General features: G+C 37.6%; 2 protein-coding genes and 1 pseudogene across 3 annotated transcripts; 1 reads left to right on the top strand and 2 right to left on the bottom strand.

Annotated features, from left to right (window-relative positions):
- The first annotated feature begins 1,115 nt into the window (after positions 1-1,115).
- LOC306879937 (protein arginine methyltransferase NDUFAF7, mitochondrial-like) lies at positions 1,116-12,907 on the top strand (annotated as a pseudogene). The gene is made up of 8 exons: positions 1,116-1,124; positions 1,355-1,435; positions 1,529-1,639; positions 5,859-6,069; positions 6,169-6,227; positions 6,382-6,495; positions 8,499-8,643; positions 12,704-12,907. The product of its transcript is annotated as a protein arginine methyltransferase NDUFAF7, mitochondrial-like (transcript).
- Positions 12,908-15,773: 2,866 nt separating this feature from the next.
- Positions 15,774-36,696, bottom strand: LOC306880696 (CCAAT/enhancer-binding protein zeta-like). The gene is made up of 15 exons (XM_079434415.1): positions 36,198-36,696; positions 28,634-30,120; positions 25,433-25,664; positions 24,908-25,067; positions 23,073-23,161; positions 22,940-22,993; positions 22,644-22,746; positions 22,499-22,567; positions 21,184-21,250; positions 20,988-21,094; positions 20,845-20,905; positions 20,095-20,300; positions 17,521-17,588; positions 16,744-16,825; positions 15,774-16,577 (listed from the first exon to the last, which is right to left on the bottom strand). Exons 1-15 carry the CDS (start codon positions 36,345-36,347, stop codon positions 16,432-16,434), a joined length of 3,081 nt encoding a protein of 1,026 aa, XP_079290541.1. The 5' UTR covers positions 36,348-36,696; the 3' UTR covers positions 15,774-16,431.
- Positions 36,697-44,082: 7,386 nt separating this feature from the next.
- marcksa (myristoylated alanine-rich protein kinase C substrate a) lies at positions 44,083-48,062 on the bottom strand. Its single transcript, XM_079432960.1, has 2 exons — positions 47,723-48,062; positions 44,083-45,839 (listed from the first exon to the last, which is right to left on the bottom strand). The coding sequence occupies exons 1-2, from the start codon at positions 47,795-47,797 to the stop codon at positions 45,249-45,251; spliced, it is 666 nt and encodes a 221-aa protein (XP_079289086.1). The 5' UTR covers positions 47,798-48,062; the 3' UTR covers positions 44,083-45,248.
- Positions 48,063-52,158: the final 4,096 nt, after the last annotated feature.

Raw genomic sequence — 52,158 nt, 5'->3', positions numbered from 1 at the left:
TCAAAATAAAAAAATAATAAAAATTAAAATAAATAAATAGTTAATTAAACACGAAAGATCATAGAATTATCTCATAAACCCAGATTTTCCTTACAACAACACAATTGCATGAACACTGTCACGCAGGGCAAGACACCAATCCAGTGGCGGTATGTATCATGTCACATTTACTTTTTGTACTGTATTTTACACAACTGTTCAACTTTTTGTGTCCTTACAATTAGCACTGGGTAAAAATAGCTTTTCACATGAATCACAATCCTTATTTAAATGACTAAATATTGGTTATTAAAATCCCAAGATCATTTTTGAATGTCTGTGGGTGAATGTCATTTTTTTTGGTTGGGCTACTCGAATATGGCAAAAATCATAATAATTCTGGTCAATATTGAAATCACAATTGCATCACACAATTGATGGGCAATATGATAAGCTTTCACGAATGAGTAATTTTAGATATGAGTGAAATTTCACAATTACCAATTTTGATAATTCAGCAAAAACTTATACTAGGTTAACTAATGTAAATAAAGGTTCCTCAAAACAATTATAGAAGGCAAATAAACTTAGTAATACAATACGAGCAAAGACACTAAGCACAAACAAAAAGGATGAATAAATAAAACAGAACAAAGATACAAATGAAATAAGCAGTGCTCTAAGTTTTCCAGTAAGGTCTACGAACAGTAGTTTTTAGGTAAGTTATAGCTTACAACAGAAATTGAATAAAGTCACATGGGGAACAGTGGTTCTCATTCACTAATAATGGAATAGATTATGGATATGCATGGGAGAACTTCTCACAAAAAAAGTTTGAAAGTTTGGATTATTTTAAATGAGCAGCCTCGTACCCGATGTTAGTCATTTGCATAAGCGCCCAAACCATCTCCATATATAAGGGCTTTTCACACAACCTTTCCTTTGCAGCATTTTCCCACTCTCTGCATATATGACATATTTTGTTGACCAAATGACTGAATTTTGTTGTCTTTAAGAATATCAGTATTACATCATTTTGTAGCTTATTAACATGTTATCAAATAGAACAATATTTTATCTGTAGCTCAGAGAATGTTAAAATAGCCCTGTAGTAAACAATATGTGGTAATAACAATATGAGCATGGTGAGATGGAAAGATCAAAAATCTCCTAATGCATGCCATTTTTAGAAGCTGGTCATTCTGTATGCAAAGTTTTTTGCACCCTTTTGCCTTTTAATTCATATGGATTATATGGATGTCTTTGCATTCATTCGAACACATACCCACCCACCCACTTGTAGACATTATAAGAGGTAGTTAGATAGCAAGCGCTCTTTCACCAAAGACCAAAAGTCTGTTGTTTGCCTTTTTAGGGATATTACGTGAAAAATGACATGCTTGGAGCAGATGGTGATTTTATTACATCACCAGAGATCAGTCAAATTTTCGGAGAGGTAAGCATGGTTTTGAATAAAACGATGACTGATACCTACAACCATATAAAAATATTTTCTTATTTTATAAGCGTTATATATGGTCTTCCACAGCTGCTGGGTGTCTGGTGTGTCAGTGAGTGGATGGCGGCTGGGAAATCCAGCATGTTCCAGTTAGTGGAGCTCGGACCAGGTAGAGGCTCATTGGCCAGTGACATCCTGAGGGTAAATACTTCAATGAATAATTTTGGTTTAAACACCCCATCGCCTGTTAGACTGTGATTGTCTGGTAGAGGAAGGCGCTATAAAATGTATTAATCTTGGCACCTTTGATAAATATGACCAAAACAGGTTGTGGAAAAATCTATTATCTTGGTCTTTCATTTAATTCTCACTCACTTTTGTTTAAAATTGTGTGCCACAATTATGCTTAATTATGTTGAAGAGCACTTGGCAAAGGATTTGAAAACATTCCTTCATACAGAATCTCCAGGTTCTTCAGGTTAAGACGTTCATGCTTGTGGGATGAGCTGAAGAGGAGAGCCCATGGGTTTCTTAAGGGGCAAACTCCAGGAGAAAGTTTGTACACCCCTTGTGTAAATGATTTTGTGTTTCCCTGGTCCTGGAGGCACCCAAACACTGCACATTTTTCATGTCTCATTTCTCTGACACACCAATTTCAGGTCTTGGAATCTCTACTAATGAGCTGATGACCTGAATCAGGTGTGTTTGATTAAGGAGACATGCAAAACTTGCAGTGTTGGGGTGCCTCCAGGACCAGGGTTGGGAACCAGTGTTCTTTCCAGCACCCAGTGTTAGGACAGGGCCCCTCTCTGACATTTTGGAAACAAAGAGTAACAAATTAATTTCATATTTATTTAGAGAAATAAGTATTTAAATAAATTACAAATTAATATAATATTATAATATAATAATATTTAATATAAATAAATTATAAATATGGTAGAACCATCACTTCTACCACAAAAGACTGCTTTGTAAGTAATCTTCCTGATTTATCTCAATTCCTCAGCATATCCAACAGTACAGAAAAACTTGATGATGTAACAGAAACTAGGGACTCTCTCTTTTCTAGCACTTTAGATACGGTTGCTCCTTTACGCTTAAGGAAGATTAAGGAAAAGAGTCCAACACTGTGGTATAATGAGCACACTCGCACCCTAAAGAGAGCAGCCCAGAAAATGGAGCACAGCTGGAGGAAAACTAAACTAGAGGTATTTCGTATTGCTTGGCGGGAAAGTACCCTATCCTTCAGAAAAGCATTAAAAACTTCTAGATCTGATTTATTTTACTCTCTTTTAGAAGAAAACAAACATAACCCCAGGTATTTATTCAATACAGTGGCAAAATTAATAAAAAATAAAGCATCAACAGGTGTTGACATTTCCCAACAGCACAGCAGTAATGACTTTATGAACTATTTTACTTCCAAAATCGATACTATTGGAGATCAAATTGTAACCATGCAGCCGTCAGCTACAGTATCGCATCAGATAGTGCACTATAGATCCCCTGAGGAACAATTCCACTCATTCTTTACTATAGGAGAGGAAGAATTGTATAAACTTGTTAAATCAGCTAAACCAACAACATGTATGTTTGACCCTATTCCATCTAAACTCCTAAAAGAGGTGCTTCCAGAAGTCATAGATCCTCTTTTGGCTATTATTAATTTGTCATTGTCATTAGGATATGTCCCCAAAACCTTTAAATTGACTGTTATTAAGCCTCTCATTAAAAAAACACAACTTAACCCCAAAGATCTAGTTAATTACAGACCGATCTCAAATCTCCCTTTTCTGTCAAAGATACTAGAAAAGGTAGTATCCTCGCAATTATATTCCTTCTTAGAGAAAAATGATATCTGTGAGGATTTCCAGTCAGGATTTAGACCGTATCATAGTACTAAGACTGCACTCATTAGAGTTACAAATGACCTGCTCTAATCATCTGATCGTGGTTGTATCTCTTTATTAGTTCTACTGGATCTTAGCGCTGCGTTCGATACTACCGCCATCAATTCGTAGCAGTGAATGAAGAGGTATCATATCGATCACAAGTGCAGTATGGAGTAGTACTAGGGCTGTTACTTTTCACGCTTTACATGTTACCCTTGGGAAATATCATCAGGAAACACATAGCTTTCACTGTTATGCTGATGATACTCAGCTCTAAGTTTCTTCGCGGCCCAGTGAAACACACCAAATTGAGAAAATTATGGAATGCATAGTCAATGTAAAAAACTGGATGATGAGTAATTTCTTAATGCTAAATTCTGAAAAAACAGAGGTGTTAATTATCGGACCTAAAACCCCCACAAGTAATAACCTAGAACACTGTCTAACACTTGATGGATGCTCTGTCGATTCTTCATCATCAGTCAGGAACCTAGGTGTGCTATTTGATGGCAATCTCTCCTTTGACAGCCACGTTTCTAGCATTTGTAAAACTGCTTTTTCTCATCTTAAAAATATATCTAAACTGAGACCCATGCTCTTAATGTCAAATGCAGAAATGTTAATTCATGCGTTTATGACCTCAAGGTTAGATTATTGTAATGCTTTATTGGGCGGTTGTTTTGCACGCTTAATAAACAAACTACAAATGGTTCAAAATGTCACCTCTGGCTTCCTTAGTTAGGGACACTTCATTTCCAGCGATGTCGTCGACCTGATTGCACAGATACTATTTAAACTGAACTGAGCTGGACGATGCCATCACTGAATGCCTTTAACTGAAAATTGAGTGTTTAATCTTGTCATTTTACATTATTGACACACTATTTTCCTATTTTGATATTATGCAGTTGCTTTGACACAATTTGTATTGTTAAAAGTGCTATATAAATAAAAGTGACTTGACTTGACTTAACTATCAGTGACCAGCAGGGCTGGTTGGTGGCAGCAGGTTGTGTAGTCCGATGTCTTTGGCGGCCCCCTGTAGAGCTAGAAGTCTGTACAGCAGCCGATGGTCGAATCCCGGACAGTCCCATCCAAGTAGTGCGGGAATGAGGAGATCCTCCACAATCCCCACCTCCACTTGCCAAGATTCTGGACCCGCAGAGATTTTGTGTGCATGGGTATCCCCATGCACACAGGTATTGGGGATGTTTACTTTTCTGTCCTGACGACGCTGGGCTGCACCAAAGTCACCGAGCTACCGGAATCCAAGACGGCTTTTATGAGCTTTCTTTCTATATGCACTGACCGCTCAGGTGCCTTTCTCGGTACAGCACGATGGACGATACTTGCTGTCCATGCCCGAGCTCTTGGGGATGGGGTTTCAGTTGTCATGGGCTCATCCTGTGGTACTGTGGTGCTGGTTGAGAGGTACTCATCCTGTGGTGCTCATCCAGTGGTCCTGCTTACTTCTTGAGAGGTGCCCTCCAGCAGTCACCGGTTTGTTGCCACGCTCCATGGAATCGTTGCCGCTCTTTCTCCAGTATCACAAGCACATGTCACTCGCTTAGGAGCCATTCTTGTCTACAACCGTTCTGGCATCAAAACAATGGCGGACTGATGACAGCTCACTCAGGGCAGAGCTGTGATAAATCCAAAGACTGATGCCACCATCAATCAACAATCATGGGAGGGGCCTGTGTAGAACTACGTCATTCTGCTAAGAATCTGAGATTGGCTTGATATGAGAAGGGGGTTTGGATTTATCGAGATTTAAAAAAAAAAAAAAAGCACTGGGTTGGATTATCATTACAGGGTTTTTGTGTACACACACTGCCAAGACATATTTCAGTTCAAACAACATGTAAAAGTGAATTTTGCATCTGATGACCCTTTAATGAAACTCATTAACTCATCGATCAGCGTGTGCTCAGAGCAGCTGATTAGTTGCATAGCTGTGTTTCCAGGGTGATGCTGACACGCAGTCAGGACCCTTGTCACACTTGTTGTATATGTTTTTGCAACACACTGATAAAAGAAGTGCATGAAATGTTTTAAGCTGAAGAGTGACCTTTACATTTAATTTAGGGAGATTGTACATATACTGAAGCTAAGAAATGATCCATCCCTTATATCACAGATTACTTTGTTTTCATGCTAATAAAATGTCATTTAAACCAGGATAAAATACATGATAAACACAAATCTGCTTTTGGTCTGAAGAGATAAATTAATTGTTGAAATCATCACATTGTGCCTTGTGAGGATAAACTGCAAATACTTTTTTTTTTCTCCCAGCAAGATTTTGCTCATATGTACTAAAGGTGACTATTAGCGAAGGGTGCTGTATAATATATTGCATATCCCCCAAAATGTGGTTGTTGTGCCGCTGTTCTCAGAAATACTACATGCAAACAACACTGAATACAATATAGACTTAGAGTATCAAAAGGAATGCATTGTGTACTTACAAGTGTGGGGATACTTTGAATTTTTACATAAACAAGTGTGATCATATGTGACAGGTCTTCAGTCAGTTGAAAACTGTCCTGGGTGAAACGGATATCTCTGTTCATCTTGTGGAGGTCAGCCCAAAGTTGAGCCAATTTCAGGCTGAATGTCTAACTGGAGATTATACACAGCCCAATGATGGTGATCAGCCTGTTTACCGCAGTGGCACCACATGTACAGGCCTGCCTGTATACTGGTACCGCAGGACAGAGGACATCCCAAGAGGTACGGATGCATACCTCTGTCATGTAATCACACAAACTCTAGTTGATGGGAAATGAGCCTCTTAGTTTCTTGTAGCTAAAGTCTGCTTTGCTTTGCCAGGTTTTAGTGTCTTCCTTGCCCATGAGTTTTTTGACGCTTTACCCATTCACAAGTTTCAGGTACATCGGACTATTAACTTCAGTATTCACAAAAAATGAAAATTTTTAAATCTTAGAATAAATTAATTTTAAATAACAATTTTTCAAACATGCAATTTAAATTAACGTTAGCATTAATTACAGGCCAAAATAAAATAAAATAAAATTATTTTAGAGAACAGAGAAAGGCTGGCGGGAGGTGATGGTTGATATTGATCCTGAAAGTCCAGAAAAACTGAGATTTGTGGTTTCTCACAGTCCTACACTTGCCTCCAGCATTCTTATACAGGTGAGTTCTCCCTCTTTTGTTAACATTTGTCATGTGGCTGATCACAGGCAGTTGATGGGAAAAAATGCAATGTTAATTTTACAGTTTTTATTCTATTGTACATTTAAAAATAACAGCAGTGCTTTCCAAAATAGTAAGGTTAAACTGAAATATCTAATAAAAATATATAAAATAATATAATAAATATAAAATATGTACGTATTAACGTATCGTTGCTGGCTAAAGAGGTGACACCAGCCAGTCAATTTATGACTCCTTGGAGTGGTGTAACTACACTGAACAAAATTATAAACGCAACACTTTTGTTTTTGCCCCCATTTTTCGTGAGCTGAACTCAAAGATCTAAGGCTTTTTCTATGTACACAAAAGGCCTATTTCTCTCAAAAATTGTTCACAAATCTGTCTAAATCTGTGTTAGTGAGCACTTCTCCTTTGCCGAGATAATCCATCCACCTCACAGGTGTGGCATATCAAGATGCTGATTAGACAGCATGATTATTGCACAGGTGTGCCTTAGGCTGGACACAATAAAAGGCCACTCTAAAATGTGCAGTTTTATCACACAGCACAATGTCACAGATGTCGCAAGTTTTGAGGGAGTGTGTAATTGGCATGCTGACTGCAGGAATGTCCACCAGAGCTGTTGCTCGTGAATTGAATGTTCATTTCTCTACCATAAGCCATCTCCAAAGGCGTTTCAGAGAATTTGGCAGTACATCCAACCGGCCTCACAACTGCAGACCACGTGTAACCACACCAGCCCAGGACCTTCACATCCAGCATCTTCACCTCCAAGATCGTATGAGACCAGCCACCCGGACAGCTGCTGCAACAATCGGTTTGCATAACCAAAGAATTTCTGCACAAACTGTCAGAAACCGTCTCAGGGAAGCTCATCTGCATGCTCGTCGTCCTCATCGGGGTCTCGACCTGACTGCAGTTCGTCGTCGTAACCGACTTGAGTGGCCAAATGCTCACATTCGATGGCATCTGGCACTTTGGAGCGGTGTTCTCTCCACGGATGAATCCCGGTTTTCACTGTACAGGGCAGATGGCAGACACAGATGGCGTTGTGTGGGTGAGCGGTTTGCTGATGTCAACGTTATGGATCGAGTGGCCCATGGTGGCTGTGGGGTTATGGTATGGGCAGGCGTATGTTATGGACAACGAACACAGGTGCATTTTATTGATGGCATTTTGAATGCACAGAGGTACCGTGACGAGATCCTGAGGCCCATTGTTGTGCCATTCATCCACGACCATCACCTCATGTTGCAGCATGATAATGCACGGCCCCATGTTGCAAGGATCTGTACGCAATTCCTGAAAGCTGAAAACATCCCAGTTCTTGCATGGCCAGCATACTCATCGGACATGTCACCCATTGAGCATGTTTGGGATGCTCTGGATCGGTGTCACAATCAATAACTTGATCAACTCTATGCGAAGGAGATGTGTTGCACTGCGTGAGGCAAATGGTGGTCACACCAGACTGGTTTTCGGACCCCCCTGGACCTCCCCAATACAGTAAAACTGCACATTTTAGAGTGGCCTTTTATTGTGGCTAGCCTAAGGCACACCTGTGCAATAATCATGCTGTCTAATCAGCATCTTGATATGCCACACCTGTGAGGTGGATGGATTATCTCGGCAAAGAAGTGCTCGCTAACACAGATTTAGACAGATTTGTGAACAATATTTGAGAGAAATAGGCCTTTTGTGTACTTAGAAAAAAGTCTTAGAGCTTTGAGTTCAGCTCATGAAAAATGGGGGCAAAAACAAGTGTTGCGTTTATAATTTTGTTCAGTGTATGTCAAAAAACCCATCAAACATTAAATATCATCAGAGGGATGACCCCTATAGATGCTCATGACTAAAAAAAAATCTAAAAAAGATCAGATAATTTTATTGTGTTTTGAGCTGTTTTAAAAAGATTTCTCTGTTTCATCATCTTGGGCATCCTTGTTTTTCACTGACTGAACACTATAAATTATTCTTTTTAGAAAGATGAAAACAGACAGCATATGGAAGTATGTCCAGAAGGTGGAGTCATTGTTCAGAAACTGGCCAATCGGATTGCAGAGGACGGAGGCGCAGTCTTGATTGTAGACTATGGACATGATTGGAACAAAAACTGATACTTTCAGAGTAAGCGCCATAATAGTCATTTCTCTCAGGCTTTCTAATGCTCCTCATAATAAAATATCTGTTTTATTTCCTATGACTATTCTATTTTTTCCCCACTTCCTGCTGTTAACAGTATACCATCATGCTATTTGGTGAAAAATGAAGAAAAGAACAGCCGAGTCTCATTCACACTAGTGAAGGAAAGATTGGATTATTTTACCAGCTCTCATTTCGATCTCATTCAGCAATATCAGCAAATACTTATTAATATTTATATATAAAAAGTAATTTCAAATGTTAAATTCTCAGTAAATGCTCACACACCAAATCTTTGATCATATTCCAAATGAGGAGATCATTATAATGCAGCGAGTGATAAATGATTAGAAACCCAAATGATTAGTTCACTTCCCAAATTTTGTTCATTACGCAACAGATTATGAACAAATTTTTAAATGCCAAGTAAATGCTTAGCTAATTGGGACATTGTGTGATGATGTTCTGTTATTATTGTTAATAAATGATAAACAAAACCAGTATTTTGATCATTTGCATTTTAAGTTAAAGCTGCAGTCCGTAAATGTTGCCTCTTTGTCGCCATCTCTGTTTGAAAACCTGAAATTGCAGTTAGTTGCAGAATTATCTTCCTTGCGTGGGGTTGTGAGTCGGCATGGCTCCAGCACGGATGAATCTAATGTTTTGAGGTGAATGTGTGGCAGTCAGTCACCGCACCGGTGTGGATATTTACTGTACTTTGCAATCACAGATCTAGCCTACATCTTGGAATATATGACCCAAATAAAACTTTTCACCGTATATTGTCATCTGAACAAGTAAGTAACAAGTCTGCCACGTTTGTTCTGACCAACTGAGGAAAAAAGCATAACAATAAATTGCGCTACCAATGGTGATTAAATCTAACGATTGGTTAGCTCATATCACATAAAACCGTGCAAATTATTACTATTGTTATACTTTATTCTCAGATTATTGATGTTAAAAATATCAGCATTGCGTGACTATGGAAAAAAAGAAAATAACTAAAAACATAATAAAATACCTAACTACATAATACTATTATTGTTAGAAACTGCAACAATATAAAATAGAAATAAATACATTTATACATTTAAAATTTTAATTAAAACAATAAGTAAACAATAAATAAACATCTCCTGGCCAGAGGAGAACTGGCTCCCCAACTAAGCCTGGTTTCTCCCAAGGTTTTTTTTTTCTCCATTCTGTCACAGAAGGAGTTTTGGTTCCTTGCCGCTGTCGCCTCTGGCTTGCTCAGTTGGGGACACTTCATTTCTAGTGATTATCGTCAATTTGATTTCGCAGATACCATTTAAACTAAACTGATCTAGACAATGACATCTCTGAATTCAATAATGAAATGCCGTAACTGAAAATTGAGTGTTTAATCTTATTTTTATACATTACTGACACTCTATGACACAATCTGTATTGTTAAAAGCGCTATATAAATAAAGGTGACTTGACTTGACTATGGGTATAGTGTGTATTAACGTGTAGATCTCAATTTCTGTACAGTCTAATTTAATTGTCATGCCATTCAAATTTTCATCCAAGAAATTCTTTTGACCCAAAAAGCAAATTATGCTCCCTTCGAACTGGTTTTCTTTAAAATACAAATCGTGTGTAATCCCAGGCTATCTGTAATCAGAAGCTAATTTAAAACTGGAATATAATTTATTTTCAATCACATATGTGTTTCATAAACACAATCCTTTCTGGATAACAATCCGCCAGCAAAATTATACATTTAAACATTATAAATCTATAAACGATGCGCCTGCAGGATCCTCACATGCGATAGCCTAGTGGCCGGGACAACTTATTTGTTTACAGACGTGATGTAATGACGCAGTGCCATGCTCGAATTTCCCTCGAAAACCTACCCCATTAGAAAACAATATTATAAGATAACCTTTGTGAATCGGGATAGTTTTGAACACTGGCTGGTTATGTACTTGCTCAAATATTGATTTCAGATATTTTAAACCAAAAAAAGTTACAGACTGCAGCTTTAAATTCAGTTACCTTAATTTTAATTATGAGTTTCAATTTCAGATATAATGTGGCTATAAATACTCATTTTATCCTTGGAATGAAAAAATATTGAGACTGGATTTTGTCAGTACTTTAATATTTAAAACACTTCCCTTATGTTGATTCTGTGTTAATTTGAGAATTCATTATGTAAGGATATTTATAATAACACATTTTAAGGTGCAGTTAATCATAATTCACTACTTTTAAAACTTTAATTGCTTCACAAACCTGCTAATTACTGTTTTGCTTTGTATCTATTCTGCTGGAAATTCTAACCATGACCCTAATTTAAGCTTTTGTGCAGTTCGTGTGTTGTTTATCATCATCTTATACTTGAGTCTGAGATGCCATGTATCCTAACAAGTTGTTCAGGGCCTTTGAAAGAAAAACAGCCACACAACATCGAAGATCTACCACCACACTAGGGATGATATGCTTTTCTGCATGGTTGTTTTTCTGTCTACATCATACCCACAAACACATTTTGATCTCATCTGACCATAGAACCTGGTCCAGTTGAATGTTCCAGTAATATTTGACAAACTGTTCAACTGAAGGCTTTTTTAATGGCAACCCTTTCAAGCAAGTTAAAGAGCTGGTAGTGCATAGTTTTGTGTGCTTCCTGTCCACAAGACCCAAATAACATCTGCAGTTACGGTATTCTTGGAGTTTCCTTGGCCACTTGAACCATCCTGCTCGCTGTGTGTGTTGGCCCTTTTTAACTATTGAGCGGTTTTCTTATTGCCATCTCCTAATTTAACTGTAAATTTAACTTTTCACCTTAATTATATGTTCCAGTGAAACAGGAAGTCATGTTTTACTACTTAAGTGTTCGTAATCACTCACGTGAACTTAAAAATGTGCAATATAAAAAGGAATATACTCCCCAGAAAGTTCAGTTCCATTGATTGAGTGTAGATTTACATTCATTTTACAAATGTTGGCCCAAAATCCATCCACTGATTCCACATGAGACTGATCTGTTTTCTGTTTTCCAAAAAGCATTCTGAGCAAAGTTTTGAGTTAAAGGCCAGTGGAAAACATTTGAAATGATTATTGGGTACTGTTTAAAACTTCAGTTTGTCAGTTTTTTTAATGCTGTTCTTTTGAACTTTGTATTCATCAAAGAATCCTTTAAAAAATGAATATGAAAAAAAAAGTATGAAAAAATTTAAAACAAGTTGATTGCCCCACCATGGCAAAACTGTCCAAGATATAAATAAATGTTCATAATTTAGCATCTTCAGTGTCTTGGCCTGATGTTGACCAGCATTGATGAAGATCTTATCAAGCCTTGCGATTTGAGTGTGTTTTTGCAGCGTTGAGCATTGTAGCCAAACATAAAGATATACCTGCTCATGAAAGCAATGGCCCGAGGTGTTTAAGAATCCAATCAGTACCTCTCAAAACTGAGTTTTTATTCAGTGCTCATTGAGTTATCTGTGTATCGCATATCCTCTTATAACCAACAGTGTAAACAATCATTATACTGTTACAATGTAAGTGGTTTCGTAGAACGGGATTTACAAGCCAAGCTGTATTAAGTGTTTATCTGTAGTACTTTTTTTTTTAGTTTGACATCTATCAAATTATTCTAGAGTGAGATTTCTTAGAGTTTTTGTCTTTGTTAGTTCAGAAAACACATGCAGCCTCTGTATCATTACATTCCTGACCTGGGCCCCAATTAGTAAATTCTAACACTATTAAGACTATATGCTTGGTTTTTAAACCAGGTTTACACGCACCTAATCATGTTAAGGATAAATACTTTATATATTTGAAATAAAACTGTTGTTTGTATGTATATGTGTACCTACTTAACAATATTTTGGGTACAAATCTTTACCCAGAAGTGAGCTAAAAAAGCTTCCCAAAACCTAAATAAATAAAAAACCCCAGTGTATTAGCTGACCCTATACGTAATTGAAATACTTGGTTTAACCCTTTGTTTTGGCAAAGTTGTTGTTTTACCTCTTGACATTTGCTTTGTCGCATTCTGTTTTAGGTCCTCTTGAGGAACTGTCATGACCCCTCCACCAGAGCGCAGCTCATCCACAGCTATGACATGCTAATTAATCCTGAGAAAATGGGACACAGGTTTCAGTTCTTCTCTGTGCTTAATCGAGGTCGGCTGGCTCAGTATAAAGGAACGCAGAAGAACACGGCACCATTGCCAGTGGCTGGCTTTGCTGAGCTGGACATTCAATGAAAAGACAGTAAATGGATGATGTAGCAGCATCCACGTTTAACTAGACAACCAGATGTAATCTTGTGCTACAGATGTGCATTGGACTGTGCTGATTGTCCGGCTTAGGTGAAATATATATTTTATTGTTTGATGGTCTCCACTCTCTTTTTTTAAATAATAAATACAAAAAAGCATGATTTATTTCTGCACAAATTGCATAAAGGTAGTTGACATGACGTAGTTTTACTTTGCTTATTGAAACCCACTGTTTTTCCCCTTGTATTTTAGTTGCGTTAGGAGAGCTAGTCCTGGGAACCCACCACTTTGCATTTTTGCATTTCTCTTATCTGACACACAATACTCTGTTCATGGAGCTGATGATCTGTTAAATAAGGAAGTCAGTCACATAATTAATATTATATATATATACACAGTATATATATATATAACTGTTCTTTGTCTTCTGGCATTTTTCCCGCATGTTTTAAACATGCCACTATTTATCCATTATTAAAGAAGGCTTCTCTAGACACTTCCAATTTAAGTAATTTTAGACCTATTTCTAAGCTTCCATTTCTATCGAAGATCTTCCAAAAAGTTGTAAATGCAACTGATTTCGTATATGAATAATAATTTAATCTTTGAAAAATTTCATTCTGGTTTCCGCTCTCAACATAGCACTGAGACTACCCTGGTTAAGGTTGCTAATGACCTACTGCTTGCAGCTGATGCTGGCTTGTACTCGTTTTAATCCTTGATCTTAGCTCAGCCTTTGATACAGTGGACCATAATGACTTGATCAACTATTTAAACATTTATGCTGATATCAGAGATGTAGCTCTGGATTGGTTTATTTGTTATTTGTCGAATAGTTCTTTTAACGTAGGACTTGGGAGATGCCTCCTCTTCTCGTGCTCCTTTATTTTGTGGGGTCCCTCAGGGATCTATTTTGGGTCCCCTTCTGTTTACTATCTACAAATTATGCGCAGTTATGACATTGAGTTCCACTGCTATGCAGATGATATGCAATTGTATGTTCCGGTAAAGCCTGGTATTATTGATACATCCCATATTATGTCATGCTTCTTCGAAATCAAAAATTGGAAGTCAAAACGTTTTTTGCAGTTGAATGACTCCCAAGTCAGAAGTGCTTATAATATTACCCCATGCTTTCTCAGTTGTGGTATTATTAATAATCTCTCCTTTAGTCTGGGTGCCTTTTATCTAATAATGTTTGAAAAGAGGCTCGCAATTTAGGGGTAGTTTTTGACTCAGAACAGTCCTTTGATGTTCAGGTGACTAAAGTGGTGCAGTCTTGTTTTGCTCAACTGAGGCAACTAACGAATATGAAGTCATTCCTTTCTTTTTTAAGGCCTTTTATATTTGTGATTTTATTAATTCCGTATGAGCCTGATCGCTGCTTGAGATCCTCCGGTAGGGCTCTATTAATGGTTCCAAAATCTCGACTTGTTACCAAAGGTGACTGTGCTTTTGCTATCCGTGCGCCTAAGCTATGGAACTCACTGCCTGGGGATATTAGGTAGGCTACTGCTATATCCTCTTTTAAGTATCTTCTTAAGACTCATTTTTATCGTATGGCCTTTTCTTAATTTTGATGGTATTCTCTGTGTTGTTAGTGTACTGATCTTTTTATGGGAATAATCCTATTTGCCAGGCTCTTGAAATTAAATGTTTACCAAGACACAAGAAAGTGTTTAATAGTGTTTCCCAACCTTGATTATGAAGGTGCACACCAACATCACACATTCTGGATGTCTTCCTTAGGTGACCCATCATCAGTGTCAGGTCTTGGAGTTGTTGGGTTATATCAGGTCTGTTTGATTACGAAGAGTTTAAAATGACCCCCTAAAATGCCATAACTGCTTTACAGCAGAATTTTTCTCTCATTTTCGTTTGCATAATTGATTCTATTATTTTCCCCTGTAAACACTCTAAAGCTGATTTGTATAAAGCGCTGTAGATGACTCCACTAGATCTTAAGTATGCACAACACAAGTTTTAAACCATAGCAATGATCCATAATTTGTGATTACAATTTTTAAATCAAGAAGTGTACTGTTGAGTCTCCACAATAAAGTTGGGGGGGGGGGTAATAATCATTCTCGATTATGATAATCATAATCATGCTCAGTTCTTGGACCACTTCTCTTTTCTGTCTACATGGCATCACTAGGTTCTGTCATTCAGAAACATGGCTTTTCATATCACTGCTATGTTGATGACACTCAACTCTTACCTTTCATTCCATCCTGATGATCCGATGATAGCTGCTCTGTACTGTACTGCGTTATCTGTACTGCGTTAGGCTAACCAAGACTTGTCATAGCACTTGCACGTTGTTGCTCTTTTGTTGGTTTTGATTGCTTCTTATGTCCTCATTTGTAAGTTGCTTTGGATAAAGGCGTCTGCTAAATGACTAAATAAATAAAATAAAATAAAACAGGTAATTGGACACACATTGTGAAACAAGCCAATAATCAAACCAAAATTGCCTAAACCCAATATTTTTGGCTTTGTTAGTATTGTTAAGGGGTTTATTCCTCTCCAAATAACCATCAAGTCAAATTTATCTGTGATATATTCCTAATGAGACAATGTCTCTTGTAGGCTATCTACTTTCGCTGGCTTCTCTGAGGCCCTCTTTCTTCTTGCCGTGTAAACTATAAATAATCGTAATACTTTTCATAATGATCGCTTAATCTTTCACAGAAAAATTAATTGCACTGACACCCTCATGAGAAGTGAATCAAATTCACATTGCCCATTTTTCATGTAACTGGCTGTTCACTCCAGATGTCACACTATCAGGTGCATGTTGTTTCACGTTATTTCTCTTGTACTGTTGAAAAGATGATTGTAAACCGTGGAAACTGTTTTAGTTTTATTTCATTCATCTCCTCCAGTTTTGTTAGAGAGGGAGTTTGGGTTTGTTTCCAGGGCCCTGTTTACAGCTGGTATTAAGATGCGCAAGACAAGTAGATGAGGAAGAGTGTTTACACTGGGGTTTTAATCCATATCAGCAAACAGAGCTGCTGCACAAAGTTTTGTACATTTATCAGCTTTTTAAAATATTTTGATGCAATGGAAAAAAAATTAAATGTTGACATTTCTTATGCTCTGTTCACACTAGAACTGGTAGAAGAATATTGTGCTCAATATGTTTACTGATGCCCAATGACTTGAACATTTTTGTATGTGACGACCAAAAAAACCCCAAAAAACACTGGGAAACAGATATTACTCAAGATATTAACATTTTAAAACATTAAAGCATAACAGATAAAATAAAATATTTTCTAAACTATGGATGAACCCTGGATTTAAATGCAAACAGCTGAAACTAAACCACTTTAGAGCTAATATATTTTAGAAACATTCCATAGCATTCTCCCCACTTATGCATATTAGAGGAATGTCCAGGATCTAAGGCACAGGTGAAGCAGATCAGGAGGTCTGGTCCACCAAGTGGGAGAAAGATATTATGAAATTATTATTCTAGTTTCTGGAAATAATTATTATTTCTATCACTTCTTCCTTTTGACACTCTTAAGATTTTTGGCCTTTCCGAACTTTCTCTTGTTGAACATGGCCTTTTTCCGTCGCAGAGTTTTGACATCTCTACCATGGATCCAGTCATTCCGTTTAACTTCCCACTTCAGCTGCTTAACATCTGATTGAAGAGACACAGGAAAATGAGGTAAGATTTCACTCCACAAAAGCAGCAAGTCCACAGTTTCTTCCAACAGATTTCACTCACAGAAACTGTTCGAGGCAACTGATAAAACATATTTCTCTTTATTATTGTGTATGAACAAAAATCTATTTTCAGCACTTACTAGCTTTGTCCGTATTGGCCATTGCATTCATATCACTGTTGTCAAACTTCAAGCTCGTGTTTTCTTCCAGCAAACAGCCAAACTGTTTAAAAAGGCAATAGCAAGACATTTTATTTTCATTCAGCGGCATTTTGTTAAAGTTGCTTAAAATCTCCTCTCTTATGAGGTGCTGTAATGTGTCTAATTCACTAAGAATTATTTACAAATGTACATTTTGTCTGTAAATTTGCTCATTACATATATAATAGGGCACATTTTTGGTGTAGGAATAACTAGCTAAGCCAGTGCTTCCCAAACCTGTCCTGGAGGCCCTCCTGCCCTACACATTTTGTATGTCTCCCTTATCAGATACACCCAATTCATGTCTTGCAGTCTCTACTAACGAGCTGATGAGTTGAATCAGGTGTGTTAGATAAGGGAGGCATACAAAATGCGCAGGGCTAGGGTTCCTCCAGGACAGGTTTGGGAAGCACTGAGCTAAGCACTTCCATCATAACTGTGGGTGGAGTCACCCTGCTTTATCTGGAGACTGTAAACTGACTGCAAAAATGGCCTTGGTGTTATTCACTACTAGACAAAGTGGTACCAATTAGCCACTGTCCCTTTCACTGACATGAAAAGAGGGTGAAATCAGTGTGATGCAAAACATTAAAGTAACACTGTTGCCACAGAAAACTGAGAAATACACAGTTTAATATTTATAAAATACTATAGTCTTTATAAAAATGTAAAATATGTTGTGAAGTGTAACTTTCATTCAACCCATAAATCATCTACCTCTTCAGCTGATGCAAACACTGACTGGTCCATTTTTTCTTTCTTTTTCTTCTTTGCAGGTTGAGCACCTTTTGGATGGTATACACACACACACACACACACACACACACACAAAAAGGAAACAGAGTTGATTTTTGTAAGATTCACCCCAAACATTGTCCCCAATCTGAATAAAAAAAAAAATGAATGAGTAAAAAAACAAAAAAAATGAACTTTTTTGTTAAGTCAATTTTTTAGAGGTAGCCAAACTGGAGTGCTACCATCGTGTGTAGAGTTTAGCTCCAACACTAATCAGACACACCTGAACCAGCTAATTAATCAGAATTGGCAAAGTGCTATAATTCAATACTTTGTTCCAGAGCCATTTATTCTGCTTATACCCAGGGGTGCAAAAGGTGACAAACTAACCCCCCCCCCCCCCCCCCCCATTGTTACACACTGCAAAAAAAAAATGCTTTTCTTAAATTTTTTGTCTTGTTTCCAGTCTAAATATCTATCTTAAGGTCGAGACGGAGGAGCATTTTTGCAAAGGGTAGCGAACCAATGTAAACTTACAATCTTCATAGCTATCGCAACAGCATCCTCACGCAAAACAAAACAAAAAACAGCAGTCTCACGCAAAACAAAACAAAAAACAACAGTCTCACGCAAAACAAAAAAAACAACAGTCTCACGCAAAACAAAACAAAAAACAGCAGTCTCACGCAAAACAAAACAAAAAACAACAGTCTCACGCAAAACAAAACAAAAAACAACAGTCTCACGCAAAACAAAACAAAAAACAACAGTCTCACGCAAAACAAAACAAAAAACAGCAGTCTCACGCAAAACAAAACAAAAAACAACAGTCTCACGCAAAACAAAACAAAAAACAGCAGTCTCACGCAAAACAAAACAAAAAACAGCAGTCTCACGCAAAACAAAACAAAAAACAGCAGTCTCACGCAAAACAAAACAAAAAACAAGTCTCACGCAAAACAAAACAAAAAACAGCAGTCTCACGCAAAACAAAACAAAAAACAACAGTCTCACGCAAAACAAAACAAAAAACAGCAGTCTCACGCAAAACAAAACAAAAAACAACAGTCTCACGCAAAATAAAACAAAAAACAGCAGCCTCACGCGGTAATCACCATTTAAACTGGTTCACCAAAATTTACAGCAGATACGAATGCATTTTGTCCGAAATATGGACAGTTGCCAGCAGCGTCTAAAAGTTAGGCTTCAGGAGTGAGATTGGTTGGATGAGGGAAAGAACATTAAGCCAATCAGAGGCAGAGTAGGGCGGGTCCATTCCTTTGCCAACAGGGGAAAAAACGCTACAGGTGATGTGACACAGATACGACAACGACTACGATATATTTGAATGAATGTCATAATGTATCAAAAGTGAAACAACTTTATACCTAAAATTTTAAGCTGCAATAGTTAACTAATTCTGACTTTTATTTACTCATGCAATATATTATTTTTATAAAACCTTTGTGAATGTGGTCTTGAAAGGTTTTGTAATATCCACCTAATAAAGCCATTCTTTAATCAGCAGTAAGTGATCCAGCTGCTTCAATGGCTTTTTTCTTTCTTAAAGCCAGGACACACCAAGTCCACGGCCGACCGTCGGTGAGCATCTGTCTGGCTAGTTTAGACCCTCTAACTCTAGCACTCTCTATTATAATTCTTTTTCTTTTTTTTTAAGATTTACTAACTGCTTGTTTAAAAAACAAAAAAACAACTAACACTAGCTTTTCTAATCTTTTTGTATTCTATTTGTTTTCTTTTTATTTATACAATTAACAAAAGCAAAAAAGGCCTCAAACACTAGCTTGCTCTATTCTTTTTCTATTCTATCGGTTTTCTTTTTATTTATTATAATAAAAAACAACAACCTTGCTACATGTGCTGTGTTAGGCTAACTGAGACTTGTTATAGCACTTGCATATCATTGCTTTTTTGTTGATTTTGATTGCTTCCATTTGTAAGTCCTCATTTGAAAGTCGCTTTGGATAAAAGCGTCTGCTAAATAACTAAATGTAGTTTGTTTGGCGTGTTCTACACGTCGGCGGGACCGAGAACTCTAATTTGACATTCAGTTTTCCCAAGTATTCCAATATGCGAATATTTTCATAACATGAGCCAATTTAAAATGAACAAAATTATCAACTTAACTGATATTCAAAATGGTAAGCAAGCGCTGCTTTGTTTACGTTTCGTATATCTGCGTTTATCTCTTATCTTTGTTTCGGTTTCTCCTTTTGAATGACGAATATTTACTATTGATAGCTGCTGATATAGACAGCTAATTCCTCTCACGTAGGCACAGAGCGTGTTAGTTTGCAGTCGGTTGTAGTCTGTGCGGTGTGTTCAAGTGCAGCTTTTAGATCCAGACGCTGCTGATGCGAGGCGATAACACTGTTGGCTTTTGTGTCGCTGCTAGTTCTTTGAAGTTGGCTTGGTGCGTCCAAGCCTTTAGATCTTTTTCTTCTACATGGAAATCTTTTCCTTTTCTCATTTTGCATTATCTTTGAAATTACGAAGACATTCTTATATTCTTTGATAATGAAAGATTGGACACACCTGCATCATCATCATCATCATCATCTTTTTCTTCTATGTCCATAAACTCTCCACCTTCCTCCTCAAGTTCATCTTCAAAGTCTTCCTCCATGCTGCCCAAAGAGACCTCCTCATCATCAAGATCATCGTCATCATCATCATCATCGTCGTCGTCAGAATCTTCTCCATCTTTAGCTCGACCTTTCTTAGACTTAGGCTTCACATTGCTGCAACAAAGATAGTTTGGCCACCATTTATATGTGGTGGTAAATACAACCCAGTCACATGTGAAACTCGTCACTCGCCAATATGTGACCACATTAATGTCATAAAACATTTATTAATTTGTAAAATGCATTTCAACAGATTACATGCATGTTTATTCGTTATGTCCTTTTTTTGGCAGATCCATTCCCTTATAAAGAGCCCTGCATGACATGTCGAAAAATATGACTTAACTGTGAATTAACTGATCACTTTTTATTCAATTGTTCCTTCAAAAAGTGAGAACACTATTTATTTGTTCCTATGATTTAGCAAAACAAAAAAAACCAACAAGAAACTAATAAAAAAATGTTATTCAATTTAACAAAAACGTCTAATCTAAGTTGATCTAAATCTAGATCTTTGCTGAAATTTGATGTTTTTCATCCATTTTTCATTGCTATGGTTATCACTGTCATTTTAAGTGACTAATGAAACAATTCAGCGGATTCTGTCCTGCATGTTTATGTGGTTGCATGAAAAACAGTGTAACAGTACTGGACATACCCTGCGAAGTCCAATTCATCATCCTTGAAGTCAATGAAAAAGCGTTCTCCTTCATAAGCATCTGAGGAGACAAAATTGTGGTCAGGTTTCTCACATGAAACTTTAAAGAATAAAGGAAAAACAGTGTCAATTTCAGGGCTTACCAAGCACCCTCTCAAATTCATCATCATCAATGTCTTCCACACTCTCATTGTCCTCGTTTCTGTTTGGTCTTTTCCACCGTTTCTCTGCATCTCGCTTCTTAAAGTACCTGAGTGACACATAACAGCATATTTACATTATTTTAGCCCTCTCTTGAATGACAACAGTCATTTGTATTTGATGGATGATTCTACTAACCTGTAGAAGAACACCTCATCCACAGGTATCTGACTCTCCTCGTTGGCCAGATATTCCTCACAGTTAACTGCACATAAAAAAAGAAAGAATCTGACTGTTGTTCTTCCTCATAGCCTGTTAATAGTTCTGGCTCTAAAATGTTACAAAAACAAGGTGTTATTTCATAAATCTACCAATAATGTCCAACCCACTCTCTTACCCCCATTGTAGGATGCCTTTATAAGGACATAAATCTCTCATATTTCATTAAAAATATCTGTTTGGAACAATGTGAGGATGAATAAATGGCAATTTAAATTTTTGGATGAACTAACCCTTTAAATCCCAAGATCTATCTTTTAGTCTAAGCGGTTTTCCTTTGATGCCTGAGCAAAATTTCACTAAACATTATTTGTAGCGCTCCTCCCATCCAAAATAATCTTACTTTTGATGAGAATAAAAGTCTCAACTTTCAGATTCTGTTAATTTTTTCACAAAATTCGTTTTGGCATCGTATAGCCGCACCAGTTTAAGTGGCAGCGCAGGGAACACATGAACCAATCATCTCCTCCTCTTTACTAGTTACAGCACAAAATATAATATACACGACGGTACAACTAAATGAAATGCATCATGTGTCTGTGTTTTAACCACAAAAAGATTGAAATAAAACAGCATGTGTGCCAACTAATGCCACATTTATCTTGGGAAAGATATCCAGTGTTCATAGTTCTGTTAGTTAGCTGGAAAAACATCTCTTAGAAAGGAGCTTATTTACCTTTTCTTTTGATTATTGATGAATATTTAAGTATGAACCAGTTAAGTTATGAAATGTGCAACGTGCAATTTAAATATTTTTATTAAATCTTTGAAAAATAAAACACTTGATAAGGTTTGCAGCTTGGATAATTTCCATTGAAACATTAAAGCTGTCTTTAACCAAGATTTTAAACTAATTTTTTTTTTTAATTTTGGTCAGTAGCAAAAAAAAAAACTGCCCTTGAGCTATTTCCATCCACACATTTTGCTTTATTGCAAATTCTAGATCTTTCACATTCCAGATATCCCTAAATCGTTGTAAAATTTGTTGGAGTAATAAAACAATTGAAACTGGCCAGTTTACTAATTTCACAAATTTGAATAGTGTTAAATTAGAACATAAGAAAAAAACATAAGAATGCCTAAAATGGAGCAGTTGCTCATCTGATTGAACTGCATGTAAACTCTGTGCATATATAGTACAGTAGTCAATAACTGCTCACATCTGAATTCAATAATAATTCAACAGGTATGCTAAATAACATTTTTTGTCACAACACTACGATACAGGACTCACCAGGTAATGACTGAATATTGTTCAGTGTCCTCCTGGATTTGGGCTGCATCACTGTAGCATCTGTGTTTTCTAGAATGTAAAGGATACATTTAGCAAAATGAATGAAGTCACCAGTTCAAGAGTCCAAAGTGCAGAGTTGGCTTACGTTTTCCCTTAGTTTGCTTTGGATTCCTAAATACAAAACGATCTAAGAATCGGATAAGTGTGAAGTCCTGAAGCGGATCCCCCATGTACAGGATGAACTCTCCCTGTGGGTCAAATGAATAGTAACAATAACAAAAAAGTTTGTCAAGACACACTTTGATGGCCAAAAGTTTGAAGTTGCTTAAAAAGCTGAAGTTAGAAGATTGCAAAATCTAAACCTCACTTCCATTCATCGTATATACAAGACATAGTAACATTTTGACCTCAGGCTGAATTTAAACAAGAGAAAGTTATTACCTGCAATAAAGTCTTAGCAAAAAGAACCACGGAGGGATGGAAATGAAGGGACAGCTGAAAGAAAGAACACGACATCAGAGCACAGATCACAGTGATAATGAGAAGAATGGAAAGACAGTATTAGCCTCGGTACCTTCTGCAGTTCCCAGAGGGCCGTGTGATCTGCCCCGCAGTATAAAGGGTTTCTGTTCATAGGGTCATATGCCACCTTATTTAAACTACCTGAAGACAAGAAAGGTTTGCAATAAAGAAAAAGTGGCATGTGGAGGCAGCTTTATAAAATCAGTAGGCCTGTCACAATAACACAGACAATAAATTGAACCAGAAGTAATTGCGATAAATTACATTATTATTTTAAGAGCATTTTATATCACTGATATAATGACAACGTAACAGCATAAGTAGCTGAATTTGTCCGCACACTGCAAAAAAAAAAAGACCAAAAAAGGTCTAGCAAAAATCCAATTATTTATTTTTCATAACAAAAGTAAAAAAAGTGACAAGTGCAAAATGTATTAAAAACAGACCAGAGAGCAGACGTTTCAGCCCATGCTTTCGTCGGTGCTCATGAGGCAAAAAAGCAACATCACACTTATATAGACACAATTGCAAATAGTTTACAGCTGATCTTAAATCAATGAGGGATAATTGTCATGCCAACAATTTCCCTTCACAAAAAACATAACAGCATAAGAAATCAGTACACTCTTTCAAAGAGCAATGAATTTTTAATCCTTAAGAAAATACAGACACTGGAATAGGAATGTCAAAAAAAATAAATATTTAAATCTAGTAATGGCCAGGGGTACTCAAGTACTTGGAAATGACAGCAACGATTGATCAGGAAAATGGTGATTCTGTGACATACATATATGTATATACATATATATATATATATATATATATATTAGTGTTGTGAAAATTAGCGCGTTAACATAGGCGATTAATTTTTTCCAGTTTAACAACGTTACGCAGTTATCGCAGGGGCGGGGCTAAGGTTGGCCACCACTCACAACTGCTGCTTTTCTTTTTTTTTCTTGACCAGAACTGCCTTTATTTAGACACAGAATGAGAATATATATATATATATATATATATAAGACAAAAAACTGTTGTCAATGGATTAAAGTCCCCCTGTAGTCAAAATTTGATCCCTTAAAACTCATCTTTGATCGTCAAAATGACATATTGAAATGTTTTTTTCTTGTGAAAATAATTTTCTCATGCTTTAAAATAGTTGAATGCAACTCAACACCCTTGCCTCATTTACTATACGCGGATCTATGAATATGCAAATTAGCCCCGCCTCCACTCAGTCACACCAGCCAGGGCCTCCTGAGCCACGGGTAGCCTAATGACTGACAAAACTATGTTTTTACTAACGGACCGCTAGAGTGTATACTGCAACATTCGTTTAAGTTACTTACTTTATGATGTTTTGTCCTCAAAATACCTTGAGGACTCAAATCCAGCCGAGCATACGCGAGTGAAGTGCAGACGCCGATGCAGGAGAGGTGGGTCTGACTCTGGGCAACTTTTACACTGTTGCCACGGGTTAGCGGTTCTAAACTCACGTTAAACCACTGTTTCATGGGTTATTTGCTCTATTTTTGTGCTGGTAATCCTATTGGTATATTTTGCATGCGATCTCTATCATTTTTACTGGATTAACCTAGCTGCCTTCTCACTAGAATCTATCCCTTGACGTGATTGGTTATTGAATTTTTTAAACAGCCTATGGGAAACTATAGTTTATGGAGAAAATACTCCGCAATGGTGTTGATTAATGGATTGGCACTTAGTTTGTCTAAAAGAAAATTAAAAACACCACATAGACAAATAAACAGCGTGACTGGCTAAAATGTTGGTGACATTCCTTTTGTCAACAAACATGCATTTAAACACAAATATTGTTAAAAAAATATTAAGTAATTATTATGATAATTATGGCATAGAAATGAGGCTCACCTTCCAAGTTTTGATGATGTACCCATGATGCAGTGGGCTTCATCTGGCATTGTTTCACATTCTGTATTTTTTCATCTTTGTCAGCATCCACAAATCTTTCCTCAGCAATGCTGTCATCATCGACATCCTCTTCAAGATCCTGATACATCTCTTCCTCATCCTGCAAAGATACTTTTTTTTTTTTAGAAGCAGCAATAAACAAAACCAGAGCTCATCCCTGTCTAAAGTTAACAAAATAAGCATCAACACAGCGTTGCACAGGTTCAATCTTCAATGTTCAAAGAGTTTACAACAAAAAAAATGCTGTTTTATTAGAGAAGTCAAAGGCAATTGTGAGGGGAAGTATTCTGCTTACAGCAATACTCGTTCATTTTTATTACATCCACAAACAGTGAGTGACTGTAGTACAATTCCAAAAGCAATTCAATGACTGTCACACTTTCTCCAATGGCATCTCCTCATATAAAAAAGAAAATCTCTGACTAAGCACAACATAATATGCAGATTGTGAGGGTGTAGACTTACCCCCTCTTCCTGTAGCAGTAACTTGAGGCCTGGCTTGTTCTTCATCAGCTCTGACACAAGGAATAACGCACCGCATGCAAAGGCAGGCGTCTGTTCACAACTGACCTGAAGCAACCTTTTCACAAATGCCTTCACCCGTCTCAGCACTATGTCAGCTTTTAGAGACTTATACAAGAGGTTGAGAAACATGCTCTTTCTTGAGCTTGACGATAATCCCGGATCCAACAATTTTCTGTGGAAAACAAATGATGTCTATAATGATGTCGGTGTCACTTTATCATTGAATTTGAAGACTTGCACAAAATTAATCTCACAAACTCATACATTTTCTAAATTAAATGCATCTCAGGTTCTTTTACTTAATCAAACATTCAACTGTAAAACAGGTTTTTATTTAATATACATTGTATTGAAATTGGTTATGCACTAATAAAATAAATCAATTGATATATCAAATTTAATAGATAATGGATTTTTCTGATGCAATAATAATTGAATTCCTTCCTGTAACAAACCCGAACGAAGCCATAACAGTTGAATTTAATGCCAGATAGCCTTTATTACGTAACCAAAATGCCAACAACATCCAGAAGAAAAGATTTTATGCATAATACTGGACTATTAAAGTTGCAATGTAACAGAAGTAGCAACATTTCTTCCATATTGTGACATATCTGACAGCTGAAAAAAATAAATAAAAATAAGTCAGGGGTTCTATTCATCGGCTGTTGATTGGATTTTTGGATTGAGATGTGGGCATTGTTTGCAATAAGATCAATTCAACAGGAGCAAACCCATTACTTTGTTAACACTTGAGTGGGAAAGGAAGTGAATGAAAAGGATAAGGAGCCCTGCTGCGACTGTAATTTTGTACGGTGGCCGATAGAACTCAACGTGCTGCAAATAGAAAAAAAAAAACCCACCTGCAAATTAAGAAAACATCATCAGTTTAAAAGCACACGTGCAGCAAATACTCACAACACAACAAAATACAGAAGCGCACTTCAAATACTTGCAACACAGCCAAATACCAAATTTTCCATTGTTCCAGGGTTCCATTTTGGTCTGTGCTATTTGCAGCACGTTTCTGTATTTGGTTGTGTTGCGAGTATTTGCAGCACATGTGCTGCCAAACTGATGAAAATGTTCTCTTAATTTGCTGGTGCTTCTTCTATTTGCATGTGCTTTCTTTAGTTGCAGCACGTTGAGCTCTCTCGGCCACCGTAGTTTTGGAATAACACAAGTCTGGAATGCTTAGACTTGATACTAAAATAAGAATCATTTTAATGTTAGTGTCTTTCTGCAGTATTGATTCCACTTAAAGACTTCACATTCCTCTGTAAAACTGAAAATACTGCTCTGGTCAGGAAAACTTAGGAAATTCAACTTCCTTCTAATTCAAGCTCTTTACTGTTAAATGCCCAAATCACTGATTACAGTATGTGTTTCTTTGTTCTTAATCTTTATCGGTTTTAATTTATTATATTTATATAAAATCATTAGCTTTTCTAATTAATATTATATAAACAAAATAAAGATTTGAAGTGGTTAGACAATTAAAAGTCGTTCAATAGACATTTTTTCCTTGGGAATTGAGAATCATTACTAGTATTTTACTGGGATTACAGACTACTGAAATATTGCTAAATTGACAGTATATAAATTAAAACTGTGCACCTACTAACAAAAAGGTCATAGTTAACTTTTTTTTTTTAATTCAGTGTTTCCCAACCGTTTTTTAGTCGCGGCACCCTTTGGAAATTAAATTTGTGGCACCTTACAAAATTAATTTTGTCACAATACTGTGACGACCCAGTCTTTCCTTCTTCTGCCTGCTGGTGGCAATGTAGCATCAATGTGTGTTGTCATTACTAATTAGAGATGATTATGGACGGAGAGTATAAAAGGTTCCCGATCCGCTCAAAAGGCACTTTCTCTGGACGGACGTCGTTCTCCAGAGAAGTCTTATGCTCTAACTCTTTTGTTTATTTCTTGGCCAATGTTCTTTGCCCCATTGGATTATTGTTTTGTTTATATTTATTTAAATCCCTAGATTTGTGTTTTTGTTTTTGTTTCTGTAACCAATAACTTTTTCCTTAATAAATAATCTTGCAACAGAAATATTCGTTTGCACGTGTGATCCTCCTTGTGTTACGGTCAGGAATGAGCTGGCCGTGACAATACCTACCATACCATACTTGAATTTCTACCTTCGATATGATACTTTGAAAAGTATAGCTATTCGGTACAGCAAGGAAGAACTGCAGAATATACGGTCATACAGATATTTTTAATATTAAACTTTTTTGTCCATTAATGGTGTCAATCAGTAGGCTAATTTCTAATGAAGAAACCAATTTATGACAGATTTTAATGTAGGTTTTCATTCATATGTAATCAGTTTAATTACCATTATAACTAGCTATCTCACTATTTTTTGCTCACTCAGTGTATGTTTGATTTTACAGTGGGGTAATTTTGTTGCAGTAGCACGAGATTGATTTCAAACTTTGAATTGAATAAAAAATTACAAATAAGCTGTCAGTAATAAAATAAGAATAAATAAACAAATTACTAATGATAGCACAAATAAAAAATAACGATAGGCCTACAAATGAAATAAATTGCTTTTTAGTTTTTCAGGTGGGTCTAACAGTAGGGCTATTAAGAGATTTAGTTGTTGTTTTTTTTAACACCAATTATCCAAATAATGTTTAGTCCTAGAAAGCTATTATTATCAGAACACGTGAGCATAACATAGCAGATCAATGAATGAGAGGGCAGCGTTACCAGAGTTGCCCATAAACCACACCATGTTACAGTACACAGTAGGGCTAGTGCAAACAGAAACAATACTGTACTACATAGATGTTTCCTGTCAACTTGGTTTTTGAGTGGACTTTGCTGTTCCGATGAGCATGAACGGTATATGAGTGGAGCACTCACGGACTGAGCGGAGCGCACACCCATAGAGCGGGATAATACGCAGATCGTCACACCACGTGACAGTGAAACCTGAGCGGTGAACTAATTTTGGTCAGACGGAATTTCGGTGCATCTTTAATTATTGGCGACATCAGAAATGGATATTACATAATAGATGCTTTTTGGAACATTTTAGCAATTTAATAACACTAAAAAAGGCACCCCAGTTGGGAAACACTGTTCTAATTCATCAGAAAAATAAAGAGTGTTGTTCACCTGTACAGCGCTACATAATAGCGATCCGAAATGGTCTGTTGGGAGTCCATGACCTGAAAGAGCAGCATAAGGGCTTGGACAGCAGTGTTGAACTTGACAATGTGCACCACTTTAAAAAGCGTGTCCAGCTGCTTGCACACATCGTCATTCTCAATCTTCGCATACGGGTACGCTCTGTTCACTCCTGTTAGCAGAGCGCTGAGCATTTTAGACTCAATATCCTTCTTCTTAACACATGCATTGAAAAACGTGATGTAGATGGTGATAAGCTTGGCAGCCAAGTCTGCTTCATCGTGGCTCAGAATTACTTGGTTTAGGAAACAAGCGGCATAGTATTGAGCCTTGGAACTGATGTTGGGTCTGAACATGAGGCGCTCAATCTCACAGCACACCACTGTCTTCATGTTGGGGTGTTTGTGAAGCACTGTTTCCAGCAGGTGCGAGGCTTTGGAAGCAATTTTGTATTCAGGATCCCCCAATTTGTTGACAACCTGCATAAGAAGCCCTTTCTCCTGCTCCGGCTTATTGCACAGCAGCTCGTAGGCGGTGGCAAGCGATCGCATTTTGGTGGCCTGGACCGTATCGTGAGCAAGTTGGTCTAGTGCGGCAACAAAATCTGCTACCTGAAATTTCAGCAGGTGCTCAAAGTACCATAGGATGAGCCTGCGGTCCCGGGCGTCCCTATTTCCACTGGCTTTTTCTTCCAGCTGCTCAAAAGGATGCTGGGAGAAAGTGTGAAGCTTGCGGTGTTCTGGAAGAAGATCAGTAAGCAGCAGCTCCTTAAGGGTATCCAAGGCCATAAGGCCTTGTCTGCGACTTCCTTTCTTTTTCACCAGAGACACAAGGCTCTCAACGTGCTCGAGACTGTGAATCGGAGCATCCTGAATTAGCACGGTCATAGCTGCCATCCTATCGGCCAAAGTTCCAGTGGACACTACACTCTTCATCCAAGCAGAGTTGGCACCTTTCTGGAAGTTCTTCTTGTTTTTGTAGAGGGCAACTTCATTCTCATAGAGTTTCTGAGCCAAAGCCTTGTACTGAATGACCAATGACTCACTCTGAGCCAAAGATGTGCTCTCTGAGGTGTACTCTATATCGAACCACTTCCCCCCAAGTTTGATAAGCAGAGTTTGCCGTGGAATAAATTCAAACAAGTTTGTGTGTTTCTGTTTGGCCTTCTTTCCAGTAGGTCGGCCAGGTTTTGTAGACTGAACAGGGGTTTTCGGTTTAACAGCATTTTTCACATCAGACTGCGAATCGTCTTTCATTATGGAGCTCTTTGCCTTTTTTTTCTCCTTTTTGGGTGCCTCTGAGGATGTTTCATCCGGTTCATCTCGAATAATTTGTTGCTCTGCGTAAGCACGGACGCCAAGCTTTGTTATGAAATCTTCCAGCTCTCCCTCCTCCAGATCATCAATTGCACCTTTCTTTCCACCATTGATGAGCTCGGCAGAGTCACTGATGCCTGCCAGCATGACATAATCTGCCTGTGACAAGACAACAACACAATTTACCAGACAAAAACTTAACATATCACAACATTACTTGCATGTTATTACTGACCGCAAGAAGAAAAAAAAAACTTTGGAAAAACAAAGAACTTCAATACAGATCAAATAGAAAGAAGTGCATAAAGAAATAGAAAAAAAGTGCATAAAGTGAAGTGATAAACTGCCAAGTATGGTGACCCATTCTCGGAATTCGTGCTCTGCATTGAACCCATCCAACGTGTACACACACAGCAGTGAACACACACACACCATGAACACACACCCGGAGCAGTGGGCAGCCATTTATGCTGCGGCGCCCAGGGAGCAGTTGGGGGTTCGGTGCCTTGCTCAAGGGCACCTCAGTCGTGGTATTGAGGGTGGAGAGAGCGCTGTACATTCACTCCCCCCACCTACAATCCCTGCCGGCCCGAGACTCGAACCCGCAACCTTTGGATTACGAGTCCACCTCTCTAACCATTAGGCCATGACTTCCCCAAGATAAAGATCATAACACCATAGTTTTGACTAGAGTAACTATGCAATAAACAGAACTACAAAATGATTGGATTAACTACATATTGATAAATATGGTTATTTCTTTAATGTAAAATTGAATTAAAATATTTTTTACACTGTTTGTATGACATACATATGTGTTATGAATTGTAAAAGTACAAAAATACATAATTTGAGTTTAGCAGAAAATATCTACTCTTTTGGGTAATAATGTCACATTAAGACTGTCTTGGAAACTTTTCACCATGCCTTTACCATTTTTGCTAAATGCATTTTTTAGCATTAAGTTACCATTTTACTGTATCAGATGAAACTATGATCTAAACAATAAAACAAAACAAAACAAAACATGAATAGTTGTGAAAATGCCAAACAAAACCCACAAAAACAATTTTATACCTCATAAAGGATTTAAGTAGGGATGCACCGATACCGTATCGGGCCCGATATTGAGCTCCTGTACTTGTACTCGTTAAAATGCCCCGATACCAAACGCCGATACCACACAGCATGTGATAAGTGCCATATTCAGACAAAGAAATACAGACAACAGAACAACAGAGAGCAGAATGGAGTTATTGGAGATTAAGGATGTCTACGAAGTATATGCATGCAATGAAATTAATGTTAAACATTCAGTATTGACGTCTGTATAGCTGATGTGCGCGAGCTGTTGAATTGAGATCACGATTCTCTTACACGATTCTCATTTTTTGAGAACCCCCCCCCCCCCTAACAACCCACAGGACATTCAGTATAATAAAGTGCTGGAGTAACAAAAACTTGTCTCTTTTCTTTATTTTAGACCCCTTAAAGTGAATAATTTTAAAGCTTTCAGTTGTTGAACATAAGAGAACATTAACAATAATAAATAAAAATATTCACATTCACACGGGGCGTCGGCGTCAACGCCTCTCGTTTACTTTGAATGGAGTGACGTCAAGCGTTGCCGAACTGAATTGTGGGTCCCTCGCGTCGCTTCACTGGCATTGCACGCGGCAGAAGTTGAAAACTTTTCAACTTTTCAAGCGCCAACGCAGGCGTCAGCCAATCAGATCGCCTTATGCAAATACCCTAGCGCAGACGCTAGCCAATCCCGTTCATGCAGCACCAGAAAAGTATGTGATTGGCTGTTATCACTATGACAGCGCGTCAGCACCAGAGCCGTTGAGAAACAGAGTTGCGACACTCCCATAGGCTTCCATAGGAACTTAGGAATGCGGAAGTAAAGCGTGTCATGGAGCAGCCAATAGTTCCAAACAACCCATAGTTTCAGCATTGAAGCCCATTCATTTCAGTGCTTCTCAAGCACAGTCGCCAGAAATTTGAGGAAATTACAGCATTTTTTGCAATTTTAACGCATTAGTTTATCTTTCGGAAATCTGACCAGTAGTTGTATTTTATGAAACCCGTTATAGTTAATGTTTATTTTTAGATAATAGGCAGTATATGCTATATTTGCAGTTAGATAACGTGAGAAACCCCTTACTAGCGATCATAACCAGATGCTAGTTGTTTTACATCTTTCTGTAATCTTTCTCTCCCTGAAGGAAGTTGAATTAACCCCATTTATTTCAGTATCTTTGGAGCATTTTCACTGGTAAGTTGATGAAATAACTGCTTTTTAAAATATTTTAACGCCTTAGCTGACCTATTCTTGAATAGTGGTATTTTTTCATGTTGTCAGGTTTAATAATGTTTATCGTTAGATAATAGCTAGTGAGACTATTAGATTTTTATTATATTATTATAGATACACTAGCTACAATAACTAAACTAGTTATCATAACTGTATTAAAATGTGAATAATAGATGACCATAGATGAAGAAATATATATTAATACAATAACACATTTTACATACTAATTCGATTTCTTATACTCTTTAAAGATGCATAATTTATTTCATCATTAGTCTGCACATCCACAGGAATAAGTGTAACACAAAACACACAAAGTCATACCTCAAGTCTCCAATCTTTATTAAGAAATGTAACCGCCTTATCCTGTCTGTTGCATTGTACTATGTTTTTACTCCTCCATAGTTAAACAAGAAAAACCCATTAATATTATCGGAGTGTCTATTTACACTAAGTGCAAATAGCCCATCTTGTTGGCAAAGGCTATTTACACTAACTCCGCCCACTAACGTGTGATTGGGTTAGTCAACAATAAAAAAAGAAGTTGGTTCAACATCAGTTTCAGTGGCATAGATGGTAAGGCGCATGCTTTTTGACACGATCGACCCGAGTTCGAGCCCACCTTTTGCCAAACATTTTTTTCTCCCTTTTAAAATCGCATCAGAAAGGCATTTATTTTCAATAAAAATGAAGGAAATAATCAAAAAGTTGAAAATAAAGTATTGGGTAGGGTTAGGGTAGGTGTAGGGAGGGCTTTATTGTCCCAATAATTGTCCCAATTAAATGGATGCCAATAAGGTGGCATCCATTTAATAAATTTGAATTAAAATTATAATTTACACTCAGTACGTTATTATTGCGTACTGTTTTATAATGTACTACAATACTGAGGTGCAGATAATTGCCACTATTTGCAATAAGTAGTATAAATAGCAGATCTATCTATTTTAACAGTGTAAATAGAATCTATAGCTATTTGCACTTAGTGTAAATAGCATCTGTCACTAAAAAAATATGCTATTTGCACTTGGTGCAAATAGCCGCTGCCTAATATTATTTCCATTAAACTCCACAGACAAACGTTGTTACTTTGTTGTTGTCTGACCCGATTAATCCCATTCAAACCTATGGACAGCGCGGAGCTGTTTGGAACTATTGAGAGTTCCATGAAGCACGTGACCGCGAGATCAAAGCATGTCGCAACTTTGTTTCTCAACGGCTCTGATCAGCACCAAGCTTCAGACACGCCCTCCGTCAAGCGTTAATGCTGACGCCCCGTTGAAGCAGCGCTGCGCAGAATGATCACCGTATGACATCAAAGTACCGCAAGAGCGATTTGAATGCATAGGATCCGACTGCTTTCTTATCCTCTCGTGGTACTTTGATGTCATACGGTGATCACTCTGCGAACGCGCCTATTGACTCCGTTTAGGTCTGCCGCCTTGTTACACGTCACGTGAGTGACAGCGGAACGTGGCCAATGAGGGAGAGGAGAAAAGTGATCGAGATTTATGATTGATTGGTGAATTAATAGTGTTTTGTTACTGTGTGAGTGACCAATAACGCGTGAATGCAGCATGATCTGAAGGCAGGGAAATACACGGAAGTGAATCGCCGTCATTTAGAAATGAGATCGCATTTATGTATGAATCGAGATTTTTTCCGATTAATCGTGCAGCCCTAAGTGAAAGTAACAAAAACTTGTAAAATAGATTTTAATGGGCATAATTAAGTGTGAAAATAACCGAAGATATTATACAGTCAAATCAAAATAAAGTAAACTGTGATATATTATAACCAAAACATCTTCATACAGTGGACTACCAGTAAAATTGATACAAATTTGGGACAAAAAATTCTTCAGACCGAGTCTGGGAAAAGAACTGAAGTTCAGGTTTGCATGAAGCTGGTTTACAGCATGCCCAGGAGACTACAGGCTGTAAGGCTAAGGGTGGCCCGACAGAGTATTGAGAGTTGTGTAAATATTGTCATACTAACAGCTGTCTGAATATTTGTTTGGTTGATTGTAATCCATTATGTACCTTCCTATCAAAGTTATGACATTATCAAGCTGAATTTGTTCAGACAGTTTTACTCTGAGTTCTTGTCATATTTTATTACCATTTTCTAAACTATAGCGAATAAACCGTGATAATGTGAGAAATTTTAAAGGTGTTTGAATAAATTTTGGTTTGACTGTATTTATTTGATAAATGAAGTTAACCAATTAACATTATACATACTCTTTTGTTTTCTGTACCCAATATTTAAAAAAAAAATGTACAAATGCAATGAAAATATCAGTATCGGCAAGTACCAAAAATAAAAGTATCGGTATCGGATGAGTACTGGAAAAAGTGGTATCGGTGCATCCCTAGATTTAAGTGTTAATATACTTATTTCTGTGAAATACAACTGCAAGATGACATACTGATGTACATACTAATGCGAAATTTAGTGTTTTCACAACTTTCATTGAACTTCACTAATAATGGCATCAAAAATAAAACAACAAAAATAGGAGTTAGTTTTGGGACTGCTGACAAACAAGATTATATCAAACCAAGGAATCTACCATAAGAACCAAGTCTTGAAGTAGAGTGATGCTGATAGTCAACCTGTTATACACAACAGAGCAACCTTGTCAGACCCGGTCAGTGTTGGAATGGTCTATTAGCCAGTTTAAACAGATCCAGTGACAGTACTCTACAATCTCTGCCACACACAGGTGTGCTGTAGCCAACTGTACAGAGCACATCCCATCCTGACTGCAATATCTGTCTCTGCTTACCCTGGGTTAAAAAAACAATTAGCCATTCTATCCAGTTCTTAATATGTGACCCTGGACCACAAAACCAGTCTTAAGTCGCTGGGGTATATTTGTAGCAATAGCCAAAAATACATTGTATGGGTCAAAATTATTGATTTTTTTTTAATGCCAAAAATCACTAGGACATTAAGTAATGATCATGTTCCATGAAGATATTTTGTAAATTTCCTACTGTAAATATATCAAAACTTAAATTTTGATTAGTAATATGCATTGCTAAGAACTTCATTTGGACGACTTTAAAGGCTATTTTATTAATATTTAGATTTCTTTGCACCCTCAGATTCCAGATTTTCAGAATAGTTGTATCTACCAAATATTGTCCGATCCTAACAAACTATCAATCAAAATACATCAATAGAAAGCTCATTTATTCAGCTTTCAGATGATGTATAAATCTCAATTTTGGAAAATTTATCCTTATGGCTGGTTTTGTGGTCCAGGGTCACATATGTAAATGTTGCCATAATAACTTTCCATGCTTGCTGCTGCTGTTGTCATAAAAAAATTAAAATAAATAAAAAAACTTATGGCGTTACAATTATTTTAGGATTCATCAGTTACACCATCAGATTATTTTATAATTTTCCAATGATTGTATTGTTCTATATATTTGTAATTGTAAGGTTATTCACAAACAAACCCACCTTCACTATTAGTTTATAATTATTATATAATGTTATATTAGTTTAACAATGCTCTGAACAATATATATATATATATATATATATATATATATGTGTGTGTGTATATGTGTAATTAAAGACACGAGTTATTTCTATGCCTTTTTCTCTCTCCCCGTCTTCAGGTCATTCATATATGTTTCATAATGCTAAAATATATGCGAAATGCCCCGAAAATATCACTCGTCTTCTACGAAGAATAACCACTTGTATAAGTTGTCAAACTGTATGGCCTTTTGAAATATTAAATAAAGACGGAAAAAAACATCTAAAATGCCTATAGTTGAAAAAACAGTTAATCAAAGAGTATACATTAGAAGATTTACTAGAATGTCTCTTCTGTGTGGTTATATTCTAATAATCCGATGAAGAATGACACGTGTGGAGGAGACACGTTAAAACTCACCTTTGTCCCGCCCGAACGCAATACATCGTCCAGCGTGAGCTCGTCTTCATTTTTGTCTTTCTCATTAGTCTGATCGCAGTCTTCATCGTCGAAATCGCTGTTGTTGGTGTCCATGCTGTTGCTGTGCTCCTCCATGATGCTCACGCGCATGTACTCTCAGCCCCACGTGCGAGCTACAAGATAAAATAAAAGTCTCTACTTTGCGCTGTTGTTTCTTCTTCTTCTTCTCTGAGCTGAGAGAGGTCCATGCTATACCGCCATACCGTGGAGTGTTGAGAATGTGAAGGCTTCTATAATAATAATAATTTATAATACTAATTATTAGTGGGTGCTTTTTTGAAGCACTCACTATTGTTATTGCTCATACTTATTATTTTCTTCTTCTTCTTCTTCTTCTTTATTCCGCCGTTATTTCGGCGCGCTACTCCTCCCGCAGCTTTTGTCACAGACCCACGAATGCCTCATGTCAAATCGTGCGGATTATTCGGGAATGGTGTGCTATGACTTTTATAAGCGATCGGGGGTACGAAAAAGCGGCCCAAAAATCGCATTGACTTAACATTGCGACAAACTTTGACAAATCATAGCTCAGAGCGAGGATTTCGCAGAAACTTGTGATTTGCCACATTTGAAGAGGCTGGCAGGCTCTGTATGAACATACCTCACAATGGGGTAAAAGTTGCACCCCTGGGGGGCAGGATCTGCCCAAAGTTGCCCCATTGATTTACTATGGAGCGGGACGGCCCATGAAATGCATGCGTTTAACCTACTATGGTAAAATCCTACTATTGAACATAGCTCTGGATCACAGTGTCATAGAGACAAGGGGGAGGGCTCATTTTACTCAGACGACCAATCAATCTCTCAGAATCATTGTGAAGCTATCAAGCCACGCCCTAGCAACCATTTAGAGCACCTTAGCAACAATTTCCATAGACATTCATTGAAAGAGATTAAAGGGATATCTCCGGACTGAATTGTCATAGAAACATGAGGGTGGTCTCGTTGGACTCGGGGCAGCAAACAGCCAATCATGAATCACCTCAACACTTCCTAGCCCCTCCCTAACAACCATTGTCGAGCACCTTAACAACCAAAATCCAAAGAGGGATATCTTCCATTCTGAATGTCACAGAGGCATGGGAGTTGGTTTATATCATTCATAGTGACAAGAAGCCTTTGCAGTTTCATCATTGGCAGCTGCCAAGCAACTCCATAGCAACCAAACAGAGTACCTTAGCAACCAAAATCCAAAGAGGGATATCTTCCATTCTGAATGTCATAGAGGCATGGGAGTTGGTTTATATCATTCATAGTGACAAGAAGCCTTTGCAGTTTCATCATTGGCAGCTCCAAGCAACTCCATAGCAACCAAACAGAGGACCTTAGCAACCAAAATCCAAAGAGGTATATCTTCCATTCTAAATGTCACAGAGGCATGGGAGTTGGTTTATATCATTCATAGTTACAAGAAGCCTTTGCAGTTTCATCATGCAACTCCATAGCAACCAAACAGAGTACCCTAGCAACAAAAATCCAAAGAGGGATATCTTCCATTCTGAATGTCACAGAGGCATGGGAGTTGGTTTATATCATTCATAGTGACAAGAAGCCTTTGCAGTTTCATCATGCAACTCCATAGCAACCAAACAGAGTACCCTAGCAACCAAAATCCAAAGAGGGATATCTTCCATTCTGAATGTCAGAGAGGCATGGGAGTTGGTTTATATAATTCATAGTGACAAAAAGCCTTTGCAGTTTCATCATGCAACTCCATAGCAACCAAACAGAGTACCTTAGCAACCAAAATCCAAAGAGGGATATCTTCCATTCTGAACGTCACAGAGGCACAGGAGTTGGTTTATATCATTCATAGTGACAAGAAGCCTTTGCAGTTTCATCATGCAACTCCATAGCAACCAAACAGAGTACCCTAGCAACCAAAATCCAAAGAGGGATATCTTCCATTCTGAATGTCACAGAGGCATGGGAGTTGGTTTATATCATTCATAGTGACAAGAAGCCTTTGCAGTTTCATCATGCAACTCCATAGCAACCATCCTGGGTACCCTAGCAACCACATAGCAACACCCTAGCAACCACCCCAAGTACCCTAGCAACTACATAGCAACACCTTAGCAACCACCCTGGGTACCCTAGCAACCATCCTGATTACCCTAGCAACCGCATAGCAACACCCTAGCAACCACCTAAAGTACCCTAGCAACCACATAGCAACACCTTGGCAACCACCCTGGGTACCATAGCAACCGCCCTAGCAACCATCCTGGGTACCCTAGCAACCGCATAGCAACACCCTAGCAACCACCCTGGGTACCCTAGCAACGGCCCTAGCAACCATCCCTAGTGCCCTAGCAACCGCCCAGCAGTGCCAAGGAAACCACTCAAGCCAACCTAGCAACCGAGTGGCGAGTTTTGCCACGCCAAGCACCCACTCACATTTTCTTCAGGAAATGTACATTCTAGTTATTATTATTATTTATACGTTACATCCTAATGAATGGATGCTGTCTGCATTGTTTTCCTTGTTTCTGGATTATTATTTAAGATGCTGGATATTGTAAATGACCGATCCTGTGATCCGTTGTTGCTTTATGATAGTCATCATCTCAAACCTGTAATTATGCTGTTTCTTTCTTATTCTGAGGTCACCGTAGCCAACAGATCCAGTCTGTATCCAGATCAGATGGTGGATCAGCACCCAGAGATGACCTCTACAGACCTGAATGTCAGCGGAGACCATGTCAAGTAGATGAGCCCCAGAGACAGATCCTCCGAAGACCTCATCACCTCAACAGCCATCGGGACAAGACCACAGGAACCAGATGAATCCTCTGCACAATCTGACTTTGCTGCAGAGAATTAAACTGCTGGTGTCATCTTGCCAAAGGAGAACGGCACACTGTTTCGACACTGTTTCCCTGTTTAACACTGTAAAGCTGCTTTGACACAATCTGCATTGTAAATAATGGTGACTTGACTTGATTAGATGTTCTAGTGCACAGAGATCTGTAATGTCTGCCTGAGGGGAGACGTGCAAACGGGTTGTGGCCGGGGTAAGATGGGTCTGTGATGATGTTACCGGTCATTTCTTCACTCTGGAGTTGTCCTGAAGGTTGGGCTGGTGCAAGGGCGTAACCATGGTATAGATATTGGGGGGGTCCAAATGTGAGCCCTTCCCCAGATATTTTTTTTAAGTGCATTTCCCACAATTCACAATTTTCATATATTGATAAAGATTTGCTCATCTAGAACATAGTTTTGAGGAATACATTGACTGAGCAGTTTTTTCAAATGATGCCGCAAGCCGGCGTTTACGGGCTCAACCAAGTGTACAATCGAGGGGGGGGGGGGGGGTGGGGGGGGGGTCACACAGTTTTGTTTCCCTTGCTTTTCCTAAATTGAAAGTAAATCGGAAATAACAACAGATCCACTAGGCTACAACTAGGGTTCATAAAAGCAGGGCATATCATATGTCACATACTACAATATAATAGGCCTATTATTGGGGGGGGGGGGGGCAGATTGGTATTTTTCCAATATTGGGGACACGTCCCCCCCAAAGTATATGGTGGTTACGCCCATGAGCTGGTGCACACCAAATATCCTTTCATCTGTCCTGACACGGTTGAAAAAAACAGCATATGCTGGTTAGGTATGTTTTGAAGCATGGCAGCTGGTTATGAGCTGGTTTAAGCTGGTCATGTGCTGGGCCTAAGCATCTAGCTCCTGCTCAGGACCAGCTTAAACCAGATCATGACCAACTAAGAACCAGCTCAAACCAGCTGCCATGCTCCAAAACATACCTTTCCAGCATATGCTGTTTTTTTCAACAGGGGACAGTCCGTTGCAGTCTTTTTATATAACTGATTTGCTGGCTGACCCTAACCAGAAAAGTATTGAAGAGCACAGAGCCGACTGAATAACAGCAGAGTAAAACTGTGTCATCAGACAACAAACCTTGAAATTGTTAAAGTAGAAGTCGCATTAATAAGTACGCAAGTCCTGGTTATGTACTGCATATAAATGTACCATTAACAGGTGTTCTGTACTGTGCATGTGCAAAACATTTTCACACTTGAATATGGTATATCTGAAGACCTGCCCTTAATTTTGAGCTACCTTACCTTAATAATTACAAATTTGGATGTGAAATGTAAGTAATATTAATCTTGATTGAATTCAGTTATTTTCTTAAATTAAAATACTAACATAAATGATATTTTATAGTAAAAAGGTGTCTATACCAATAATTATATAATACTGTTGTAATTGTGATACATGGTACGATTAAACATCATTTAAGCAAAAGCATACTTGTTCAGGAAATGTGTCTAACTATATATTTTTAAATAGACTAGAATGATATGTGCTTCTACTCATGTGGAACTATTAGTAAGCACAAATAACTTTTATGAATTTTGTAACTGACATGACACCATAAATCTAAAACAACAACAACGTTTTTATGCTAGCATAACATGAAATTAGCTAGCAGTCTATCTGTATATATATATATATATATATATTTTTTTTTTTTTTTTTGTGAATGCATATACATGTCTATTTTCTCCGTAAAGCACTTTGTAAATACTGTTTTTAGTAGGTACTGTATAAATAAAGCTTTACCCAATGGGTTCTGTTAAAGGTGCATTATAATTTTTTTTGTCTAATTACTAAAGTGTTATACATGAAGAATTTGTTATTATTATTATTAAATGTATTTATGTTTATTTGCTTTACTTTGTGCTGGAAGCATATTCATAATCTCTGCCGTGTTCAGATCAGATCAAGTCTTTAATGCATGCTGTGGCTATGCTTTTTTTTTTTTTTGTGAAAAAATAAATAGTATAACAAAACCTGATTTGTCATTTGTCTGCTTGTCAATCCTTTCCTTTTTTTTCTGACAGCAGTTTAATCGTGGAGGAACCAAAGAGAAGTTCTCAATCTCCTCACTGTAAATACTTTCCCTGGACTGCACAGTAAGTCACAAAGGCAAAGTTTAAAGCGATATGCTACAAAGAGTCACTGGTTAGTATGAAGTCAGTAGTTTTGTACCAAATGTAGTTTAAAATAAGCAAATATCTGATAGAAGCTTTTTAATTATGGTTGCAGATGGCATAGTATACGGAAGAAGAAAAACACTACAGAGCAAAGAGGAATGCAGAACATTTGAATAATGTGTGCATTATCGTCATCCTTTTAACGTGGTAGTTCATTCATTCTGATAGACATTTGAAGCTGGTAAGATGTGCTACCCCTGTTTTTACATCCTTTTTTAAAGTGGCAGTTCATCGAGCAAATTTGGGGCGAGTTGTAAAATAAACTGGACAGATCTATTGTACATTCAAATGAAAGCCTTTGGCTTGAGTTGCAGAAGGCATGGGATAACATTAGTGTTGAAGTTCACTGGAAATATATTGACACTATGCCAGAGAGATGTGCTGCTGTAATTGCTGCAAAAGGTGGACAACGGACATACCAAATATTAAAGTTAAAAGTAGATAAAAACAGTATGACTCACTTCATCTGATATTTGCTGTGCTCAGAGAAAGCATCTGCATGTTTCACGAACATTATGAAATTAAATCATGTTTTGGAGGCAAAAAAATAGATCAGATCTGTCAGGTGTTCTAAAGATTTTGGCCACCACTGTGTGTGTGTATATATATATATATATATATATATATATACAGTGGGGGAAAAAATATTTGATCCCTTGCTGATTTTGTACATTTGCCTACTAAAGAAATTATCAGTCTATAATTTTAATGGTAGGTTTATTTTAACAGTGATTTGCATTTTAATGAGTCAAATAAGTATTTGACCCTTTCGCAAAACATGACTTCTAGTACTTGGTGGCAAAACCCTTGATGGCAATCACAGAGGCCAGATGTTTCTTGTAGTTGGCCACCAGGTTTGCACACATCTCAGGAGGGATTTTGTCCCACTCCTCTTTGCAGATTCTCTCCAAGTCATTAAGGTTTCGAGGCTGATGTTTGGCAACTCGAACCTTCAGCTCCCTCCACAGATTTTCTATGGGATTAAGGTCTGGAGACTGTCTAGGCCACCTTAATGTGCTTCTTCTTGAGCCACTCCTTTGTTGCCTTGGCCGTGTGTTTTGGGTCATTGTCATGCTGGAATACCCATCCACGACCCATTTTCAATGCCCTGACTGGCTTCAATGCGCTGGCCCTGACGTCCCTTTGATGCGGTGCATTTGTCCTGTCCCCTTAGCAAAAAAACACCCCCAAAGCATAATGTTTCCACCTCCATGTTTGACGGTGGGGATGGTGTTCTTAGGGTCATAGGCAGCATTTTCTCCTCCTCCAAACACGGCGAGTTGAGTTGACGCCAAATAGCTGGATTTTGGTCTCATCTGACCACAACACTTTCGCCCAGTTCTCCTCTGAATCATTGGCAAACTTCAGACGGGCCTGTACATGTGCTTTCTTGAGCAGGGGGACCTTGTGGGCGTTGCAGGAGTTCACAGTGTAGTGTGTTACCAATTGTTTTCTTGGTGACTATGGTCCCAGCTGTAGTTATGGTCCTCCCATGTAGTTCTGGGCTGATTCCTCACCGTTCTCATGATCATTGAAACTCCACACGAGGTGAGATCTTGCATGGAGCCCCAGTCCAAGGGAGACTGACAGCTATTTTGTGTTTCATCCATTTGTGAATAATTGCACCAACTGTTATCACCTTCTCACCAAGCTGCTTGGCGATGGTCTTGTAGCCCATTCCAACCTTGTATAGGTCTACAGTCTTGTCCCTGACATCCTTGGACAGCTCTTTGGTCTTGGCCATGGTGGAGAGTTTGGAATCTGATTGATTGATTGCTTCTGTGGACAAGTGTCTTCTATACAGGTAACAAGCTGAAACTCCCTTTAACAGAGTGCTCCTAATCTCAGCTCCTTACCTGTATAAAAGACACCTGGGAGCCAGAAATCTTGCTGATTGATAGGGGATCAAATACTTATGACTCATTAAAATGCATATCAATTTATAAATTTTTTGAAATGCGTTTTTCTGGATTTTTGTTATTCCGTCTCTTGTTCAAATAAACCTACCATTAAAATTATAGACTGATCATTTCTTTGTCAGTGGGCAAACGTACAAAATCAACAGAAGATTAAATATTTTTTTCCCCCACTGTGTGTGTATATATATATATATAATCTTACTATAGTAATTATTAAATTGGAATTAATCTGTATATAAATGCTCCTTATTTACACTTAAGTATTTGCCCCCAAGGAAGATAGTTTGAGACTGGATCCTTTCACGTTTCTGCAGCCTTTGGAGAGGTGGAGAACTCTCTCTCTCTTTAAACTTCAACTCCTGGTCTTTGTGCATATTGGTCTCTTTATGGGGTCAGGGTGTGTTCCCCAACAGCATATTTTGTTCTCTCTTTTTGTCTGTATACATGTGTGTGAACTTGATCTTTGGAGAACTTTGGGTGGGGCTGCTATACATTCAGGTAATGCTTTATGGTGTCATTGTATTGAATAGCATTGTTGGGCCACAGGGTTTGACCCAGAGTACACTCCTTATGAAAAATGATTTCACCTTTAAAAGGTTAAAGGAAGCGGTTGCACAAAAGGACGCACATAGTATAATAAGCCAATGGTTTGGAAAAGACTTTCTCAGCTCATGGGTTTGCAAACACCAAAGCCACCTGTTGGGTGGGTTTTCAGACGGAAAACCTTAGACCGTAAATAAAAGATATAATTTGCTCAGATTTGGTGAAATCACATTTTAGTAGATATGTATTTTAGTAGCTTTTTTTTTAAACATGACTGATTAAAAATCAATAATGGCCACTAATTTCTTGCAAAATGTAAGACAAAGAGACAAACCAATTCAAATTTCATTCACATTTATTTTGCTTTTAGTGTGCTCACATAAAATTTAGAACACCTTCAGCAGAGAAGTTTAATATCAATTTTGTAAGCAAAGTTACATTTAATCTCTAAGTCAAAAGGTAAACGTTTCTCCAATATTTACAAAAGACAGACAAGATGCTAAACAATGCATCTGATAGGTTCCTTAATTTTGTCAAAAGACCACTGAAAAAGCATCATCCGTTGTAATCAAAAACCACAGTATAAACAGGAATACGGGTCACAGCTTGGTTTGAGTTAAAAAAAAAAAAAAAAAAAAAAAAAAAAGTTCCAATGGACTGAGGATGACTTACAAAAACAGACTTGGTGATAGAAGAGCTGCATGTGCTTCTTGAGATCAAGATATCATTTGTACAATAATCACAGTTAAAACACCCCTTCTATACATACTTACATTTTAATAAGCTCATAGAACCAGCAATACACCATAAAGCATATGCAAATTGTTTTCCCACTGAATTCAGACTGTTACAGCTAAAAAAAGAAAAGGTGTTTAAAGTTCTCAGGACCTTTAAAACTGCTGTTTTAAACTTGGCATTGTAAGTTAAATTGGCTTATTAAAAAAAAAAAGAAAAAAATCACTTTAGTGTTGAAAACAGTAGTAGATGAATTAACGGTCGTTCTGTTTTTGTACTACTAAATGGTTGTCTGTGGTGTAACGCAGATTCATCAAGGTGCCAAAATTTAAAAACCCTCATTCCCAATCCCTGCACCCCTCTTTGACCCCTAAACCAGCTGCCTTTAATCCACAGGGAAGTCTATACATTTTGTTTTCATAAACAAAACATTGTTTTGTTTTGTATAAAAATGCAAAAATAAAAAACCAGTTAATACTGATGCAAAAAATATATGAGACATTCAAAATTTTCTGTATTATTCAATGTGGCCACCCATTTTTTGCATCACCAGGAATAGCCACAAAGGCAGAGTGAAATTTGGGGAGACGGGAAATGTATAAAAAAAAGTAAAGACTAAAACACTTTAAAATCTTCCTTGTTGCAAACAAAGTTCTCCAACGTCTCATAACCTGGGACCACTCCACTGTACAACTGGGAAATATGCCTTGATTATCGGTTGTTGTTGTGCCCCCCCCCACCTCTTTCTCTGTTGATCTGCACCGTGCACATTACTCTGTGGCAGATTCTGCATGGACCTCTGAACTGGATTCTGCTTCTTGAACAGTGGGAGTGGATTCCTCTGCTACAGGTGCTTCATCCTTAGGAGCAGGCTCTGTCACCGCTGCTGACTCTGCGGGTTTCTCCTCCTCTTTGGACTCCTCAGGGGCAGGACTGGCAGCCTCGGGCTCCTCTACTGGTTTGGATTCTGCCTCCTCTTCCGACACACCTGCTTCAACAGCTTCAGCTCCCTCAGTTTTGGCCTCCTCCTCACCGCTATCTCCATCCCCCGTCTCCTTCTTGGTTTTCTTAAAAGAGAAGCCGCTCAACTTGAAGGACTTCTTAAAAGAGAAGCGCTTCTTCTTCTTTGGCGTCTCGTTGCTTGTGGATGGAGTTGCAGCATCCTCAGCTTTCGTGGCCTCCTCTTCAGTGGCTGGACTCACTTCTGTGTTTGCTGGATCTTCCTCCACAGCCTGCTTTTCAGCCGGAGCTGCCTCAGCCTTCTCTCCCTCCTCAGCTGCTGCACTGCCGTTAGCGTGAACCTCTTCCTTCTCAGCAGCTGCTGGAGATGCATCTCCGTTCACCGTCACGTGGCCATTTTCCTAAAGCAAAACACAGGCACAATCATTATTAAGCTAATAATACAATTTTATGCACTGAAAGGGGACAGCTTCCATTTTATCCATAGCAATAGCCAAAAATACATTGTATGGGTCAAAATTATAGGTTTTTCTTTTATGCCAAAATCATTAGGATAAAAGTAAATATCATGTTCCATGAAGATATCTTGTAAATTTACTGCCATAATTATCAATTTAAATTGATTAGTAATATGCATTGCCAAGAAATTCACTTGGACTGTTTTAATGGGGATTGTCTCAATATTTAGTTTTTTTTGCACCCTCATATTCCAGATTTCCAAATAGTTTTATCTCAGCCAAATATAGTCCTATCCTAACAAATACATCAATGGAAAGCTTATTTATTCAGCTTTCAGGTGATGTATTAATCTTAATTAAGGGGAGACACTGCAGGCAAAAACAGTTTTTTCATGCACCTGTCAAATTTGAGATTTTGGGCTTTTTGGTTTTTCATGAAGTATTTTTTCAGACTAGTGGAAAGAAAACATCCAAAAGACACTGTTAAGCGTTTCTTTTATAGCACTTTATCTATTTGTCTCAATAGATTTAAATTACAATACATTTTTAAAGGCTGTTTTCTCCTACATTGAGCCATATCTCTCCACTTCAGTAGCACTTACACACCAAACTTTACCTCTTTATTCCCGTCTATATCCTGAAGGTTTTTACAGAGGGATTTGTTCATATACAATTTGCTTGATTATATACACATTTTATTCCCCAAAAAAGTGTGAAAATGTATTGTTTTCTGTCTGTTCTAAGTATTTTCTGAATTATGGAGTGACAAAATCAGATGCCCAAAATTCCCTCTGTAAAAAACTAATTTTGACTCTAATATGTCAATAAAATGAAAAGAATTTTGAAACCAACTTCATCCAGTGTTTAGATTTTTGTTCTAGAAATGTATGCAAAGTAGCACATATTTCATTAAATAATGCCTAATTTGCATATTTAAACCTAACATTTTAGAAAGCTTGTAATACAAAAAATGTTTGCAATTATCAATGTAATCAATCAACTAGGTAAGTAAGGTGATAACTATTAGTTTTTTTTTTTACCCCATTCACCTGCAGTGTCTCGCCTTAAAAAGAAATGACCCTTATGACTGGTTTTGTGGTCCAGGGTCACATATATTATCAAAGACCATTATGAGCATCACACCGCCACAGCCACCAGTGGGCGCCGCGGGGCCATAAACGCTTGGAATAAACCGACGCGACAAAAAAAAAAAAATAAAAAAAAAAAAAAAAAAAGGCAAATGCAAATCTGATCAGCACGTAATTATTGAACATCACGCACGTCACCTGCACAAAACAGACTGTATAAATGGCCATTACGGCGCACCTTAATGCCGTGATAAATGCAGTCGTTTTATTTGCTCTTGTGTGGTTTCCTCCAGTGGAAGAGATCCATTGTGATCTCGAGCATCTGCGACTAAAGGCGTGGCGAGCCATTGTTACTCTAAATCAACCCCCACTTCTCCCAGAAAGATAATTCCAACGACGGCAGAAATACTGATTCAAACTAAATTATCTCCGGATTTGTTTAGAAAATAGTTACTTCTCAACAAAAATCCAACGCTACTCATTTCTACACAAAGGCATCTCCGGAAAAACAACACCAAAATGGGATTTCTGATCTAAAAGCAGTTAACGTTATATAAATATTTGAGCAACATTAAACATATTTTACGGTCATAGCTAAATTCACTACTGACAAAGCCTCTCTCTGGGCTGCAGAAGGGGTTTAATTTGTGTGTTTGCTGGAAGCGCCTAACAAACAGCACACATAACAAACAAACAGCACACAGACACGACTTCTCTCAGTAAATGGCCGGGTTTTACCTGTCCGTTCTCTTTGGAGGGTGAAGCTGCAGCCGTTTCTCCCTTTCCAGCGGTCTTAGAGAACTGCGCTCCCATGCTTTCTCTCCAACAAAGAGCTCAACAGAACAAAGAGCAACAAGCCTTCCTTAGAATAAAACACCTGGCCGACGAGCGCACTAAAATACCGCCCAAATCCAGCCTCGGAGAACAAAAGTGTAGAAAAAAACCCTGGAGAGTTCAGGAAATTTTTTAATTGCCAAATTTGTGCCCGTGAAACTGCAGACAGCTCAGAAAATGGAGAATTTTCCTTGGTCACTAATAAGATGCCCAACTGCACCGAAGAATGGGCATTCCGCGCGGTGACGTCAAGGGCGCTACTTAAATCTAAACCAGCCAATCACAGCAGACCGTCTGAATGTGGGCGTGTCTTAAAAGTCTCACGCAAACAATAGAAAGAGACCGATTGTTGTAAATATTAAAACCCTTAATAACAGAATAATTTTAAAGAATTCATATTTTCCAAATCGCGTGTCACAAGCATCACAAAATAGGTTTTCATCATAAACTTAAACTTAATATTTACATAAATAATGTTTCTGCACTGTCTGGAGCACGCTCTCAAGAATTTCACTCACGAAGGCACATGTGCTGTGGTGATGTGACAATAAAAGTGATTTGATTTGATCTTTTTATACTCATAGTTTTTGAGTTATATTGAGAGATATATATTTTTTCTATCTGGATAATCTGACAACCACTTGCCTCTCATTCATGTGACTGTCAAATGTGTAGTGATTGGTAAAAAAACCCCCCACATATCCACATATCTGAAGGCTTGCCTAATATCTGAACTCTCTAAATGACAGAAATCTAGAAAGATAGAGAGAAAATATTTCAGCACAAACGAAGTACAAATGTACGTCTATATAAGAAATCACTAAATTGCCCAAAATACTGTAATTTGTGTTTATAACCCTATATCATGGTTCCTAAGCGGCCTCCGAGATTTGCAGTAGGCCTATGCCATGACCTATAAAGTGAACAACATTCTTGTATTTGCAGAATATTTTTAACAATGGATTTTTTTGGATCTTCCATTAGATATCTCTGCAACAAGTATTAATTTTGTTCATTTGTAATGTCACACACTTTTGTTCATGTAAAATAATTTGCATGTGTGAGAACATGCAAAAAAAAAAAAAAAAAAAGGTGGGGCAGTCAGTCACACGCAGTTCAATGTACTTGAATGCTAAATAACAAATCTTTTTAGCTAAATCCCATTCTCTAAACCAAATTCCCAATAGCCTAACCAATCTGTCAAATAAATCACTCTCTCTGCAAAACCTTAAACAAGTTCAGGCAGTTTAGACACTGTTTGCAGATCTCATGCACTCTTTTTGCAAAACCCTAAACACATTCTCACACACTAAGACATTATTTGCACTGTGATGAACTAGTGATGCAAAACTCTAAACACATTCTCACACACTAAGACATTATTTGCACTGTGATGAACTAGTGATGCAAAACCCTAAACACATTCTCACACACTAAGACATTATTTGCACTGTGATGAACTAGTGATGCAAAACTCTAAACACATTCTCACACACTAAGACATTATTTGCACTGTGATGAACTAGTGATGCAAAACTCTAAACACATTCTCACACACTAAGACATTATTTGCACTGTGATGAACTAGTGATGCAAAACTCTAAACACATTCTCACACACTAAGACATTATTTGCACTGTGATGAACTAGTGATGCAAAACCCTAAACACATTCTCACACACTAAGACATTATTTGCACTGTGATGAACTAGTGATGCAAAACCCTAAACACAACTAAGCAAAAGTTAAGCACAACTGCAACACAGCTGTCATCGTTTACACACAATAATTCAAAATTGTTCACACTTGCTTCTAAATATGACAGCAAAAGAATAATAACAGCTAAAGAAGAGTGGAAGAGAATCTTGTGTAGAATTGCAAGATTATCATGTTAGGGTACATGCACTGGACACTGTCTTGATGTAGTGTCTAATGAATGCTTTATAGTGTGTATATTATTGACTAATATGATCTGAAGGCTTGATTTTGAGGTGAAATGGTGTTTGAAGTGATTGTTTGATTTTGCCAGAAGGGTCAGGGCTTCTGTGAATTTAGTTTGAAGATTTGGATTTGTGTTTAAGGTTTTGAGAAAATGAGAGATGGTTTCAAGAAAAGTATTTTAGCTATTGAGAAAACCGAAAAACGTAATGGAGCATATAACACTTCACTTGAGATCTTGCTAGTTGTTTTTTTTATATTATATTCAAAGGCTGTGAATGGAAACTATCATTTCTTTTCCCATTGGACAGATAAGAACCGGGGGTGGTTTCCATGGGGATGCCTCAGACACTAGAGAGAAATAAAGACAGAATTACCTGCATTACCTACACGAATCCTGGCCAAACAGTTGATCTCACCACCAAAACTCACTCAGACCAACAAAACACTTCATATAGGTCTCAAAATAAGCTCGTTTCATCATTACACTGGGAACAATTCTCATTCAAGAAACACACACATTTCATTCATAACACACTTTAGGGGGAAGTCGTGGCCTAATGGTGAGTCGGACTCGTAATCTAAAGGTTGCGGGTTCGAGTCTCGGCTGGCAGGAATTGTAGGTGGGGGGAGTGAATGTCCAGCGCTCTCTCCACCCTCAATACCACGACTGAGGTGCCCTTGAGCAAGGCACCGAACCCCCAACTGCTCCCCGGGCGCCGCAGCATAAATGGCTGCCCACTGCTCCGGGTGTGTGTTCACTGCTGTGTGTGTGTGCACGTTGGATGGGTTAAATGCAGAGCACGAATTCTGAGTATGGGTCACCATACTTGGCAGTATGTCAATTCACGTCACACTGATTTTAAAAACAGGGATCATTACATAATCTATGAACTTTTACCTTTTAAGTTTGAATGATTTGTCACATAAGTATTTCATTATTAGATAAGAATAACATCTTTTCATTTTACTACAGTTTTTGCTAACACAGCTGCACAAGTTGGTGTGTAGTTTTGAGATTGGGTTTATGGTTGTGAGAAAATGGTGAATTGTTTCATGAATTGTGTGCTAGCAATCGAGAAAAACTGGAACTCTATTACAGCACAAAGAATTAATGTGAAAAGCACATTTCTTTATATACCAAAAACAAAACCCATCAACATTTACAAAATGTACTTGTGAAAAAAACATAAAAATACATATAAAATGTTAAGAAAAAAAATCTATTTACAGTTTTTTTTCAATTGCTAACAAGCCTTTACCAATACTTAAAGTACTTTTTCTAAACTCTTAACACAGCAACATCACACAATTAGCTAAACAGCTAATTTTCTGACCAAAACCACATTTTGTTAAATAAATACAAACTCTACATTTCAAAATGCTGAATACCCTTTTCTACACATACTAACTCTATCAAAACACATCAAACCCGATTCAAAATTGAGCTAGTCGGTAAAAACATTAGCACTAGTTTCTAAACAAAAACATGAAACATAGTCAATCATAGCACAGTGACTATACTAACAGTTGATGGCTTTACAAAAACAGCATTACTTGTCATGTTTCAGTTCTACCTGCTTACGGTAATAGACAATAAAAAAATCCTTAATTTTTTGTCATTTAGCCTTCAGTTTACCTTCAACTGAAACTCATTTTTACAGTAAGTGTTGAATGTGTTCATTTTGGCAACATATTATCTAAAACTGAATGGGTCATTACTTTTTGTAATGTACAAAAGACAAAATAGGGTCCCCTATGCAGAAATTCAATTGGAACCTTGATTGAAATTGCTTTCCCGTGGGTGAGTGTTGGATGTGGATGGTGCCTCCATGGGATCTGATGCCAGTGATCAACAAAAATTCCCACATACATGGCCTTTGGTTACTATGCAAGTTTGTTTCCATCATAGAATAAAAAAGTAAAAACAGTAATTGTGACCTTTTTACCTCAAAATTCGGACTTCTTCACAGTTCGGGTTTCAAGAATAATTTGTTCGAAGTAATGGTGCTTCATATAACGTTATTCAAAGAAACAAGTGTTAATGATAAATCCCCTGCGATGTTTGTACTGGCTACTGTATACAGACCACCAGGACACCATACAGACTTTATTAAAGAATTTGCTGATTTTCTATCTGAGGTAGTGCTGGCTGCAGATAAAGTCCTAATTGCATGTTGATAATGAAAGAGATTCGTTGGGATCAGCATTTATAGACATTCTAAACTCCATTGGTGTTAAACAAGACGTTTCAGGACCTACTCATTGTCGAAATCATACTCTAGATTTAATAGTGTCATATGGAAATGATGTCAGTGGCGTTGAAATATTGCAGCAGAGCGATGATATCTCAGATCATTATCTAGTTTCGTATATATTCCATATAGCTAAAGCTGTAAAGC

This window comes from Barbus barbus (genome assembly GCF_936440315.1).
Source record: "Barbus barbus genome assembly, chromosome: 14".
Taxonomy (NCBI): Eukaryota; Metazoa; Chordata; class Actinopteri; order Cypriniformes; family Cyprinidae; genus Barbus; species Barbus barbus.
This window is presented reverse-complemented; position numbering and strand designations above follow the sequence as displayed.

Bases quoted from the DNA above. Each gene is read 5' to 3' on its own strand.
- LOC306880696 (XM_079434415.1), bottom strand. From the start codon at position 36,347: ATGCGCGTGAGCATCATGGAGGAGCACAGCAACAGCATGGACACCAAC. The intron at 30,121-36,197 runs GTGAGTTTTAAC...GTCTTGTCACAG, and splicing joins TGCGTTCGGGCGGGACAAAG to GCAGATTATGTCATGCTGGC. The intron at 21,095-21,183 runs GTTAGTAGAATC...TGTGTCACTCAG, and splicing joins GATGAGGTGTTCTTCTACAG to GTACTTTAAGAAGCGAGATG.
- marcksa (XM_079432960.1), bottom strand. From the start codon at position 47,797: ATGGGAGCGCAGTTCTCTAAGACCGCTGGAAAGGGAGAAACGGCTGCA. The intron at 45,840-47,722 runs GTAAAACCCGGC...GTTTTGCTTTAG, and splicing joins CCTCCAAAGAGAACGGACAG to GAAAATGGCCACGTGACGGT.